Genomic DNA, 65,470 nt, shown 5'->3' with positions numbered 1-65,470 from the left:
CACGAGAAAGCATTTCTTGATGTACAACCAATACGTTTTTGTATCATTTGCATTTGAAACTTTTGGTTACCTTTGAGCCGGGGGTCTCACTGGAAGCAGCCTCTCTATTCCTACGGGGTAGAGGTAAGGCTGTCTACATCTTACCCTCCTCAGACCCTACCTTTGCTTTGCTATTGGTGGGATTTACTGAGTATGATGATGATGATGATGATGATGATGATGATGATGATGATGATGATGATGATGATGATGATGGTGGTGGTGGTGGTTACATTACGCATGAGGTTGTGGAGCTACTTAGTCGAATCCAACGGGTCATGCATAGTAATGTTACGACTGCAAGATCTATAAATGTAGTTTTCTATTTTAATGTCTTAGTTTGCTATTAGGATATTGATATAATGGTTAAAGAAAAAGAATTTCGAATTTTAATTAATGTGTTGGTAACGACTATGTTATGTTCGGTTAAACCTTCAACACAAAAAATGTTGTGTTAGTGATTCTCATGTGATACACATGATATACCTAAATGTTTGGTTTTAGAGATGGTTGTTTATGGAGTTTGGGATGGTAACTTTCTTTTTTTTTTTTTTTATTAGATTTTAATAATCATAAGTTTTATCAGTTGGCCGATAATAATCCCAATTTTAAAAATTCCCTCCAATAATCCCAACTTGTAAAAGTTTGGCCGCCATTGGTCTTTTTCAAACATATAAGAATTTGGTGTCCTCAATAGCTTCAATTTTTAATTGATTTAAGTGCACTTATGTTAGAAAATGATCAATGGCAGCCAAATTTTACAAGTTAGGATTATTGGAGGGAATTTTCAAAGTTGAGATTATTCTCGGCCAACTGGTGAAATTTATGATTATTAAAATTCAATAACCCTTTTTTTTTTCTTTTAGTGACTAACACAAAATTTTCTAAATTATGCTTTTAAAATAATATTTATCTATTGCTCACTTTATGAGATTTGAATCGAACCCTTACCGATCTAATGGGTTTATATACCTGATGACACTAGACCATCAACGTATGTTTGTTATGTAAGCAAGCCTAAAACAAACCACTAATACATTTGGTTTCGAAGTGCTTTCATAGTTTGGGTTTACAAGACACTAGAAACAAGTAACTTATGACATGCGTTGGTTTGACCCGGTAGATACATGTAACATATCATTTGATATATTTTTAGAAGAAGAAAAAAAAAACGTTAAGTAAAGAAAAAAATATTTAACATGAGTAAGGAGAAAACTTTTAGGATTGTGCAACATATGTTGGTTTATTTGCTACTTACGATTAAGCAAATGGTAGTTTGATACCAGTAAGTTTAAAAACCAATTCGCAAACCAAACATTTTAGTCCGGTTTAAAGATAAAACTACAAAGTTTGAAAGTGTAAATAACAACGTGATTACTAAAAATAAACATATATATATATATATATAGAAAGTATAATGTACAAAACGGCTTAACCTACATTAACGTACGCGACAAAAAAGATAACGTGCGTGATTATTTTTTTGATCAACTTAACGTGCGTGATTTTGTATCCCATGCGTGATTATAAAAAAAAAAAAAAAAACTGAATCCATGCGTGATTATATGTTCCTATGCGTGATTATATGTTCCATGCGTGATTATGGTCCTGATCTGATGGTTACGCTTGTCGCGTACGTGAAGTACGATAAGGCTTTTTGTATGTTAACCCCTCTCTCTCTCTCTCTCTCTCTCTCTCTCTCTCTATATATATATATATATATATATATATATATATATATATATATATATATATATATATAACCATAGATGGTAGATCTAATGGCCAACATTCATACATGTTTCACACATGCATACATGTTGGTTTGTTTACTATGGTTAAGTAAATATGTCTTACATGTAAAAATACGCTTTCAATACGTAACCAATTTCAAGTAAAAAATTATAAGCATTATCTCAAACCAAATATTACAGTTTTTTCTATTATCCTGATTTACTTAATTATAAAATAAATATGCAAATGGGCTAGTAACCATAAGTTTGACTATTAACTACAATTTCACCACTTTAGTAACTAAACTAACATCTCTACTGCAAAAACATATGATTTCTGTAACATGATAAAAGTAAACCATAAAGTCGATCACCTAAAAAACATCCATCATTAAAACCACCAGTATAGTACCTTCATTCAACAATTATTATTATTATTTTTAAATAATTCAACAAATAATTTCCTGAATATCATTTTAATGATTGGACAATATCTTTAATCCATTGTAATAACTTGGAAAATATAGTTAGTTTAATACGAAAGACACGTTTAACTAAAAAGTAAAAACCTGCACTTTTAGGTTAAAAAAGTATTGTCATTTGCTTATATTTTTTTCAAAAAAAAAATGCTTATATTTTTTAAATGAATTATATTATGTCTTAGATGTAATTTAACACTTGTCTATGCATCAGTATAAACACTTGAAACTTTTAGAAATTTATATTCTTAAACTTTAATAATACGTTAAGTTTATAAACACAGGTAAAGGATCCCATAAAAAGTGCCCAAAGTGTGAGAAGGGTAAGAAATAATGTGGTGATGACAAGTGTCCTATATCTAAATTAATTCAAAAGGGTGAATTAGTAATTTTTCTATTTTCTTTCAATTAATTGATTTAAAGATAACTGCCCAAAATAACTTCCACCCTTTATTATAGGAATTCGATTTTAGGATTTAATCTACGAATCTATGTAGTGTTATATAATTTTGTAGTGCAACAACCATTCAGAACTGCATAGTGTTATATATTTTTTATATAGTGTTATATAGTGTTACTTGGTGTTATATGGTGTTATAATATGGTTTTTGGTGTTATATAGTTCTGTAGTGTTACATAACTCTGTAGCGCAACCATCAAAAAACACTATATAACACCATCAATTATTAATTCTATAGTGCAACCACCATTTAGAACTGTATAGTGTGATATATTTTTTATATAGTATTATATAGTGTTACATGGTGTTATATAGTGTTATATGATGGATGCATAGTGTTATATAGTGTTATATTTTTCTGGTAGCATGCCTATGATGGATATATAGTGTTATATATTGTTATATAGTGTTATATGATAGATGTATAGTGTTATATGATGGATGTATAGTGTTATACGTTTCTTTGCAGCAGTTACATATTTTTCTATTTTTAGAATTTAGGATCGAGATAATTTAGCAATTAAATTTGAATAGCTAGTTTTTAGGAGATTGATGGCGGTTACCATATTTGAAACATTGGAAAAGACACTATTGCCCTTTAATTTTACATAAGGTCCTTCTAATTAAAACACAATTTACATTTTATACCCTATTGATCTCAACCATTAGATCAAATATCCAATGGTTTAAAACACTTCTTACCCTTCTCACATTTTAGACACTTTTTACCATATCCCTACCCTATAAACACATTCAAAACTTTAAGAAATTTGTATATAAGTTCGTAAATTTTATTAAAAGACTAAACATGACTTATTTTTAAAAGGGAAAATGAAAATAAGAAACAACAAAGGAAACAATAAATTGAAGAAGCTACTATAAACCGATGATATTTGTATGATTTAAATATATAATATGCGGGATAATACAATTTTTAATAAAAAATGTGGCAAAAAAACTATAAAAGTAAAATAACATCTTTGTTTTGTTTTTTCAAATTATACCTGGACTAGTGTGAGCATAATTTATGATTCATGAACGAATTTTAAGGATTTTGGTTACATGTTCGGGCCACACATATGAAGCTGGGCCAGGCCCAGTATTGAGAACATGTTCTCTTTTTAAAAAAGGAAACGAGACAAAAATCTTACAAGCCGAATAGAGATGAATTTTGTATAATTTAATGCATAAGGTGATTTAATAAGTTAATCCACGTTCTAAAAAAATTGTTGATTTGGATAAAAGAAATAGATACTTACTTGTGGTAAAATGAATTTCATTTATAACAAAAGCTACTAGTAGAGTATAAATATAAGGGAGAGACTAAGGACAAATCTTACCTTGATCGGTGGGATAAAGAGCAGTGATGTACCCAAATATGTTTTCATAGGGTCAGAAACATCTAACTCATCTAAGGGTCGGTTGTCTACCGGTTTATTATTAGAAATATAAAGGTATAGTCATATTGGGTCTGGTTTGCTTCATAATAAAGAAAATACAGTTAAATTAAAGTTCAAGTATATAACAAAAACGAGTTTATGCTTATCCGCGCGTTGCGGCGGGATGTTGATTATTAAGTCTTTAGTATCACTACAATAGATGCAAAACTTCTTAAGGTTAATGCAACATATTCTTTCTTTTCGCCTAACCTCCAGCTTACAAAACCACTTGCGCCAAAGAATGTTAACCGTGCATTTTCTCACATTTATCGAGTCAATTTCAATACCCATAAAATTTTAATATGTAAATAGGCTCCTACTATGCATATAAGATTTTCCTTGCATCAACAATACATTTTTACTCATTTAAGCATATTGTTATAGTTTCCCCACATGACCATATGTTAGAAATAAAAAAATAAGTAGAAAATAAACATGGGCAAACAACTAACGATTAAATGGATAAAAGAATTAATTTAACATATAAGGTGCATGAATCAAAATATCATGTTATTTGTTACGTTCATAATAAATATATTATTGATTTATACGAATCAATATAAGATTTTCCTTTTTCAAGTATTACTTTCTGGCTTTGTAATATGAAACACAACTTATAACACATTGATTGGAACATGACCTTGCCAATTACTTTCAGCCCAATTTTTTTAACATCAAAAACAACCTATAACACATGCTTAAACCTGCTTTAACTCTGTCAAAATAATTACTTCCAACCCAATTTATTAAACCTACCTCAACTTTGTCAAATAATTACTTCCAACCCAATTTATTAAACCTCTCTTAACTCTGTCAAATAATTACTTTCAACCCAATTTATAAATACACTACCCCTTTAATCATGTCTTAACCACCCATGTTTTCTAACCCACTACATGCATAAATTTGCATGTCAAGTTTGGACAATTTAAACATACATGGGCTTCGTAAGTTCCTAAAATAACATAAAGAAAATAGCAGATAATCCTAAGTAATTTGATCCTCCGAATCAAAATTGTTAATCTAATTACAATTCGAGAAGGAAAAGAATGACAATTATGGAAAAGGCATGTCAATGAATCAATTGAGCAACGTTTAAACAGAACCATTGATGTTGAACGTGACTGATAAATTGTTGGTTGCTATTAAAGAATGGCGCTTGAAGCGGAAGAATGGGATATGGAGATCTTAATAGGTTTGTCGATAATGAAACTTCTTGGATCTTCTTTCCCAAGAAATCATCAAAGAGTTCATTTTCATCTCTCTTCTTGATCTCTCTCTCTTCTTGATCTCTGAAATCATTTCCAACAACTCAAAGCCGGACGATCTTCAAGAAATTGAAACGAAACTCTAGATCTTAAGTATGAATTGTACCACTCGAATTTGCACAGTGTGGATGTTGATCATGAGAACGACGGTAGCGAAACGGTTCCGCTTGTGAATTTAATAGGGTGTAGTATTTGAATTTGACGTGGTAAATTGGAACGGTTATCGGTGGGAATATAATTTCAAGCGGCACTTTGTAATGGTTCGGTGAGAATATATTATTTGAATCGGCATGCGAACCAACTGGAAAAGGTGTGTCGGTTTGGTTGTGGCTTTTTAAACGTTGTCTTGGTGGTTCAGTTGTAAACTCATGACTTAAGTTTGTTTTTGTATTAGGTTTCATTTTCATCTGCATTTCTGCAATCTCCAACTCCAACTTGTGGACGAATTAGAAAGTCTGAAATAAGAAGATCAATAAGAAAAACTTATTGACGGGTGAAGACCAGAAAAAGCATGTGACGTTCTTACGACAGGAGAACAAAAATGGGGGTGGTGATGGTTAAAGAGAGCAGTGAAATAGTGGAAAACGATGGGGGTGGTGGCCGTTGGAGGAGATGCACTGTTTGAAAAGGTGACAAACGGCGGGATGGTGGGAGGAGACGCCTCTCTTTGGTTCACGGCGGTAGTGGAATGTTTGTGTTGGTTTCATTGGGTGTATCCACAATGATAGAGTTTGAGAGTAAATTTTCTTGTTAGATTGTGAATTTGTGACCCATGGCATTATAGCCTAGTGGTATTTTGGGAGTGGGATAAGGCTTATGACTATTAGGTTATGGGTTCGATTCTCACAAAGGGGGTTTTCCCAGATTTATTGTGTTTCCTCCTGAATTGGTGTATAGGCATTATTGCCTAGTGGAGATGGATATGATCGGGTTGGTGTATAGGCATTATTGCCTAGTGGAGATGGATATGATCGGGTGGTTCTGCTGGTGGCACGATAATACTCCAGTGGTCCGTCAGTGATCCAAATTTGCCGTTCAAAAAAAAAAAAAAAGATTGTGAATTTGTGATGGCAGTTTTCTAGGAGGGAATAAAAGGGTACGTGGTGGGTGTTTACTTCAAAGTTCAAAGGGCAGGAGTGGGTAAAAAAATAACTGCCATTCCTTCGAAACGTCATGTGTTGTTCGAACTTCGAAACGTCATGTGTTGCTTTTTGTATATATAGGTAACTAGGTTATCACTCGTGAATACTCATGGGTTGGATATTTATATTTTATTAAACAATTGTATATATACTTTTAAAAATGAATAATGTGTGAAACTTTCATTTTTTATCACCCGTAGTTGAACAAAAAATATATATATTTTAAACAAACAACACCACATATCATATATTTTATAAAATGTACGATATGTGACGATAAACGTTATCACCCGTGAACTTCCTTTTTCATAGTATACCAATAATTAGAGTAGCGTGTTAGACGTTAGTCAACATTATTTTGAATTAATTTTAAAATCTAAATACTATATTTAATTATTTGTTTATGGATTGATAAGTATTTGAATATGAATTAGAATGTTATGTTTAGGATTCGTTTATAGATTTAAACATATACAGTTAAACAACTACAACAATATTCCAGTCACTAAGCCTACAATAACTAATCAAATTTCAAAATGAATAAACTGAACCGGTTTTATGAAGTAAATAAAATGATCTTATCAAGACAAACAAAACAAACTTGATCTTATTTGTTTATATGATTATTAATATAATTTTAAATTATTAGAACCCTAATTTCTTGCTTAACATGTGATACACGTCATTCTCGAGTACAAACAAATGTTTTATTATTATTTTCTAAATAACATGGGTCTACCGTATAGTTATTGAATTTTGAAAATACAAAAATCAAACTCTTATTTGATCAAAGTTGGAGATGCTTATAATCATTTTAAACTTCTAAATGAAAATCCACCATGTACATTAAAAGTACATATTACATTAAAATATACTAAAATATATGGTCATTTGGTAAGTTTGTTGGAGTTTTGAAAGCCTTATACATATACGCATAGTTTAAACAACGATATCGTATATAGTAAAACGACATGGATGGTGAAGTATAGAGAATATTGAAAAACATTACAGAAATAGACATGTGAAAAAGTAGTTCTTATAAGTAGAGTGATGGAAGTCGAAAGCGGATACAAATACTTCAACCTCAAAGCATATAACTTTAAAATTTAAGATTAGAATTCAATACCACTATTTAACTGAATCGGAAACAAAGGTCGGCCGACATTCCCAAAAGGTGTTTCAGCTCTCAATACTACCCTGGTTTCCTAACATTCCCATTCCACTTTGACCTAACCAACTCCATATATAGTAAAACATCGGTATTAGAGCGAAAGTTAAAACATTATCTTCATTATCACCATTGATATAAATATTATGATTTTATACATGTTAAAACACATAGGAATATATTAGAGTACATAAACTTTGAAATAAAAGAAAGTTCCATTACTTACGTAAATATTAAATTAAAATGAATCGAAAAAAATGAATAAAAAAATCACAAATCGTTAAATACGTAAATAGATGATAAAATATATAAACTGATGATAAGTATGAATTGTCACGCATTTTTTAAATTCTTGGTTAACACATATGTAAAATATCAATTTTACTGTATATGTAATTAGACGGTTCGTTTGAGAATTTACATATATGTAAATAGTGTGTGAGTTGAAAAGTAAAGGATTAGCATGAAATTTATAGACGATTCCTTTGAGAATTTACATATATGTAAATAGTGTGTGAGTTGAAAAGTAAAGGATTAGCATGAAATTTACATACATATATTTCTAATCAACTGGTCTTAGAAATATATAATTCAACCAATACAAATATAGAATTTTCAAGTAATACTTTAAGCATGGCACATGCATATGGATGAGCTCGGTACCAACTGGTACCAAACCTTTACCCATATCGAAAATACAGATATCGAAAATTCTAAAAAATAGATACTGGGACCAAAAATACCCAGTACGATATGGTTCGGTACCTGTACGCATTAGTACTTGAAGGTAAAACCGGTAACATGCCATACATGTACAGAAAACCTCAAATGTCAGTACTAAATCGGTACCGAAAATATTTCGGTTTGGAAAATTCAGCACCGGTTCGAGACCGATACGCAGTACCATTTGCTCATCCCTACATATGAATATAGACATCATGGCATTGCTTTATTGGGCTATTGTTTCTCATTGAAATTTCTAAGACCAGTAGATTAGGAAAGAAATATTGAAACCATGCTAAAAAACGTATGATGTTACTATAACTCATAATAGAATAATGATAATATACAAAGAGTTACATTACTGAATATAAATATAAGTTAATCTTGAGCTACAGGTACGTTTATAACTTATTTATATCAATATATCATCCTAAAATTAAGAATGTTTGTTTTGATTAAAATTATTTTTTAAGATTTTCTTTTGAAAAGCCCAACAAACAAAGAATATTATTAAACAAAAATCAGCAAGCAGCTAGCCAAAGTACACCAATATAAAAAAAAAAAATACCAACAAAGCCCACCCCACCAAAAAAACCAACAGCAGAATTAACGATACACAACTATCAACCCTGAAGCTACTCCACTAATCCCAGGGAACTAAATTAAGTCCAATGTCAAATCCACAAAAAGCTCATGATCTTAAACTCATGCACGATACTCGTGATGCAAATCGACCCTTGGTTAAAGACCTTGTTCCGCATCTTCCACAAAATCCACATGGTAACTAAAAAGATCCCATATAAACTTTATTCTTCTTGGCGGATCCCAGCACATATTTATGAAGGTCAAGTAAATGGGATAGGTCTGCAGTAAAAGAGATATGAAGCTTACCCCACTGGGCAATAACTTGGCAGATCGTTTGTGCAAAGGCGCATGACAGTAAGATGTACTCATTTCATTGAGATCACCATAGAACACACACCATAAAAGGGGGGACATTGATGTTTCGTCACTGCAGCGAAACGAAAGTCGGAAGCTTTTCCATTACTGCCCTCCAAGCCACCAAACCCACCTTCTTAGAGGCCCAACTATTCCACCAAAACTTGCATACTACTGCTAGCCGACGTGCCTCTTTCAAGACATTTTTGAGACTCTTAACCGTAAAGCATCCTGGCCCATCCAGACCCTAAGTCCATCGATCCACCGTTTCGCTTATAACTACAGAATCCAAAACCGCCACCATTTGCTGCAGCTCTGATCTTTTAATGTCCGACGCCGGGGCTCGGCACCATTCAAATTCTTTCAGTGCACATAAAGCTGTGGTTTCTCTATTAAAGGATGAAATAGTATTTCTTATTAGCGTCTGAAGTATGCAACATATGAGAAGAAATTCTAAGTACATGGTATTTAAATACTTGTTAGATCCAGATCCAACATAAATGCTTCCAAAAGTTCGACGACCTATAAGCTTTCCCTTTTTCCATCGGCTTTGTTTTGGTGTCTCCGCCACCACATCGACTTTGTTCTGAAATTGTGATTCTTTATTTTCTGTATTCCTTTAACGGTTTAGGCTACATAAGCTGAAATGTTCATGATAAAGTGCATATATGGGATGAAATGTTAATGAAAATATAAAGATGTTTGTGGGATTACCTCCGGTCAATATAGCAATGTCACCAAAGGCTGGAGCATTAACAACTGCTACCTTCAGTATCCATCTACCAAACCTAGTAAATCATTGGAAAAAATCAATACTAAACCTTATACTACTAAAAAAATACTTTTATTTTCAAATATAGTTTGCTAGAGGTAGATCCAATCTCCAAACCATAACAAAAAATAATGTAATTATCATTTGTTCTATCTGGATGATTATAGCAACATGTGAACCATACTTGCAACTAAATCATATGTGGACAAGCAATTTATCATTTTTTATTCTATTTCTTGAGGGCATAACATAATAATAAGTTGTCAATGTACTAACATGCTAGTTTTCACGTAATGAAGTTAATTCAAGAATTCATTCTTCAATTATATTATAAGTACATATCTTCCCATATTATTTTTATATTTTAGTACACAATTCGTCATTGCAATTGATTGACGTATACCGAATAAACGAAGCTAAAGAGTGGGAACCAAACCTGATATATTTCTGTTTCGTATACACTATGTAGAAAATAGAGAAAATCCCTTGAGCTTCGAAGTAGCCTGATGATCCAATAACTACAGTTTCCCTGCAATTGGTTCAATCATCCTAGCTGGCAACACCGGTCATTCGGGTCCTACATTATCTACAGCGAGTTGGACAGCTTATGCTTCCCCACTGCCTGTCGCAACGACTCCCACATTACTAACAAAACTATCAACTTGGAATATGTCATATAAATTGGGCAAAACGTAAAACATTGTAAAAAAAAGAATTATTTGTTTTTTAAAAAAGAAATCTACAACCATGTCACTTTTTTCTTTTTGTGTTGCTACGTGTGTTTAGATGCATCCACCTTTGCAACTGCATCCACACCTCAGCGTTTTACACATTACATTTCAAGTGCGTAAAAACCACACACAACTCTTATTATTGTGTACCAAACACTACGTACGCTTCAAGTTGTTACCAAGATTTTTTGATTGTGTAGATCTCTTATAAGTGTTCCAAGCACCCTGCAACCTACCTGAGCACAAAACCTATTTTTAGTTCAAAAACACTATGTTTAACCTAAGTGAAATACCTAATATCAATTAACCCTAAATCTTTAACCAATCAGTCGAAACACAAACTTCGCATCAACTCAACAAATCAACTGATTAACAACTTATAATCACAACGTATCAGATCAACAAAAATCGCAAACAAACCAACAACAATAATAATTAAACGGTAAATTAAACTCACGAAAGTCAAAACTGAAACCAGAGAAGCCACAGCCACGCCAGCAGCCATGCCACCATGTCTACGCCACCGCCACTGCCACTGCACCATCTAGGGTCACCAGAATCCCAGCCATCACAGCTGAAACCCTAATTGCCGGAGCACACCTGCGATGATCGTGGTCGGCAACAGCAACACTTAGCCTCTGGGGAGAGGTTTTTCGAGGCAGTGGAACGGTTGTTGGGTGTTCTCTGTGGTTTTGGTGTGAAGAAAGCTACCAGGATGTGACACGTGCTTAATTTGGTCCCAACGACCTCCAATACGTCGTCTCCCTAGCCCTGCCGAACCACCTTCCACCGCCATCCGGTTCTTAACCAAAAATATGAACGTATATGAATGATAAAAAGATCAAAGGCCTTTAGTTTACAACTTTAATGATCAAAATATAAACATACCTGTTGCTTTCTTCCTTCAAATTACGATTAAGGGTTTTTTGAATGTGAAAAGACAAGTGCGTATGCCGTAAAGGTATTATAGATTGGATTAGAGCCGGGAATGAGATAGGTGCTAAAAAATACCCGTTCAAAACTGAAACCGAAAAAAAACATTTTAGAAAATAAAACCAAAACACGACTTCGTGAATATTAACATTATGTTTGTTATCCACATATCCATGTCATTTTTCTAGCAAACGAAGTAATCATATAATCTTTCAAACCTGTAATCATTTTAACATTAACTCCAAGATTCAAAGCCCTTTGAATCATGTTAAACCTATCATGACGTGGAGGAACAAAGTGTGGCATTAGCCCAACGAACTGTCACGGTCCTTCAGGACTCTCTTTAGGCCCCTAGGACTCTCTTTAGGCCCTTGTGGAACTTCCTATCTTCACAAAAAGTTGTAAATAAAAGAAAAATTATCAAATCCTAAAAACAAATAAAAGAAAATTACCAAAGCAATCTTTTGTATATAAAAAAAATCTTACACCAAGTCACCTTTACATCCGGTCTGCAAATTTATCAATGACAGCATGAACTCAACGTTCTATATCTGATTTGTTATGTGCAAGATTCAAAACCACAATCAATATTCACCACAAAAATCTCAAAACAGAAACATAATTTATAGAAAAAGAATAAAAAAGATCATGTAAGAAGTACATAAATCCGTTGATGGCCTGCTAAAGAAGACAAAACATTTTTGACCCTCCTTTCATAGCCATCACAGACAAAGACAAATCATCGAACACCTTGAGTGCAAACATCTATGCCATTCCTGTCAAAACTATATAAAAAAATTCACACACTCTTAACCCACAATCAATCTAGAAGACGTATAAGCATGTCAGATGACAAAATCAAGAAACGAAACATTACCTTAATGGAGGTTGTCCGTTACATGTGAGAGATGAAAAATTACACCTTTCTGTGCCTCACTCATTAGTCCTAAAAAAAAATTCAAATCACAAAAAATCAGCTCATCCTAAATTAACATTTGGCTGATTATGAATAATCAAACATAATCAACTGATCCACATCTGGTAAGAGATGAAAAATTAGACCTTCCTGTGCCTCGCATTGAGCTCCTTGGAGACGTCAGCCTTCTCGTTCATATTTGCCGATATGAAGAATCGACAGTTGTCGGCGTTGAGATCTCGCTGTTTCATCAAAAAATCAAGAAATTAAACATTACCTTGACAGAGGTCATAGGAGGCTCGGAGCAGTTATTCAGATTGGGTAGACGGACGGGAGACAAACTATTTCTCGAAGGGCTGGCAGAAAATCATCTCTACACAATTATACAATATACTAATCAGATTGGTACTTTATAAATTTAACCAAATCAGTTAATAAAATATAATTCTTACCAATAACGATAATCACTTACCTGTTATCCACCACACTCTTGCAGCCTCTCTGTCTGTCCCATTAGAACCAACAAAACCTAACACCACCGCCAAAACCTAACGCCACCACCTGAAGAACATAAAACTAAAAGAAAAGAAAAATAAACAAACATAAAAATCAAATTAAGAGAGAAATCCCATACGTCAAAGACTCGGAATGTGTGTGAAATTAGGCTTTCAAACTATTTTTTATATAGAAATTGAAAACTATGACAAATGCGAGAATCCGACTCAAAGAAATAAAAAGGAAATCAGAAAACGAAAACTGAAACGGTTTGACATGCCTCTATTGCATTGATTGGGTAAGAGATGTATACCAGTAGAGATACTGTGTGTTTTACCTGAACAACGACATCGAATGCAAACGGTATGGCGACTGAAACTGAGAACTCAACCTATGAATTTACACACATATCAATAATTTGTAATTCAACATCGCCAGTTTCCACCAAAGATAACAAATTCATAAACGAACACTAAGACTAAAACAACAAACCTGAACACTGCGACTGAATACCGAGAACACCGGTTTCCGCTGGTAAAGCTAACAATAGTATCGGAGGTGCTATTGTTCCAGAATACTTCTTCAAACTAATTTAGAAAAACAAATAAATCTAATTAAGTAATCCATGTCATGGAGAGCGCTATTAGCTGTATCAGTTGATGTATAACTAATAAAACCAAATCCTCAAGCATACAAACATACGTATTTATTTGCATAAATATAAACATGTGTGTGCATTACACAAAGTCCTAAATATATTATTGGACACTTATTATTATTATTATTATTATTATTATTATTATTATTATTATTTTTTTTGCCAAAAAAGAAACATATAAACAATTAATAATCTATATATGGTGATTAAGGTATACATGTCTTGCATTGCATAATTTCTACGTTGATTAATCTTTTATTTATGATTGAACAACATGTTATAATAATTTTGAACACAGATGATAAGAAATATGAAAAAGGGTCGAATAAAATCAAACTCTCATAAATATAAAACAAATATGTAAAAACTATACACACTATATATCAGTCTGTGCATGTATTACCCTTATAATGTATTTTTTAGATATATTTAGGAACGAATATGTGAAACGAAAATGAAAATGAAGACCTTTCTTGAAGAAACGCGAGTGTAGAGTTAACATCGAGCCCTAATTGATTAAAATAAGCTTGAACATCTTTGACGAAAGATGTCGCTGGTATTCCCCTTCGTTCCGCCACAACAATTACAACAGTAAAATAATCAAAAACCCATAACACCTACAAAAAAAAACCTAAATCTTACATTGAACTAACCGATTTCAACAGTAATACTAAAATAATTGAAGAAAAAACAGATTATGTATGAAGGCGATGGAATAATATTTAGAGATTTGAGAAACTTACCGATGGATCGATGAAACACAATTGGGAATCCAAAGCAGAGATGAAATGGAGGCTATTCATCGAATAACATAGAGCGGCTGGATCAATATAATTAGGGTTTTATGTATACCTGTTGAAATCTACAACAGATGTGATCCCAAAGGCCATGAAAGCTTGCAACATGAAAGCTGAAATAGTAAATGCATAAACTATCTATTCAGTGGCATCCAAACATCAGCAAACATCAGAGATCTAATGGAATTGTGCAGTTATTCTTTTAGGTCTTTTTATTTTTTTAGAATTCTTTTACATTTTTTAGATCTTTAGAATTATAGAGATTAAAGCGAGCATCTAGAAATGATACTGAAAACAAAGTGACCAAACATATTGAAACACAAAGTGACCAAGCCACAGACCAATACCAATTGAAACCAGAGCCGCCATCATTAACTGTCGTCCAGAAACCCTAAAGGATTCGAAGACGAACACGGAACAACAAAATGGTGGCAGCGGCGAATCTGTCCTCCCCATCATCACGAAATACTGAAACAAAGGATTTCCACCATCGCCAACGTCCAACGCCAAAAACCGAGTCAGGGATGATTATTCTGAAACAAACTTAACTAAATTAATAAAAAAAAAACTCAGAACCCTAAAACAATTTAGGGTAAAAATTAAATCGAATTATGTCACTCTTAGATGAATAGATATATGTTAAATCAACGTTAGGGTTTCAAGAATAATCGATTAGAGTTGGTATAAAGATTATAGCAAATCAAAAAAATGATAAACAATCAATAACTTCGATTAAAAAATATAGTACATAAACAACACAAATAAAAAACATGCCTGAAAACTTTTATGATCAGATCTACAAAAAAATAAGAACAATGATGATGTTAATAGCATTCGAATGAATCTTTATAAAATCAACATTCTATGTAATCGAATAACATAAATAAACCAGATGTAGCTTTGATTTCGTAGACTTACCTTTGATCTTGTTTGATTAATTGTTAAAATCAAGCATATGCAGAAGAATTTTGAGAGGGAGAATGAGAAAGAAAAGTGAAGATGTCGGTAGGTGATGATACCAATAATTGAGATGAGAAGGATGAACATTAGAAAGGGGATCTTGTAATCGTGAAGAAGAAGAATGAAGCAGCAGATGAAACCGGCGGTGAAGTTTTCTGTTAGGGTTTACAGGGGAATAGGAGAGAAAGTTGTCTCCGTGGCTTTTATATATATCCGAAAACACGGGTATTGAATGACCCAAACAAAAACGGATCCCGACCTCTTTTTTTTGTTAAAATCGTGAATGATGAAGGCATTTGAGAATTCCCTCCTAAACTCAAAAATATAAGTTGCCACATCAGCAAAAATGTCTCAAATCCAATGCCACCTAGCCCAAATCACATCTCATTTATATATATACTAGGTTAGTTCCCCGTGTGTTACACGGGTTGAACAATTTAAACTATATAGTATAGATATTTCCTGTAAACACAGAGACATTTACATGCAATATTGACATAAATGAGTCAATATAAATGTAACCCATCAACTCGTACATGTTAATTAAAAGTAGAGTTCGATAAGACGGTTCTAATGTCGGTTGAATGAGGTCATTCGGAGTCTATTTGATACCATTTGTACGACTTCTTACTTTTTGAGTATTTGTATTTGATTCTAAATCTATTATTAATATTATTGATAATAATTTTAGTTATATATATCAATAATATATTTAGTCTAACATATTAATATTATTATGAATTTCGAAACTTGTTTAGCTAGGATTTAAGATTATATTGAAGTTTTAGTTTAACAATAAGGTAAATTTAATATTTATCTATATAATACGTCAAAGTTAAAATATGTTTAAGCTAGTTAAAATTGAAAAAGAAAGCTAACCCAAAACATAAATATCGATTTAGTTATGTTTTATGTTTATCCGAACAAAAAGATAATGACATACATATTACAAGTTTATAAAAAAAGCATAAAAAGAAATAATAATAATAATAATAATAATAATAATAATAATCTCTATTTTTTCAAGGAAAATTGGTATTTAATAAACCAACCTTTGCCCAGTTGGTAAATAATAATCCAACCTACAGAATTGGTATATAATAATCCTACTTATCAACATGTTGGTACTCAATGAACTTCTGTTAGTTTTTTTTAACTGAAGTTAGTTTTTAAGTTTATTTATTACACAAACAGTCCCTGTAGTTGTAATTTACTAGTTTTAACTATGAATTAATAGCCAAAATGGTCCCTGAGGTTAATAGCCACAGCACCGCCACCACCGCCACCGCCACCACCACCACCGCCACAGCACCGCCACCACCACGATTAACGCGGTAATTTACGACCCTTAATTTCGTGATTAACAAGCGATTAACGCGACATTAGATTTACAAGATCTCTTGAGAGATCTCAATATCTCTATACATAAATGCCTTTTAGTCTCATTCACAAACAAACACAGAGAAGTAATCTTCTCAACTAGAAAACCCTTAGTTTTCTTTGTCTGCATATTGTACATACACACACAAACTTTATCTTCTTCATCTCACAAACAAAACCCTATCTCCTCTCTTTCTCTCGATTACTTTCACAAGCAACAAAGAACAACCCTCAATCTTCATTCCCTCCTCTCGATCTAGGATCCGGCGAACCAAAGAGGAGCCGGCCAGCCGACACTGCCGGTGGTCCCCTCCGATGAGCGACACCCCCCCCCCCTCCAATTTCCGATTGACAACTGCCACCACCAGATGGTGGCATATGGTGCGGCGGTGCGACACAGAGAAAAACGGGAGAGAAAGAGACTGAGAGGCGAGAGAGAGAGAGGCTGAGAAGAGAGGAGGGCGGCGGCGGCGGAGGTGAGCAGCGGCGGCGGAGGTGAGCAGCGGTGGCCGGCAGTGACAGCTGCGGTGGAGCTTGGCTCCGTCAAAATCTTCCGGTAAACATACCCCCCTTCGGTTCCTTTTATCTTCTAATGATTGAAGATGGTATTGATTTGTTGTGGTTAATATTGTTTAACTCAGATCTGAGTTATGTAGGGAAACGGGTGGTGGTGGTGGCGGTGGTGGCGGTGCGGTGCCGGTGGCGGTGGCGGTGGTGGCGGTGCGGTGGCGGTGGCGGTGGTGGCGGTGCTGTGGCTATTAACCTCAGGGACCATTTTGGCTATTAACTCATAGTTAAAACTAGTAAATTACAACTACAGGGACTGCTTGTGTAATAAATAAAACTTAAAAACTAACTTCAGTTAAAAAAAACTAACAGAAGTTCATTGAGTACCAACATGTTGATAAGTAGGATTATTATATACCAATTCTGTAGGTTGGATTATTATTTACCAACTGGGTAAAGGTTGGTTTATTTGTGACACTTCGGATTTTCCCGGGAAACTTTCTTGATGTAACGTTTCGTGTACGTATTTTATTAAATGAAAACGATGAATTATCTGTTATATCGTGTTATGTGTATGTATGTATATATATATATATATATATGTAGGCGTGTATGTATATAAGTGAGTGGAGCCGGAACCTTGAATACACTCGAGACCCGACTCGAGACCGCTTAGTCTCGAGTGAGCATTATCTGTTGGGCCGGTTGGGCCTTGTGACCGAGAAACCCACACCGCAACCACACCCTAGCCCACTCGAAATCTTATATAAACCAACCCACCCCTCCCTTTAACCATTTTTACAACACTCTCATACTCTCCTCACACTCTCATACTCTCCTCTCATCTCTCTCACTAAAAACCCTAAGAATTCTAGCAACCAAGATCACTTCCTCACCATCTCATCTCTCTCGGGTCAAACCATAGCATCAAGGCTCGCGGATTCAAGCTCAAGATCATCCTTCGGAGCTTAGTTTATCGAATTCTTGGACCACTACTTCTAACCGGTTAGCATGAATATTTCTACAAGTTGTTTTGCTTTGCTTGTTACTAAATGATGCTTGTAGCCTCTTGTTATGTTATCCGATTGATGCATTTAGGATCTAAAGATCATAATCATGTAGGTGTTGTTTGCTATGATTATCCGGTTAGATATTGGAGTTTGATTAAATCGTTGCTAGTTGTAAGGATTTATGCATGATTTAAGGATTGAATGTTTATGAATTGTGTGTTATCCGACTTGTTATATTTCGTTGGTTAAATGGTTTTGTTATTCGGTTGTGATAAGGGTTGGTTAGATTGGTTTTGTGCATGGTTTTAGGTTATAAATGATGAATGTGGTTTGAATATTGTTTGATTATATGATGAACAGTTTGAAGATGGTTTGTATATTCAAAAATATGTGTGTTTGATCCATTTTAGACAAGGGTTAGACAAGAAAACATGTTTTAGTGGCATAGTACAATCTGATTTCATGAAATTGCAATTCTATTGGCCAGTACTGTTTGCAGGTTCTAGAAGGATTTCTGTGCACGTAATCACGGTTGCGAGTCGGAACCTTTGGTTGCGACTCGAGACCACAGCAGGATTTGTCGAGACCTCCCGGTTGCGAGTCGTAATCAACGCCTATCGAATCCGGTTGCGAGTCGTAACCACTGCTGCTGAGTCGGAACTGCTGGTTGCGAGTCGTAACTTCTGGTTGCGACTCGTAATCAAAACGTGACGGACCGAGACCTCGGTTGCGAGTCACTCTTGTCTCGACTGGACTGTTTTAGGGTTATTGGGCTTTTGACTGTTGGGCTTTCTGTTGACTGGACTGCATGTTTGTTACTGCTGATTATATGTTTAGGGCCGACCCAATAACCCAACTGTTTGTGTATTCGCATGTTATACGTGTTTGCTATATGTACTGCCATACGTGTTCGCTATGTGTTTACTTGTACCCGACTTGACCCATACTTGGTAACCATGCTAGGACGTGGTGACCAACATACTTGACCGGGTATTTAATCTACCGAGCAACCCAAGGTGAGTTCACAACTTAAAAGCATGCGTCCCGGTGGTTTGGGACACGAGACTAGAACAACCCTATCCCCTTGTAAAGGGGATACCATTTACATTCCTTCCCTGGTTACTGGGAACAAACTTACTTTACCTTCCCTTGAGTTGGGAAACCTTTTTAGTTAATTACTGTTTATACGGAATGCAACCAATGGCACTAAACGTAACTCTATCACTCAAGTCCCTACTACATAATACCGATTAGTCGCCGGGGCCAGGCGAACGGGTTATTAGTTGATAGCGCTATTTAGGTCTTACCAGCCTCACACCGTGCCATGGTATGGGATCGGTCGTGAACTAATGTACTCAGGCATCCGTCAATGATGATAGAACATTGACATCGGGGCATCCTGCGGAAACGCAAACGGTTACCTAGTGTTCGGTATTGGAAAAACAGTTTAGTCGCTAACTTTTGGGGTAGCTCCCCATGGCATGTATAAACGGATAAATTAACTGGTGAAACAAGTTTTTGGTAATTAAAACTGGACAACTAGTGAACTCACTCAGCATTATTGTTGACCCCCTTACTGCATGCTTTGCAGGTGGCCAGTGACTGGAGCAGCTGCTTGGGATGTGTAGTGGTCGTCTGCCCGTGTGTTGGGCATTTATCATGCTTACCTTATGAACATTGTTTAAAACTGTTTATTTATGCTTCCGCTACTTATTACTGTTTAAAACTTGAAACCTTAAACTCTGAACTTGATATTTGCTAATCTTATGGTTAGTAAGTATTACTTTTTGTTATCAATCTAATTAGTCAGTATAATTGGTGGCTGGATCCTGGTCAGTCACGCCCTCGAAGCGGGTGTTATCCGCAGGTGGATTTTGGGGGTGTGACAGATTTGGTATCAGAGCCATTGGTTATAGAGAACTTGGTTTTAAAAAGGGGAAAAATCTTTTTGAGAAAAACCAGACTATAACCCGTGACTCGTGACGACACTACACTCCAAGCGCAAGGCTCGACTTATCTGACCTCATAGCTCGGACCCATATGTATTTGCTTAATTGTCTTATGCTTTCTGCTTTACTATACGTACTAGTTTGCCTGATTAGATAGATACACCTTCTCTCTTCTATCTCATTCTCGCTATGTTACGACATCACGCTCATACTATGTTTTCTGGTTATGAAGACAATGAGTGGACGCGGACGAGGAAACGTCAACATGACCCAGGCTCAGTTCACTAACCTGCTCAACACAGTGGCTGCAGCTTTCGCAGCTCACCCTATAGGTAAGCTCGTTGTTTTAGGATGTTTAGATCCTACCGCCACATCGTCTTTTCGCCTCTAAACCTATTTCGCTTCACTCCTCACAACAGGTCAGCCTGCGCCTGTGCAACCACGTGTCTGTACCTTCAAGACCTTCATGGATTGCAAGCCTCTTCCATTCAGTGGCACTGAGGGTGCCATAGGTCTTCTACACTGGATCGAGAAGGTCGAAGCTGTCTTCGCTGTCTGCGAGTGTCCCCCTGCTAATTGGGTGAAGTTTGCTACTGGTACTCTTGAGGGAAGCGCACTTTCATGGTGGAAGGCGCAAATTCAAATGCTTGGTTTGGAGACTGCTAACGCTACTGCATGGGAAGATTTTAAGGATATGATCAAGGAAGAGTACTGTCACAGGGATGACATCCACAAACTCGAGGACGAGTACTATGAACTCAAGATGGTTGGGTCAGAGATTGAGACCTACACCAAGCTGTCCAACGACTATGCTGCTCTCTGCCCAAACATGTCCCGACCCATGTATCGAAGGATCGAATTGTACATCAAGGGCTTAGTCCCAGAAATCAGGAGCCATGTGACCTCAGCTAACCTCACTGCCATACAGCCCGTGGTTCATCTTGCCCACAAACTCACCAACCAGGCTGTGGAGGAGGGCAGGTTGCCCAAAAGGATCAGTGCTGCGGAAGGAACTTCTAGTGATGGCAAACGAAAGTGGGATGGAAATCAGGGCAAAGATGCTAATCCTACTCAAGCCCCAGCTCAGCAAAGGAAAACTGACAACAACAAAGGCACTCAGCAACAGGGTGGCTACAGGGGAAGCTACCCTAAGTGCAACAAGTGTAACAGGCACCACAATGGGGCATGTAACAAGGGTCAGTGTCAGCGATGCCACAAGATGGGGCACGACGCCAAGGATTGTAGGAGTCAGTTCCCAGCAAGGCAGAATCAGCAGCAACCTCAACAGCAACAGCAGCAGGGAAACAACCGAGCATGTTTTAAATGTGGGGCAACAGGGCACATGCGAAAGGATTGCCCTGAACTGAATCAGAATCGCAACAACAACCAGGGAGCTGGGAACAATGAGCAAAACAACAATGCTGGGAATGCAAGGGGCAGAGCTTTCGTGATTGGAGCTGGAGAAGCAAGGAACGATCCCAACGTCGTGGCGGGTAAGTTCCTACTTGACGATCGTTATGTTTCTGTGTTATTTGATTCCGGTGCCGATGCCAGTTATGTATCCCTTCGCATTAGTAAGAAACTTAAGCACCTGCCTGCACTACTAAGTACTAAGCACATCGTCGAGATAGCTAATGGTAAGAACATCGAGGCCACGCACATGATCCACGACTGCACACTAGAGTTGTCTGGCCACACGTTTAGTATCGATCTTTTCCCCGTCAAACTTGGAAGCTTCGACGTCGTCATTGGTATGGATTGGTTATCCAAACATCGCGCTGAGATCCTCTGTCAAGAGAAGGCAGTTCGTATACCTCGCAGTTCTGGTCAACCCCTCATCGTCAAAGGCAACAAAGGTGGAGAAGTCACAGGCATTATCTCGCTTTTAAAAGCCCAGAAGTGTTTACAGAAAGGGCACACCGCTATCCTAGCACTTGTCACCAACACCCACAAAAAGGAAAAGAGGATTGAAGATTTTCCTGTAGTACGTGATTATCCCGAGGTATTCCCTGAGGAACTACCTGGACTCCCTCCCCACCGTCAGGTCGAATTTCAAATCGAGCTAGCTCCTGGAGCAGCACCCATAGCTCGTGCACCGTACCGTTTAGCCCCTGCAGAACTGAAAGAACTCTCTACACAACTACAGGAACTTTTGGATAAAGGATTTATCCGTCCTAGTTCATCACCCTGGGGAGCCCCAGTACTCTTTGTTAAGAAGAAAGATGGCACATTCCGAATGTGCATCGACTATCGTGAGTTGAACAAGGTCACTATCAAGAATCGTTACCCTCTCCCGCGTATCGACGACCTATTCGATCAGCTGCAAGGATCGAGCTACTATTCTAAGATCGACCTACGGTCAGGATATCATCAGTTGAGAGTACGTGAAGAAGACATTTCCAAGACTGCGTTTAGGACCCGTTATGGTCACTATGAATTTCTCGTTATGCCTTTTGGAATGACTAACGCACCTGCAGTGTTCATGGATCTTATGAACCGCGTATGTAAGCCTTACCTCGACAAATTCGTGATTGTGTTTATCGACGACATCCTGATTTATTCGAAAAGTCAAGAGGAGCATGAACAACACCTACGCCTTATTCTGGAACTCCTTCGCAACGAGCAGCTGTACGCCAAATTCTCTAAATGTGACTTCTGGCTTCGAGAAGTCCATTTCCTCGGCCATGTGGTTAACAAGAACGGAATTCACGTCGACCCAGCCAAGATCGAATCAATAAAGAACTGGCCTACACCTAAGACTCCCACTGAAGTTCGCCAATTCTTGGGATTGGCAGGCTGCTACCGCAGATTCATTCAGGGATTCTCAAAGATTGCGCAACCCCTCACTATCCTCTCTCAGAAAGGCGTCGCCTACAAGTGGAATGAAGCACAGGAATCTGCTTTTCAGAGGCTTAAGGATAACCTCTGCAGCGCTCCTATTCTCTCGTTACCTGAAGGCACTGACGACTTCGTGGTTTACTGCGATGCGTCTATTCATGGGCTCGGTTGCGTGTTAATGCAACGCGAGAAAGTTATTGCCTACGCCTCACGACAACTCAAGACGCATGAAAGGAACTACACAACGCATGACTTGGAACTGGGAGCAGTGGTTTTTGCTCTTAAGATATGGAGACATTACCTGTACGGTACCAAGTGCACTATTTACACCGATCACAGGAGTCTCGAGCATATCTTTAGGCAAAAGGAATTGAACATGAGACAACGTCGATGGGTCGAACTCTTGAATGACTACGAATGCGCCATCAAATACCATCCGGGCAAGGCCAATGTCGTGGCAGACGCCCTCAGCCGAAAGGACACCGTACCAAAGCGCGTGCGAGCATTGCAACTTACCATCCAGTCTAACCTCCCTACCCAGATCCGAAATGCTCAAGTCGAAGCATTGAAGCCGGAAAACATCAGGGCTGAGTCCCTGCGAGGATCGAGACAGCAACTAGAACAGAAAGAAGATGGTGCTTACTATGTGACAGGGCGCATTTGGGTTCCGCTCTTTGGAGGTTTACGTGAACTCGTGATGGACGAAGCCCACAAGTCCCGCTACTCAGTACATCCTGGTTCGGACAAGATGTACCACGACTTGAAGACTACATATTGGTGGCCTGGTATGAAGGCCCACATAGCAACATACGTCAGCAAATGTTTGACTTGTGCAAGAGTCAAGACAGAATACCAGAAGCCAGCAGGTCTACTCCAACAACCAGAAATCCCTAAATGGAAATGGGAGCAGATTTCCATGGATTTTGTTACAGGGCTACCTAGGTCTCAACGCGGAAATGATACTATCTGGGTAATAGTAGATCGATTGACCAAGTCCGCGCACTTTCTGGCTATTAAGGAAACGGACAAGTTTTCTACCTTGGCGGAGATTTACTTAAAGGAAGTAGTTTCGAGGCACGGAGTGCCAACCTCAATTATTTCCGACCGAGACGCTCGCTTTACTTCGGAATTGTGGCAAACTATGCACAAATCCTTTGGCTCACGTCTGGACATGAGCACCGCATATCACCCGCAAACGGATGGACAGTCCGAACGCACCATTCAAACCCTAGAAGACATGCTTAGAGCGTGTGTGATCGATTTTGGCAAGAATTGGGAGAAGCATCTACCGCTAGTAGAGTTCTCTTACAACAACAGCTACCACACCAGTATTCAGGCAGCACCTTTTGAGGCATTGTACGGTCGTAAATGCCGGTCACCTCTCTGCTGGGCGGAAATCGGTGATAGTCAAATCACGGGCCCAGAGATGGTGGTAGATACAACGGAGAAGATTGCCCAGGTCAGACAGCGCATGGCGGCAGCTCGTGACCGTCAGAAGAGCTACGCTGATAAGCGTAGGAAACCATTGGAATTCCAGGTCGGTGACCGGGTCCTACTTAAAGTCTCACCCTGGAAGGGTGTGGTTCGCTTTGGTAAACGGGGCAAGCTTAATCCGCGATATATCGGACCATTTGAAATTACCGAGAAAATCGGTAAGGTTGCCTATAGATTGAACCTACCTGAAGAACTGAGTGCGGTACACAATGTTTTTCACGTATCTAATCTGAAGAAGTGTCTATCAGATGAAACGCTCGTAATTCCTTTCAAGGAACTGACTATTGATGAACAGCTACACTTTACTGAGGAACCGATTGAGATCACTGATCGAGAGATCAAAATCCTCAAACGTAGCCAGATACCTCTTGTACGAGTCCGTTGGAACTCGCGACGTGGCCCAGAGTATACCTGGGAGCGGGAAGACCAGATGAAGCACAAGTATCCCCAGTTGTTCCCAAACGAAAACCCCAGCACTGAAGCTACAGCCGAATTTCGGGACGAAATTCCAAACTAACGGGGGGATGATGTGACACCCCGTTGAAACGCTTTCACTCACACTAGCTTGACAGTGGCTGCCTTAACTTTCGAGACGAAAGTTCCTAAAACTTGGGGATAATGTGACACTTCGGATTTTCCCGGGAAACTTTCTTGATGTAACGTTTCGTGTACGTATTTTATTAAATGAAAACGATGAATTATCTGTTATATCGTGTTATGTGTATGTATGTATATATATATATATATATATATGTAGGCGTGTATGTATATAAGTGAGTGGAGCCGGAACCTTGAATACACTCGAGACCCGACTCGAGACCGCTTAGTCTCGAGTGAGCATTATCTGTTGGGCCGGTTGAGCCTTGTGACCGAGAAACCCACACCGCAACCACACCCTAGCCCACTCGAAATCTTATATAAACCAACCCACCCCTCCCTTTAACCATTTTTACAACACTCTCATACTCTCCTCATACTCTCATACTCTCCTCTCATCTCTCTCACTAAAAACCCTAAGAATTCTAGCAACCAAGATCACTTCCTCACCATCTCATCTCTCTCGGGTCAAACCATAGCATCAAGGCTCGCGGATTCAAGCTCAAGATCATCCTTCGGAGCTTAGTTTATCGAATTCTTGGACCACTACTTCTAACCGGTTAGCATGAATATTTCTACAAGTTGTTTTGCTTTGCTTGTTACTAAATGATGCTTGTAGCCTCTTGTTATGTTATCCGATTGATGCATTTAGGATCTAAAGATCATAATCATGTAGGTGTTGTTTGCTATGATTATCCGGTTAGATATTGGAGTTTGATTAAATCGTTGCTAGTTGTAAGGATTTATGCATGATTTAAGGATTGAATGTTTATGAATTGTGTGTTATCCGGCTTGTTATATTTCGTTGGTTAAATGGTTTTGTTATTCGGTTGTGATAAGGGTTGGTTAGATTGGTTTTGTGCATGGTTTTAGGTTATAAATGATGAATGTGGTTTGAATATTGTTTGATTATATGATGAACAGTTTGAAGATGGTTTGTATATTCAAAAATATGTGTGTTTGATCCATTTTAGACAAGGGTTAGACAAGAAAACATGTTTTAGTGGCATAGTACAATCTGATTTCATGAAATTGCAATTCTATTGGCCAGTACTGTTTGCAGGTTCTAGAAGGATTTCTGTGCACGTAATCACGGTTGCGAGTCGGAACCTTTGGTTGCGACTCGAGACCACAACAGGATTTGTCGAGACCTCCCGGTTGCGAGTCGTAATCAACGCCTATCGAATCCGGTTGCGAGTCGTAACCACTGCTGCTGAGTCGGAACTGCTGGTTGCGAGTCGTAACTTCTGGTTGCGACTCGTAATCAAAACGTGACGGACCGAGACCTCGGTTGCGAGTCACTCTTGTCTCGACTGGACTGTTTTAGGGTTATTGGGCTTTTGACTGTTGGGCTTTCTGTTGACTGGACTGCATGTTTGTTACTGCTGATTATATGTTTAGGGCCGACCCAATAACCCAACTGTTTGTGTATTCGCATGTTATACGTGTTTGCTATATGTACTGCCATACGTGTTCGCTATGTGTTTACTTGTACCCGACTTGACCCATACTTGGTAACCATGCTAGGACGTGGTGACCAACATACTTGACCGGGTATTTAATCTACCGAGCAACCCAAGGTGAGTTCACAACTTAAAAGCATGCGTCCCGGTGGTTTGGGATACGAGACTAGAACAACCCTATCCCCTTGTAAAGGGGATACCATTTACATTCCTTCCCTGGTTACTGGGAACAAACTTACTTTACCTTCCCTTGAGTTGGGAAACCTTTTTAGTTAATTACTGTTTATACGGAATGCAACCAATGGCACTAAACGTAACTCTATCACTCAAGTCCCTACTACATAATACCGATTAGTCGCCGGGGCCAGGCGAACGGGTTATTAGTTGATAGCGCTATTTAGGTCTTACCAGCCTCACACCGTGCCATGGTATGGGATCGGTCGTGAACTAATGTACTCAGGCATCCGTCAATGATGATAGAACATTGACATCGGGGCATCCTGCGGAAACGCAAACGGTTACCTAGTGTTCGGTATTGGAAAAACAGTTTAGTCGCTAACTTTTGGGGTAGCTCCCCATGGCATGTATAAACGGATAAATTAACTGGTGAAACAAGTTTTTGGTAATTAAAACTGGACAACTAGTGAACTCACTCAGCATTATTGTTGACCCCCTTACTGCATGCTTTGCAGGTGGCCAGTGACTGGAGCAGCTGCTTGGGATGTGTAGTGGTCGTCTGCCCGTGTGTTGGGCATTTATCATGCTTACCTTATAAACATTGTTTAAAACTGTTTATTTATGCTTCCGCTACTTATTACTGTTTAAAACTTGAAACCTTAAACTCTGAACTTGATATTTGCTAATCTTATGGTTAGTAAGTATTACTTTTTGTTATCAATCTAATTAGTCAGTATAATTGGTGGCTGGATTCTGGTCAGTCACGCCCTCGAAGCGGGTGTTATCCGCAGGTGGATTTTGGGGGTGTGACATTATTAAATACCAATTTTCCTTTTTTCAAAACTATTCTAACGACTTAAAAAATAATACATTTTATTAACTTAAAAGTGAAAATAAGAGATAATTAGATAGGAGAGAGAGGCGGGAAAACAAAAAATAAACAGCTTCAGTGAATGACACGTGTCCCCCATAGGTTTACTTTATTATATGTATAGAATAGATATATAGACAAGTCAACCGTCATTAGATTAGAATTGCTAATAAAAATAAAATATATCTACAGTTGCGAAACTAAAAAATTATAACCGAAGGCTAGTGACATAAATTATTTTACATTCCCTAGTATCAATCTAACAAACAAACATTGATTTGAGTTTTTATTATATCAAGCATCATATCAAAAAGACACGTTTACATTATTTGAAACATCGTTTTTTTTTTTTTTTCAGGATTGAGGTCGTCACGGCTGACTTGGGTTGGTAAATCATAGCTTATCGGGTTTAACAAGTCTCTGACGACACGAATAATACAAGTATTGAACATGAATACAACTAATTTAACTATTTTATATCTCATTCTATAAAACAGTTGTATGTTTTATGTACCAAGAAGAAGAAATGATGGATTGATAGATAATATATTTATGTTATCTTTTGTATGTAATTTGTCTATATCCTTAGGGTGCTTAGTGTAACTTCAGTGTCTATATATTGTATTAACCATTGAGACATAACTTAAGTTGCTAATTGTATTAATTGTATAAGAGTATAATATTATTATTAATATTACTAATATTGTTAATTATATAATTATTATTGTTATTAATATTACCACTTCTATTATTACTATTATTATTATTGTTGTTATTTATATTTATATTATTTTTATTAATATTGTCATTAATCTATACTATATAATAAAAGAAACCACTTTGGGGACACATGTCGTTTTATGAGGTGGTCTCAGTTAAAATTTGTAAAAGAGATTTGATGATAAAGATAAGTGATAACCATATATTAATTATTAAAATTAAAAGATTTTGATGATAAGAATAAAGATAACTGATAACCATATATTAATTAATAAAATTAAAAACTATATATTAACGTTTTTATAAAAGTTTATAATCTTTATCTTTATTTACTATGTAATAACCGACGGGTAATGAAAATTAAAAAAAAAAATAACATTTTTTTTCTTTTACTTTTTCCGTTTATTAATACTATTTAATTTAAAATTTCATCGATTTAACTACGTGTAAAACTTAAGTTTCTAACCTATTAATAAATAATAAATAAACAAAAAATAAAGTAAAATGTTAATTTGTGTAATAAACAAGTTTCTAACATAATAATAAATAAATAAAAAACAAAGTAAAACGTTATAATACATCAAAGTTCATTTTTTTTCAAAAACATATCTTGACGACCATATATGTAACCGATTATATTATATTTAATCAACACGTGTAATACACGTGCTTTTTCAACCCATGCAATACACGTTTTTAAAGATGTAACTTTTTTATTATCTATAATAGGGAAAATGTCACGGAATAATAACCAAGTTTTAAAAGTGTTATAATTAGATCATTCGTATCGTTTTTGTCCCAGTTAAGTAACTTAACATTCAAATCAAGCTAGGTCCTTTTTTTCATGTGTCAAAAAAAAATGAAGCATAAGATGTTGGACTCGAATTATTTTGATATATGAAATTATATTTATTAAAAATAAAAACATTTTAATTACATGGAAAATTAAAAAAACAAGTTACAATCCACGTCACTCGAGTTAGCATCAAATAAAAGGAAAAAAAAAGAAATAAAAACCCACATCACCAGGGTTACCTATGAAATGGATAAAAATACTCTTAATTTTAATGAAAAAATGAATGTTGAGTAACCTAACTGAAACACTTTTAAAATTTGGTTACTATTCTACAAAGTTACCCCTCTATAATATATAAAGTTATATTTATTCAACCCGTGTAATATACGAGTTATAACCTAGTATTATTAAAAAGAATGATCGGTGGCATTTTTATTTGTATTTACACCTATGGCAGAAGTTCGAATCCTTCTAGACCCTGATGGTTTTCCTTTTTCACCAACTTCCTTTCTTTTTGGGCCAGGCCCAATTTCTTACTTACATTTGTTTATTTTTTGTTCTTTCTTTTTGGGCCAGGCCCAATGTAAAGTATGCCACAGATATTTAAAACGAAAGCATGAAAACAAACATATATTGAGAAAAATATATTAAGAAAAATGATGCATCGTGTTTCAAGTTAACATTACAGTTGAAGAAGAACAAATTCAATATATAATTTAGACGCACATATTTTACTATACATAAAGTTTAATTTCAATACTATAAATTCAGTTTTAAATAAGTTCGATATCTTTAATATTTCAATTCAGTTTTAAATAAGTTCGATATCTTTAATAGGATCACATTTATGAACGTAGACTGTCGCTTCAAAAATGATGACAACTATTTATTTGATTATTCGATTCATTAACAAATAAGATTATGATTTATAACATGTAGTTTGGATGATACGTTGTTCAAAAAGCTAGTATTGCAATAACTTTTTTTCACCGCCTCAAAAATATAGACATATAGATATTTTTTTTTGTTATGTTATGACTTTACTTACTTGCCTAACCACGTTAATGATTAAATTACTTTTACGACTTTACATCATTGTTTAAATTACTTTTACGATTTTACATCATTGTCTAAATTACTTTTACGACTTTACATCTCAACGACCGAGACGTACTCGTTTATTAATATGTCTAATGACGTTAATGTCATGAACGTAATGTGTTTAACAAAGTAAAAAACGCGTAATGTCATGCGAGCACCACATGTTAATGTGTTCAATGATCATCATACGCTATAACCGCAACGCTTATATAAGTTACACTAAGGTTGACTTTGTTATGTAGTGAGGTTTCCAATCGATTTAATCATTTATCAACTAACTGATTGATACTTTGTTCCTCTTCGAAGTGAAAACTTGACAAGTGGAAACTCTTAGAGAAGGTTTAAAGGAAAGAGTGTATATTGAAAATCTTATTAAACGAATGAGTGTATAATGAAAATCTTACGGAATATAAAGTGGAAACTGTAAAAAAAGTCATCAACCTTTTGTTGCAGGTATAATTGTTAATTGTGAATAACGACAAATAGCGATAAGCAGTGGCGGACTCAAGAATTTTTTCATGGGGGTGCGAAAAATTTTTAAAAATTTTAGGCGTCTAGATATATATATATATAAAAAATCAGTTCAGGTCGGGTCGGGTCATGTAAAAAAAGAATATCAAATTAAAATTTATATAATCATCAAAAACACGTTAAACATTGTTACAAACATATTTAAAATGTCGCCCTACGGATTTTCATTTTTTGAAATCTATCTAAAACATCATCTAGAGGTACTTTCTTAAGCAATCCTTTCTTAAACGTTGTTACAGCAGAGAGGGGAGGGCGGGGGGGGGGGGGGAGATGAATGATTGATTGGTTATTTGGGTTATGTTTTGTTTAATTGATTTAGTTATTTAGGTTGGGCTTTAACATAAACTTATATAATTGGGCTTGATATTAGGTTATAGGAATACAAGATTTATTTAAAGAGATTAGTGGGCTAATTTTTAATTGGGTCGTGTTTAAATTCGTGTTCACAAATGTTTTTTATATAAATTTCTAAATTTTTTTTTCTACGGGGTGCGGTCAGAATTTTCCAAGGGGTGCGGTCGAAATTTTCCAAGAGGTGCGGTCGGTATTTTTCGGGAAAAATAACCCTAATTTTTTTTTCAAGGGGTGCGGTCGCCACCCACGGGCTAACTTGGGTCTGCCCCTGGCAATAAGCTACCTATATGTTACATAGCGGATAACGATAAATAAGTGAGTTCAATCTTTGAGTCAAAAAGTCAAGCTTTTTAGACCCTTTGATATTTGTTAAGCAAAAAGATTTAGAGGAATTATATTGTGGTTCGTTGACGTTAAATGAATATTGGTAATGTTACCAAAGTTGTTTGGCGAACATATGTTCTGTTTGTCACATTAAAGAACAAAAAAAAATAAAAATAAATTATATTTGAGCCATTTCATTTTGAATGAAACGTATGTTAAAAGTAAGCACGTGTCAACGGTATATTCTGATTTTTTTTTAAATTTTAATAATAACAAAAAAGTGTAAGGTAGTTTCATAACATATGCATATGTGCTTCGAGTACTTATACCTTACAAGTCACAACACGATTACGATAAAAGATTATATTCATACGCAAATAAAAATAGCCACGTCTCAACTTCATAATCGGACTTTTATAAGACATCATTTCTTAAAGTGATAAAAGCAAACAAAATTTATTCAAAATTAATTGTAACTAGTTAGAGCACCACATGTTAGGATGAAAAAACAAATGACAATTAGCAAAAGGACAATAGCAGAATTGTCCCTGTCTATAGTGATCATTATAAACTCAACGACATGCCATAATCCATTACCTTAGACGGTATAAATTTCGTCCTGATTCCCATTATTTTATTATAACAAATCATTTTTGAACATATTTTGTTTTTCGTTCTAGTGTAAACTTCGTTTCGATTCCAGATCAACAAGGTTGAACTTTGAAATGTATTCAAAATAAAGTTTTTTTTATCGTACGCTATAACAAGTGTCACTAACATGCTGTTGCTGTGACGAACGAACTAATTCCAACCAAGCAACATCATTATCAATACTATCACACCACTTACCGGACAATATTCGTTTATACACCTTTCAAATAAATATAAAACACATGTCCATATCCTTTCGAATATATAACAACTTTATTTTTTTAAACCTCATCTTTCGTCTGTTGTAACAAGTATCAATATGACACCAATACCGTAATAAATCAAATTCATAGCATCCAAACTCACTAGCTATATTAACATATATTATAAAGGATCATGCTAATTACACACGGCCAAAATAATTTTCACACCCCTAAGCGCCGCGCTATGGCCAAAGCGGGGCGCTTAGGGCGACAAAAGTTGATACGAGGTTTCGAATGACTGACTGACTGACAGACATAAAGGTGATACGAGGTTTCAGTCGCCCCGTGAACCCTAAGCGCCGCGCTTTGGCCATAGCGCGGCGCTTTGACCCCAAATGCTGCCTTTAAATCCCTGGCCAGACTCGACATTCATAATTCGGATTGTTTTTTGTCGATCTTCTTTGCTCTATTAGTTACATTTTTTGAAAAAACGATGTCGTGGTTCAGTAACTATCTTTTTGACGAGTCAGTTGTTCCTGGTTCTTACGAGGGGACCGCTATTTCTGACTCGTTTGAGAAACCGGTGTCGTCCAACTTGAGGGAGACAGAGGTTGTATCTGGCATTTGTTATCGTGATAACACGGTGCAGCTGGATTTGAATACCCCTGTGGAGGACCCTTACGCACAACAAGGTTATTCGAATTTCGGTTACGGTGGCGACTATAGCTTTGTACAGCAGGAGTGTTATCTAAACGACAGTTACGGTTGTCAACAAGGTTATTCGAATTTCGGTTACGGTGGCGAGCAAAGCTTTGTACAGCAGGAGTGTTATCCAAACCAGAGTTACGGTTGTGAACAGAGCTTTGAACATCAAGTCTATTCGAACCTCGGTGACGATGGTGAGCCGGAGGATGTGTCTGTTGACGAGGAAGGTTGTTACCCGGTTACATTTTCGTTTGATACAACGCAGACCTTTTCGTCACGTAAAGAGTTGGTGCGTTGGGTACAAGACACGGCAAAAGACAATGGTTACCTCATTGTGACTAAGAGGTCGAATAAAAGAGGAGAGAATTACAAGATTTGGTTTCAATGTACTTTTGGTGGGGAGCATAAGAGTGTAGCTACACAGAGGAAAACGGGTAGCAAGAAAATAGGTTGCCCGTTCGAGATGATCGGGTTTTCGGAATCATCCGGAAGTGTTTGGAGGATCGAGGTGACGAAGGCGAAGCATAACCACACTCCTATTGAAAACTTCGAGGGTCACGCGTATGCGAGAAGGCTTTCTTCGGAGGACAAAAAACTGGTTAAGGAGTTGGCAGAGCAAGATATTCCCAACCAAAGTATCTGGCGAACGCTGACAAAAAACAATCCGGCTAGAAAGCTTATTCCGAAAGATATACACAACGCTGTTCAGAAGATCAACGCCGAAAAAAATGTCGGTAAGTCTCCGATGCAAAAACTTGAAAACATTCTTATCGAAAAAAATTACACTTATTACATGCGCACGAATGAGATATCGAACGAAGTTGAAGACGTCTTCTTTGTTCACGAAAAATCATTCACTATGTGGTGTGCCTTCCCGCATGTGCTAATGATTGACGCCACATACAAAACGAACATGTACAACCTGCCATTTGTTCAGGTCGTAGGCATGACGTCGACAAACAAATCGTTTACGGCTGCTTGTGCGGTAATTTCCGCTGAGAAGTCAGAGAACTACCTATGGGTGTTGCAGAGGATCAAGTCTATGCTGGCAGGATGTATGGAACCGCGCGTGATTTTAACAGACAGGGATTTTGCGCTAATGAACGCGTGTGAACAAGTTTTTCCAAAAGCGTATAAGTATCTTTGTCGGATCCATATTCAACAAAATATTAATAAGAACAGCAAGAAGAAATTCTCTGACAAGGAGTGGAAAGAATTCGTACGTACATTTTGGACATTGTGCGAGTCTACGACCGAGGAAATATACAGGTATAACTTGGAAAACCTTGAAGCACAGCTGAAAGAAGCTGACCGTGAACGTGAGTATTTCTTACATAATTATGTTCAAATTTTATATAATAACAAAAACTGACTATTTACGTTTTTTTAATTTTAGAGGTTTTTGATTATTTCAAGAAATCCTGGTTGGATCCGTACCGTGAAAAGTTTGTATCTTGCTGGATTAACCAAACTATCAACTTTCACTAGACTACGACCAACAGGGTTGAGAGCATGCATGCAACATTAAAAAGTCACTTTCCAAGTCATCGCAACACACTGGATAAACTTGTACTGTATGTTGATCATGTTGTTGATAAACAATACGCCGAGATTAGAAGTAGCTTTGAAACAAGCCTCCGAAAAGTGATGACGCACCACAAGAATCAGCCCATGCTTGCATATATTCTCAGAAAGGTTTCAATATATGCGATTGAGCTTTTGAGTATGGAACTAAAACGTAAGAAAGACGGGTTGAGAGCCTACGGTGCAAGTTGTGGTTGCCAACTTTTTACCAGCTGTGGTTTGCCATGTGCCTGTCGTTTGGAAAAGTTGGAAAATAAAGGTAATTAATATTTTTGACCTTTCTCGTTATGATTTTGCCACCTAATTTGTTTTCATCCACAGGTCAGCAAATCCGGATAACACACATAGACGTGTTTTGGAAGAAGCTTGACTTCAAGCCTGCAAGGAATAACATAGAGGATATCGATGTAGACGCGAAATTTGAAAAATTGAAAAAACAGATCGATCCAACACCCCGTCAAGTGAAAAGGAGCTTCTTTGAAAAGTTTCAGCAAATCCTCAATCCAGGGAACAATAACAAAAAACCTCCTGCTGTTCTGAAGAAAACTCGTGGTCGCCCAACATTGAAAACGCAGGAAGAAAGAAAGGTTGAAACCGCTAGACAAAGCTCTTGTCACACCCCGAAATATCAGAGCTGGCGTGACTGGACCGGTATCTTCATTGCACAGCGGAAGCAAATAAGCTAAGACTTCTAGAAAAAGAACGCTGCTAAGTACTCGAATTCCCATGGGTTCTCCTATTCCAACCGTTCCATAGTTTTGAAAATGCAACCTGAGAAAGAACATGCGAAAAAGTCAACAAAAAGTTGAGCGAGTTCATAGTTTGTTTTGAAAAGATTTAAAATAAATCTTTTTGATAACCGGTTTAAAAGTTGTTGAGAAAGCATAGTAAAATCATTTTCTCGGCATGATATATGAAAGTTGTGAGTCTAGCCCACGAGAGTCTTTGTAAGCAGGACCAACTCGTCCTCTTACTTGTACATAAGTTGAAAACATTATCAAGGTTTGTAAATACACGTATTATGAGTTTGCGTCAAATGTATATTAAAAACATTTGAAAGTTTTAGTATTGTAAGTTGGTATGAAAAGCGTCTATGAACATGTTGATCATTAATGTTTCGCGAGGACATTAATATATGCGATGACATAGGAGGTACTCAACCCGCGTAGGCAATTTTTAGTGTCGAATAACCTCGACTGGGACACAACAGCACTCTAAGTGGTCACCCATGGACCGTGAGTGGGGCTCGCCCGTACCCATTAGATCTAACCTTTGTTCCTTGGTCCTCAAAAGGATTAATGGCACCTCAGTTACAGCCTATGCTCACATGATCTAAGAGTTCATTCCATGACTTAATCATACCTAAGTTTGACATGTATTTCCCCCTAAAGTTGTAAAGCGAAACGTTGAAAGAAAAGGGGGACATGATCTCACTGAGTTGTCTCGTTTTTCGTACGCAGGCCAACCCAGTTCTGTTGTAGTAACTAGGACATTCTCGTCACTAGTCATGAAAATCATGCACGTTTTGTAAAACCGGTATGTTCAGTATAAACCTTTCGAGTTCGTTGAAATTCATTTGCAACATGGTTTATAAATATGTGTTTTCGTTCATCAAAATATTGTTTGCTTTTGCAAAAACTTGCATGTCTTTCCACCCCCGAAAACATTTATAAAAAAATGTAAAACAGTAAAAAGTGGGGGTTATGAACTCACCTGGATATTCCTGTGCAAAGCTAGCTTAGTGTGATTCCGTAGTGTCGTTCCAAGAATGTGAATTAGCTAGCGTGCGTCTATAGTATTCCTAACAGGGAATAACGTATCAGTTTCTAATTTAAACGTAGCTAAACTACGTGTCCGAGCTCTACCGAGTCGTTAACAAAACGACTCTACGAAGGAAGGTGTTAATACTTTGGTTTGAAATAACCAAACTATTGTTAGTTGATCTTGTTTATGACCGGGATAAAACTAAGTCTCAAAAACGACTTAGCTTTCGAATGGTTTAAGATATATATATTTATATATTTAAATATAAATATAAATATACTTACGGCATCGTGTTGGTTGTTGTGAATTAGAAAGCGTAGGTGAATAGTAGGACGACTCTTTCGAAATGCCGTATATGACACTGTAGTATACCGTTGTAGTTTCCGTAGAATGTAAAGAAATAAATATATATACATATACATATACATATATTTGATATCTTGGATATTTGAAACGAATGTAAAAAAATTATACTCATTTTATAAGAATATATTCGGGTTCTAAACGATCGAAAATAAATATAAATAGTTATATTCATTTTATATGATTCTTCAAATCCTAAACGTTTGAAATATATGTAACAATTTCGTTTACATTGTAGATGTATACGAACTAACGACACTTGAAATAGATATAAACAATTATATGTATCTTATAGAAATATTCCCGAGTTTTGGGCGTTTGAAATAAATATAAATAGTTATATCGATTTCATAAAAGTTTTCGAGTTTCGTGGACTTATAAACCATATTTGTCGAAACGTTTAAAGTTTCCGTTGTGTTTCGTAAAACGTCGCCAAAATAAAGATATCTTTATATTTAGTTTATAACAAAATATTCAAAATCCGATAAGTGTCATTTTTGGATCATAAATACGTGTCGTGTATCGGGGTTTTTAACGGAAATCGGGCAAGGTTTCCCCTGTTTTTAGGATGCCCCGACAATCGAAGTTGTCGTTATTTGTCAAAAAATTCAACAATGATTCAACCAAAATAATCAACTTAATATAGTTTTCATCAAATGTATCAAGAACGTAACCAATATCTAGTCGAAACGGGTCGAGCTCGGTCGCGTATAACTATAATAAAATCTAAGACTCTATATCAAAATAACTAGATTTTTGCGTCGCTAAACTTTACCGGGTCACGCGTTGACCTGAGAACCTGCTGTTGACCCGAGTGTTAATCATTGACTGGCTTTGACTAGTTGACTGACCTTGACCGTGTCCCAAAACCGAGCCAAAACTGTTGAATCGAGAAGCTCAAACCATAACTAACCCGAGATATCGAGACCTGAACTACACTGAGCTGACCCGAACTATACTTGAACCAGCACTTGAAATATGATGTATGTGATCATCTTTATCATTCTTCAGCAAGAAACACAAAAGATAATAAACTGGAGAGGGGTTTTTATAAGTGACCGTCGAAATCCACCATCATCGTCGCTGCCTTGAACCCATCACCAACCACCAACTCGTTACTACCCGAACCAAACTCAAAACAAACCCAACCTGATCCTTAATCGGTCGTGACCTGCCGCACCACCACCGTCACCGGTAAAAATAAAAATAAAAAAAAGAAACGTGAGGACATGTTTACTGATCAGAAGAAAGATTCAATATCCTTACCGAAGAAAATCACATCTTCAGCAACATCATCGTCATCAACATCACTGACTTCAACAGCAGATCATCATCAATCACCGCATCGTCTCATCATCATCGATTGGCCATCATCTTCTTCATCAAACAAATGGCTGGAGAACGAACAGAAATCACCGCCGCCATCCGCCGTTTGTGTCGTCGCCGGAATTCCACCGGTGACGCCGCCTCTCTCTCATTTCAGTGATATGTGTGGTGTGTGGGGGATACCTTATCGGAAAAATCGCTGGACTCCACCTCTCTCTTTCTCCGTTTATCGTCGCACCACCACCAGACGGTGATGGTGGTGGTGGGCGGCCGTGTCACTGATCGAAGGTAGCCGGTGTGCGGGTGGGTTGGGTTTTGACAAGTGAAGAGATGGGGCTTCTAAACCTATGTTTATGTGTGTGTGAGTGTTTAATTCTTGAGTTGCAGACAAGGATGATGTGAGGAACAGATGTAGCGGCTGGCATAAAATGAGAATTAGGGTTGCATTGCATTTAAATACTAGGGTTTGTTTCAAATGGGCTTGGGCTTGGGCTCAAGGCCCACAAGCCCAATATCGTGTTTCAAGTGGCCCGCCAGTTCCTACAAACCTGTTTCCGAAATCGTTTTTCTAAAAATTGTCGGAAATTATTGTTTTTAAGTCAAAAGATGTATAATAGTGTTGGTAGTCGCGTTTGATCGGTGGTTGCGTAAAAATCATGTAATTTGCGTCGTTGGCCGTTCTGAACCGTTTTTTTATTCGGTTTCGACTACGGATGTAAAAATTTAGTTATGAATCTAAAATATATTGCAAGAATTTAATATTAGTCAGCGTTGTCAGTATTTCATACGGTTTCGATTCGGTATCGTTTTATATCCAACGATTTATCCGCAGATCGTCACACATGCGCTGTAAAGTCGATTAACCGTTCCTAGACACTCCAAAGGCCTAATTAATTTAATTTGCGTCTTAAACGCTATTTATTATCATTTTAAACATCTGTTATTAGCGTAATTAAAGGCGTAAATCACCGTTTGTCACATTCTCCCCCTGTTGCAGAAATTTCGTCCTCGAAATTTAGACTACGTTATCTCCTCGGAGTTGTGTCGTTCCTAGGTAAGTCCGAATAATATCAAAGTGAATGACCTCGTAATCGAATCAAGACTTATTCGGATTACGTGAGTGTAAAGACTTTTTGTAGTAATAAGAACCCAACGATTCAAATGTGTTTGTTCCAGAAATCCATGTCAAGTGAACGAAGCGTAGTGATACTATCACCAATGCGATCAAGTTTACGGGGTTAACAAAAGAGGAATTTCGACCAATAGAATTCCAAATGAATGTTCACAATATCCAATCAATTCTTGAAACAACAGAATTTACTACTAACGGAAACTTGCGTTGGTTGTTGTATGATTAAAACTCCAATTCAACAAGTTCGAATAATCAGAATCATAAAAAAAATGATTTTTCAATAGTCAACCCGTCCAATAAATAAAATCAACGTGTTGACATTATTGAGTTGCAGGGATACACCGAAATGAAATACAACCGAACCTGGTGTATCATCGTCTTAATACACAGTTACATTAAGACTATTTAAACGATGATTCAAACGAAGAGTATACATAGTTTCGCATGAAACGATTAATCATGATTAGCACAAGCTACAAGTTTATACCAACGCCACAAGGTGTCGTAATGAGTGAAACAATTCAATAATAGCGGTGATCGAACAAGTATCACCTGTATTTTGAAATCAAGTGAGAGATTCAACGAAGTAAACCTGAATATCTGTTTCAAACAATTCTCGTAGGATTTTCAATTGAAAACGAAACAAATAAACAATGTTTTCGAGCGAAGATGGAAAGCAATAAATATCACAAAATGTTCGCTCGATGGTGAAAGAACCATTAAGAGGTACACCGGAATATTTAACACGAACTTGGGTACCATTATCTTAACACACAATTGCATTAAGACTGATTTAATACAATAAATCGAACAAGCGGATTTAATATCAGTAAACAAATAAATAATTAAATCTATGCATGATGTGAGGAACGAGATTAGCGCAAGCTTCAAACTTGTGAAATACGCCACCACAAGGTGATCGTGATCAAAGAAACGATTCAATGAAGTCGGATACCAAACAAGCATGTTATGGTTCAACGCAAATGAAGTGCTCGTTTGGATTATTTTGAATATGATGGCCTCAATCCATCATATGGAATCTTGAATCGAATATATATTACGAGCAAGTTCAATCAATTGAACTTGGTTGAAACATAATGCAACAATGAATACATGTATCAATAAGAAAGTTTCGACATGGCCACAACAAAAAACCATGTATACCACTCAAAAGAAAATGAGTTTTCCAAGAAATTTGTCGACTCGAAATCAAAGAGTCAACGCTTTGCAATAATGCGGGTCATTTAGATCACAATGCAAAGATCAAGTGTAGCGAAACGATATTTAGGCTTTGATAAAACAATGATTTCGAGTGAAGCCACATGCGTAACAAACAAAGCATGTGTAACATATGAATTTGTCAAGAATGAAGCAAATGAGTATTCACTATTATGAAAGAAAATCTCTGTGATGCAATGACCATCAGGGGGAGTAGAAGTGGAAAACATCTACTCACTATATGCAAAAAGTCGAAATTTCAACAAAAAAAAGTTTAAGGACTTTACCTGGAATTTCGTGCGATGACCGGTTGTTAAGCGACATTACCACGAAATGTCAATCTTGGCGCAATCACCATTTAGGGAGTGGGGAGATGTGAAGACTTGTAGTTTCTATTGCAATGCCCATAATCGTGATTTCCATTAGTTTGCGAAGCCCTCGCTTGAACGTACCTTGGCATGATTTGTGTCGCTCGCAGGATCACGTGGCAATTTACCGCATTTCGACCCATAATTCTCCCGCTGACGGAATTAGTATCGTTGGTGTCGTGTCCAATCATGTTTCCTAAGGCCTTGCCTCGAAAATTGTGTGTGATGTACTTCGACGCCTGCTAGCGGATAGTTTAAGTTTCACGTGTATTCACTCACTAACGTTTCGTTCCACGTAGATTACCTGCTTGGGTAATTAAAATTGCACAGACGACGTAATATACTGGCATGTGCTCGAGTTAATAATCGCGATTCCTATGTGAGGACCTTTAATGAGTTTCAACATAAGTTTTACGAAGGTCCTAAATGCATGTTATCAAAACACTCAAGGTTTTTGTTTAATGTATGAATCTGTTTCGTGAACCGTGTATCAACACAACACTTGTGTATGTTTAAGACCAAAATTGTTAACTCATTGCTTTGGAAATGGTTGGAACCCATATTCGAATACTAGGCGTTCTGTATGTGTTCAAGTCGTAAAAATCTAAGTCCCCAGGGGAAAGTGAGGTTAGAGCCTAGGTATCTCTATAGAAACCTAATTCGCTGTAACCTATAGCTCTGATACCAATCTGTCACACCCCGAAATATCAGAGCTGGCGTGACTGGACCGGTATCTTCATTGCACAGCGGAAGCAAATAAGCTAAGACTTCTAGAAAAAGAACGCTGCTAAGTACTCGAATTCCCATGGGTTCTCCTATTCCAACCGTTCCATAGTTTTGAAAATGCAACCTGAGAAAGAACATGCGAAAAAGTCAACAAAAAGTTGAGCGAGTTCATAGTTTGTTTTGAAAAGATTTAAAATAAATCTTTTTGATAACCGGTTTAAAAGTTGTTGAGAAAGCATAGTAAAATCATTTTCTCGGCATGATATATGAAAGTTGTGAGTCTAGCCCACGAGAGTCTTTGTAAGCAGGACCAACTCGTCCTCTTACTTGTACATAAGTTGAAAACATTATCAAGGTTTGTAAATACACGTATTATGAGTTTGCGTCAAATGTATATTAAAAACATTTGAAAGTTTTAGTATTGTAAGTTGGTATGAAAAGCGTCTATGAACATGTTGATCATTAATGTTTCGCGAGGACATTAATATATGCGATGACATAGGAGGTACTCAACCCGCGTAGGCAATTTTTAGTGTCGAATAACCTCGACTGGGACACAACAGCACTCTAAGTGGTCACCCATGGACCGTGAGTGGGGCTCGCCCGTACCCATTAGATCTAACCTTTGTTCCTTGGTCCTCAAAAGGATTAATGGCACCTCAGTTACAGCCTATGCTCACATGATCTAAGAGTTCATTCCATGACTTAATCATACCTAAGTTTGACATGTATTTCCCCCTAAAGTTGTAAAGCGAAACGTTGAAAGAAAAGGGGGACATGATCTCACTGAGTTGTCTCGTTTTTCGTACGCAGGCCAACCCAGTTCTGTTGTAGTAACTAGGACATTCTCGTCACTAGTCATGAAAATCATGCACGTTTTGTAAAACCGGTATGTTCAGTATAAACCTTTCGAGTTCGTTGAAATTCATTTGCAACATGGTTTATAAATATGTGTTTTCGTTCATCAAAATATTGTTTGCTTTTGCAAAAACTTGCATGTCTTTCCACCCCCGAAAACATTTATAAAAAAATGTAAAACAGTAAAAAGTGGGGGTTATGAACTCACCTGGATATTCCTGTGCAAAGCTAGCTTAGTGTGATTCCGTAGTGTCGTTCCAAGAATGTGAATTAGCTAGCGTGCGTCTATAGTATTCCTAACAGGGAATAACGTATCAGTTTCTAATTTAAACGTAGCTAAACTACGTGTCCGAGCTCTACCGAGTCGTTAACAAAACGACTCTACGAAGGAAGGTGTTAATACTTTGGTTTGAAATAACCAAACTATTGTTAGTTGATCTTGTTTATGACCGGGATAAAACTAAGTCTCAAAAACGACTTAGCTTTCGAATGGTTTAAGATATATATATTTATATATTTAAATATAAATATAAATATACTTACGGCATCGTGTTGGTTGTTGTGAATTAGAAAGCGTAGGTGAATAGTAGGACGACTCTTTCGAAATGCCGTATATGACACTGTAGTATACCGTTGTAGTTTCCGTAGAATGTAAAGAAATAAATATATATACATATACATATACATATATTTGATATCTTGGATATTTGAAACGAATGTAAAAAAATTATACTCATTTTATAAGAATATATTCGGGTTCTAAACGATCGAAAATAAATATAAATAGTTATATTCATTTTATATGATTCTTCAAATCCTAAACGTTTGAAATATATGTAACAATTTCGTTTACATTGTAGATGTATACGAACTAACGACACTTGAAATAGATATAAACAATTATATGTATCTTATAGAAATATTCCCGAGTTTTGGGCGTTTGAAATAAATATAAATAGTTATATCGATTTCATAAAAGTTTTCGAGTTTCGTGGACTTATAAACCATATTTGTCGAAACGTTTAAAGTTTCCGTTGTGTTTCGTAAAACGTCGCCAAAATAAAGATATCTTTATATTTAGTTTATAACGAAATATTCAAAATCCGATAAGTGTCATTTTTGGATCATAAATACGTGTCGTGTATCGGGGTTTTTAACGGAAATCGGGCAAGGTTTCCCCTGTTTTTAGGATGCCCCGACAATCGAAGTTGTCGTTATTTGTCAAAAAATTCAACAATGATTCAACCAAAATAATCAACTTAATATAGTTTTCATCAAATGTATCAAGAACGTAACCAATATCTAGTCGAAACGGGTCGAGCTCGGTCGCGTATAACTATAATAAAATCTAAGACTCTATATCAAAATAACTAGATTTTTGCGTCGCTAAACTTTACCGGGTCACGCGTTGACCTGAGAACCTGCTGTTGACCCGAGTGTTAATCATTGACTGGCTTTGACTAGTTGACTGACCTTGACCGTGTCCCAAAACCGAGCCAAAACTGTTGAATCGAGAAGCTCAAACCATAACTAACCCGAGATATCGAGACCTGAACTACACTGAGCTGACCCGAACTATACTTGAACCAGCACTTGAAATATGATGTATGTGATCATCTTTATCATTCTTCAGCAAGAAACACAAAAGATAATAAACTGGAGAGGGGTTTTTATAAGTGACCGTCGAAATCCACCATCATCGTCGCTGCCTTGAACCCATCACCAACCACCAACTCGTTACTACCCGAACCAAACTCAAAACAAACCCAACCTGATCCTTAATCGGTCGTGACCTGCCGCACCACCACCGTCACCGGTAAAAATAAAAATAAAAAAAAGAAACGTGAGGACATGTTTACTAATCAGAAGAAAGATTCAATATCCTTACCGAAGAAAATCACATCTTCAGCAACATCATCGTCATCAACATCACTGACTTCAACAGCAGATCATCATCAATCACCGCATCGTCTCATCATCATCGATTGGCCATCATCTTCTTCATCAAACAAATGGCTGGAGAACGAACAGAAATCACCGCCGCCATCCGCCGTTTGTGTCGTCGCCGGAATTCCACCGGTGACGCCGCCTCTCTCTCATTTCAGTGATATGTGAGGTGTGTGGGGGATACCTTATCGGAAAAATCGCTGGACTCCACCTCTCTCTTTCTCCGTTTATCGTCGCACCACCACCAGACGGTGATGGTGGTGGTGGGCGGCCGTGTCACTGATCGAAGGTAGCCGGTGTGCGGGTGGGTTGGGTTTTGACAAGTGAAGAGATGGGGCTTCTAAACCTATGTTTATGTGTGTGTGAGTGTTTAATTCTTGAGTTGCAGACAAGGATGATGTGAGGAACAGATGTAGCGGCTGGCATAAAATGAGAATTAGGGTTGCATTGCATTTAAATACTAGGGTTTGTTTCAAATGGGCTTGGGCTTGGGCTCAAGGCCCACAAGCCCAATATCGTGTTTCAAGTGGCCCGCCAGTTCCTACAAACCTGTTTCCGAAATCGTTTTTCTAAAAATTGTCGGAAATTATTGTTTTTAAGTCAAAAGATGTATAATAGTGTTGGTAGTCGCGTTTGATCGGTGGTTGCGTAAAAATCATGTAATTTGCGTCGTTGGCCGTTCTGAACCGTTTTTTTATTCGGTTTCGACTACGGATGTAAAAATTTAGTTATGAATCTAAAATATATTGCAAGAATTTAATATTAGTCAGCGTTGTCAGTATTTCATACGGTTTCGATTCGGTATCGTTTTATATCCAACGATTTATCCGCAGATCGTCACACATGCGCTGTAAAGTCGATTAACCGTTCCTAGACACTCCAAAGGCCTAATTAATTTAATTTGCGTCTTAAACGCTATTTATTATCATTTTAAACATCTGTTATTAGCGTAATTAAAGGCGTAAATCACCGTTTGTCACAGCTCTTACATTCCGTCAGAAGAAACTTGGGTCGATGCCTCAGACGATCTTCCCCGTCACAGCTCGTACATATCAGCCGAAGATTCTAGAAGGGAAAAGAATACCAAACCGCTCAACCTACACCCTGATTTCCCGAATATCAAGCTCTGTCCTAAGACGGATATAGCGATCCGCAACTACGCATCTCAGATTCCTAAAGTGATCCATCCATACATCGTTAGAATAAAGGACGTGAAACCAGATGGTCATTGTGGATTTCGATCGGTGGCTGTTGGGTTAGGAGTGAAACAAAATTCATATTTGAAGATCCGGGAACAACTTCTAAAGGAGTTACGTATGAACGAATCGCTTTGGAGGCAGGTTTTCGATCCGGAAAACATAGGACATTATGATGCGCTGGTTAAACGGATCGATTTCAAGGGGGTGGGACGAGCAGGTATCGAAAATTACATGTCGATGCCTGAGACGGGGTTTCTTATTGCCCAACGATACGGTGTGATTGTTCACACCTTCGACATTCGTGGGAGCGATACAATTTTCCCTCTGCTGGGCGGCCCAAACGAAGCTGAGGAACCTCACCTGGTAGTTGCGGTTGTGTTCGTCGACAATGGGCATTTCATACATGTAGAGCTTGGAGGTTGTTATCCAATGCCTCCCCCAAACCTACTCTGGACAGCTAACAGAACAGAGCGCGCAGCAGCCTGGCATACATTTTACAGGGATCAGATCAACACGTACGAAATGCTTACGTATCGTGCCCCTGACCTTAATGCAACCCCATATGTTCACGATGTATCTTAAATGTGTTTAATAATAATGAACGTTTGTGTTTGTTCAATATACGCGTTACATCACGTTAAAAACCGAATGTCACCGACACGACCCAATCAGATTCAATACGCACTTGTACGACCCGAAATGACAATATACATCATAATACTGCAATTAATGAAAAAATACGTCATGTTCATGTACGGTAGGCGGCTGATACACATAACACTTCTCACAGGAGTACTTGTGATTTCAAACCTAAATGATACGAGATAACGGAATAAGACATCACACGTAACCGATTTGATCCGGAACTTGCCGTATAGTCCATATATATTAAAAAATGATGTATAATGGAAAAAACGGAAATTTTAGACTATTTATCGACGCGTTTGTGAATTAAAAACAATTTTAAAAAATTTAAAAAATGCCCAAAACGCCCCGCTATGGTCATAACGCGGCGTTTTGGACCCAAAGCGCCGCGCTATGGCCATAGCGGGGCGCTTTGGTCCCTCGTTATACACTGAAGCGGGGCATCATCCCCCCCACTTCACCCAAACACCAAAAACACACACAAAGGTGCGATCCTCACACACTCGAGTCGGATTCGAAGATATTTCGAGCTTTCAACCGCTAACAGGTGCGTTCTAAACCCCTTAATCGTTTCCTGGTTCGTTACATGTCGATTGTGATTTGTTGATTCGTTACATGTGATCAGATCCTGGATCTGTTCTTCAGATTGAAGAACCAAAGCGCCGCGCCGAGGCCAAAGCGGGGCGCTTTGGTTCATGTTTATTATATTTTTAATTATTATTTGTTTAATTATTGTTTGTTTATTAATATTTGTTTAATTATTATTTGTTTATTAATATTTGTTTAATAATATTTGTTTAATTATTATTTGTTTAATATTATTTGTTTAATTATTATTTGTTTATTAATATTTGTTTAATTATTATTTGTTTATTAATATTTGTTTAATAATATTTGTTTAATTATTATTTGTTTAATATTATTTGTTTAATTATTATTTGTTTATTAATATTTGTTTAATTATTATTTGTTTATTAGTATTTGTTTAATAATATTTGTTTAATTATTATTTGTTTAATATTATTTGTTTAATTATTATTTGTTTAATTATTATTTGTTTAATATTTTTTGTTTAATTATTATTTGTTTATTAATATTTGTTTAATTATTATTCGTTTAATATTATTTGTTTATTAATATTTGTTTAATTATTATTTGTTTAATTATTTATTTAATTATTATTTATTTAATATTATTTGTTTAATTAATATTATTATTTGATCAACGTGCAGGGATGGATTTATCCGACGAGGAGATTGAGCATATGGAGGCTGAGGGAATGGTGGGGGACGAGGAGGAGCTGACATGTCCGTATCTTCAGTTTCCGATGGGGTCACGGGCGAGGGGGAGATGCGCTAGGTTGCGCACCATAGAGATTGGGGAGCACGTAGGCATAGACTGGGAGCTGCTATCTACCCTGGGAGAGGTCGAGCGGGCGCGTCAGATAGTTGGGCTAGATACTCCTTGGTCGCGCCTATTTGAGTTAGCGATGGAGGACTCGTACCCTGAGCTTACGGTCGAGTTTTGCTCTACGTTTACATACGCGCCGCATCCGGCGGATTACGTGGAGGACCCTGATTTTCCAGTCCACGAGGTTACATTCCGTCTCGCCGGTCAGTAGTTTGAGATGAGTGTGCGGGAGTTTGCTGTCCACACAGGTTTGTACACTGAGCCTGAGCTTGATACTGATTTATATACGCAGGCTGTTACGATGATGGACAGGCAGACGCTTATCAGTTTCTGGAGGGTCATTTCCAGGGCTCCCTTTGGGAAATCCTGGCAAAAGGCCACCACCATTAGAGATCCCTTGTACCGATACCTCCACCATGTGATCGCGTCGACTATCGTGCCGCGGGGTTCCAGCAAGGAGAAGGTCAAACTCAGTGACCTTTTCTTTCTATACTGCCTACTACGCCGCCAGCCCTGCGATCTAGCAGCCAGCCTGGCAGAGTACTTTTCTACTGCATACCACCGGCAGCTCCGCAGATTTTTTCACACTGGCTCATTTATCACTGCCATTGCACGATCGCTAGGGATCGTGCCCGAGCATGATCCGCTGCTGTCCGATCCGGTCCCGTCATCCAGGTTGGGCCGCGCGTCAGTAGCCGCTATGCAGATCACCCGTACCTTTGATGTCGGTCTGAGGTTCAGGGGTGCTGACGGGCTGATTTGGCAGCCAGAGGTGTTGCCGGATGTCATCCCGGTTGTTATTGAGGTGAGGCCTGGGGTGTTAGCCCCTCCTGATGTTCAGCGGGCCGCTCGGCGGGCTCAGCTACAGGCTCTGGGCATCAATGAGCCTGAGGCTCAGCCTGAGGCTCAGGCTCAGGCTCAGGATGATCCGGCACAGGAGGAGCGGGTCGAGGAGGTCCCGGTACCACTGGTTCAGCCAGCTCCTGAGCCGCCGGCCACAATACCCGCAGCACGTTTACGCTGACCTGCCTCCGGCAGCGCGTGAGGTGGCTCGGGACTTCGACCGGCGCCTCAGACGTCAGGGCGCACGCATTGACTGGATCGTCCAGACGCTCGTTAATTTACGAGAGCTCGCTGCGTTGCCTCCACTTCCCCTCCCACCGTCCCCACCGCACGAGGATTAGTACATTACTTTGTTTGTTTAGTGTTTTGTTATGTATTATGTACTTAGTTGTACCTTTTTGTTGTGTATTGTATGTACAAACTGATATATATATATATATATATATATATATATATATATATATATATATTTCAGTTAATCTTCTATTTACATCACGTTGGTTCTGGATTGTTTACGTTTAATTCTTATGGCTTTCTGTACATTTTATTTAACGTGTTCGTTTTAATTTAACAAAATAAACAACGTTAAGAACTTATATTATACACCTTCTATAAAAATAATGACGTAATTATAAAACAACGTTAATTTAACAAAATAAACAACGTTTTAATTCAAAAAGGCAACATTCAATCATTCAAAAACAAATTCCCATTCACAACGGCAACTCTCACATAAAAATAAACAACGTTAATTTAACAAAATAAACAACGTTTTAATTCAAAAAGGCAACACTCAATCATTCAAAAACAAATTCCCATTCACAACGGCAACTCTCACATAAAAAAATTTTCCTCCAAAAATCCCTACCAAACTAATTCAACCAAAAATCCATACCAAACTAACCTACATGAACCCAAATCAACCCCAACCAAGGCTGTTGTCTTTTTGCACATCCAAAGCGCCTCGCTATGGCCAAAGCGGGACGCTTTGGCTTGGTCAACAGACAAGGACTTACAGAAGTCCTTGTCTGTTGACCAAGCCAAAGCGTCCCGCTTTGGCCATAGCGAGGCGCTTTGGATGTGCAAAAAGACAACAGCCGTATGCTAATAGACCTAGCCATTATAAATTAGTAACATATTAATGCATAGAGGTGGTATACCCCATGTTTTGGGGGATTTTCAAAAAAAAAAAAAAGATATTACACTTTTAACCCAAAACACCTAGATTTTTTTTACTATCAACCCAAAAGTTTTCCTCTTTTTCATTTTAACCTCACAATTTTTTTACTTTCAACTTTGGTTCCCTATACTTTATATACTTCTCAAAATTTTCATTTTACGTTTCATTCTAAATTTTACAAGTTAACACGGCGCAACGTACGTGTATGGTTTTACGTTTTTACGTTTTATTTTAGGGAAAATTTCACAGAATAGTAACCAAGTTTTAAAAGTGTTCTAATTAGGTTACTGGTGTCGTTTTTGTCACAATTAGATAACTTAATATTCAAATCGAGCCATGTCTTTTTTTTTCTACGTGTCATGAAAAAAATGGAGAATAAGATGCTGAGGTCGAATTATTTTAATATATGAAGTTATATTTATTAAAAATAAAAACAATTTAATTACATTAAAAATTAAAAAAACAAGTTACAATCCACGTCATCACTTGACGTTAGCATCAAATAAAAGAGAAAAAAGAAAGAAAAATCCATATCACCACGGTTACCTATGAAATAGATGAAAAAACCCTTAATTTTAATGAAAAATGAATGTTGAGTGACCTGATTGGAACACTTTTGAAACTTGAGTGACCTAATTGGAACACTTTTGAAACTTGGTTACTATTCTACAAAGTTATCCATTTATTTTACGGCACACTCTAAATTGTGCAAGTTAACATGGCGCAGCGGTGCATGTGTGGTTCAACGTTTTTCCATTGTCTATATTTTCTCGTGTCGCAACGTGCGAGTCCTAAATCGACTTAATTATCGTTTTCTATGTTTTACGTTTCGGTCTAATTCTCTGCATTAACACGCCACAACTTCAGTATTAGTAGTCGCTAGCGGTGGTGTGACATTAATCCTATTTGTCACGGTTTTATACCTCCGCCGCAACGCAATGTCTTAGTTATAAAAAAAAATCGATCATCTTATGTGGCAAACATATCGCATATCCTAATCCTGTCACTTGTCAAAATTGGCATGAAATGATAATATCAACACGTGAGCATGATGGGCTCTTATAATCAATAAACCTCCCACACCACCACTCCACACACCACCAAACCACCACTAACCGCCACCATGTCAATAACAACAATGATTCACCGGAAACTTAACCGAAAACTTCACCGGAACTTCAACAAACAATTCATTTACACGCCATTCAGACTATCATCTTCATCAACGAACCTAACCAACACTGAGAACAGTAATCGGAAGATCGAGAAGCTTCTAATAGCGAACAGAGGAGAAATCGCGTGTAGGATTATGAGAACAGCGAAGAGGTTAGGTATACAGACGGTTGCGGTTTATAGTGATGCTGATAGGCATAGTTTGCATGTGAAATCCGCTGATGAGGCGGTTAGGATCGGTCCGCCACCGGCTCGATCGAGTTATCTTAATAGCTCTTCGATTATTGAAGCTGCTGTTCGTACTGGTGCTCAGGTATGGTTGATTTAGGGCTTTGTTAACTTGTGGTTTTGTTATTATCGTTTGAGACACTGAAATTGGAGTATTAGAGTGTTAGATTGTGTTGATTTGAGGAATATTAGTGTGATTTGTTGTTAATTGTTGATGAGAAATGATAATTTGTTTGCTGCAGTAGTATTTGACTAGTAATGGTTTTATTATGACTGTAGTGTGCATGATTTGTTTATATACTGGTGTATTTGTTTATGTAGGTTTAGTTTTCTTATAGTGATTGTACTGGTGCTCAGGTAAGATTGATTTAGGGCTTCGTTTGAGTTGTGGTTTTGTGATTGTTATGTGAGAGAGTAGGTTTGGCCCGTTTGGGGATTTTGATTGAAATTAGAATATTAGAGAGTTAGATGCTGATAATTTGAGGAATATTAGTATGATTGATTGTTAATTGTTGATGACAAATGATTAATTTGTTGCATTAGTATTTGACTACTAATGGTTCTATTTTGACTGTAGCGTGCATGATTTGTTTAAATATTGTTATATATGTTTCTGTAGGTTTAGTTGTGTTGTAGTGATCGTTCTGCTATTTGAACACTTGGAATGTAGATTGAATAACAGAGGCTGATTTTCAATTCAATTTGTGTGTTTGGACTTTTACAGTCACTATTTTTCTTGTCGTTGTGTGCAAATTATGTAATTCCTGAATAGCATAGCGGGTTTGTGATCTGTTTGATCTAGTTCAGCCAGTTGGGCTAGAAGATTGGGTAGGTGGGTTTAAAACTTTTGTTTTGTCGGTATTATGCAATTTTCCACGAATAAGGTATGGGATGGCTTCTTTTGGGTTATCCAGATAATGAAGTGGGATGTAAGTATAATCCTTGGTATCTGTAGAAAACCATAAATAATTAATTCCCTATGATGACTAGCCCTTGAAAATAAAAAGAAAATTAAGACCATTGTCCATTGGGTATGGGGAGGATAGTCTCCAAAGGGACTATCCTCCACATAAGCGCCACGTAAGCATAGGAGGAGGACCATCCCCTTGGAGACTATCCAAGGGTGTGGTGGATGCTCCTCCCCAATTTTTTTATTTATTATTTTTTTCCATATTAATTAAAACAAAGTAAATAAAAATAAAAAAGTTACATTTAAATAAAAACTTAAAGTCACATTTAAATAAAAATCCTAAAGCTATATTAAAAAAAAACCTAAAGTAACATTAAAAAAAAACCTAAAATTACATTAAAAAAAACCTAAACTTAAATTAAAAAAAAACCTAAAGTTACAAATAAATAAAAAAACTACGCGTTGTTTTCTCCGAGACTCCAAATGTGATCGATCAAGTCCGATTGAAGATTGGCATGTGTGAAATCGTTATGTAACGAGAACCTGTTCAAATCTTGTTGTTCTCCGCTAACCGGAACATTATTCTCCTCCACCGCGTTCTCGTCATACTCACAAATTGCATGTCCTTCGTCTTCAAGGATCATGTTATGCAGCAGAATACAAGCATACATACAGTATCGCAACGTTTTGGGTGTAAAAGCGCGTGCTGGGTTTTCAATAATATGCCATCTTTGTTGGAGAACCCCAAAACACCGTTCAATATCTTTTCTAGCCGCTTCTTGAAACTTGGCAAATTTCTTTCTTTTTTCATCTGCAGGATGCCTAACCGTTTTAACGATTGTAGAGTATTGTGGGTATATTCCATCGGCAAGATAATACCCGCGTCTGTACTCCACTCCCGAAACTGTAAACCTCGTATCAGGACCGATCCCTTTTATAACATCGTCAAAAACCTCAGAATTTTGTAGAACGTTGATGTCGTTATTCGAACCAGGAATCCCAAAGAAAGCATGCCAAATCCATAGGTCTTGAGACGCAACAGCTTCTAGAATTATTGTTGGATGTCCCTGATCGCCTCGCGTATACATTCCTCGCCAAGCGATAGGACAATTCCGCCATGCCCAATGCATGCAATCAATGCTCCCGAGCATGCCTGGAAAACCGTGCCTTGCTTGGTGGTGTTGATACAAATTTTGGACGTCATTGTAATTCGGTTTTCGCAAATATTTTTGGCTGTAGAGCTTCACCACAAATTTGCAAAACTTGTATAAACATTCTCTAGCAGTTACATCTTTAAGTATTCGTCCCAAGAATCGGCTGTCGTCCCATAAGCAAGTTGACGAATCGCCGCAGTACATTTCTGTAAGGTGGTGAAGCCCATTTTGCCTCTAGCATCGGGTCGCATGGTAAAAAACGGGTGATAAGCGGCTAAATCGTCGGCAATACGTAAGAAAAGTCGACGACTCATTCTGAAACGACGTCTAAAAATAGCCTCCGAGTACAGCGGCTCGTCGGCAAAGTAATCAACGAATAATCTTTGGTTAGCACCTACAAGATAACAAAATATATATACAACTTATAATTAAAAAAATAAGACTAAAAACATAAACTTAAAAAATTAAGAATAAATATATAAGAATAAAAATATCACTAACTTTCTCGGTCTCGCTCGATGTGTGGGTTCCTGTTTCGTGGTTGTGACGAAACCTCCTCCTCCTCTTCTTCTTCCAAAATTACTTGTGTCGCCTCTTCCACCTTGTTTATAAAATATTTTACGGCTTCCATGGTGTCTGTCGAACCCGATGAAGAAGAAGATGACATGGTGTATTTTTTAGAGAAGATTATGTGGGTATTTTGTATAAAAATGTGGGAGTTGTTTGGAGAAAGTGGGTGAATTTTGGTATAAAAGTGGATAAATATGTGGGTATTTATAAATGTTTTAAATTAAATTGATTTTTTTTTAAAAAAAACTAGCCGTTATGTCAACGGCCATATTCAATGGACCCCACAAAAAGCAGCCCCGTCTCCAACGTCACAAATCCGACGAAACTGCCGAGCCGGGCCCCAAGGGGGCGGTGTGCGACGGGCCTAAAAGGGGGGGACGGCTCGGTGCCGAGCCCCATACCCTTTGGTCTAAGTGAAACTCCTCATGACTCATGTAGAATAGTGTGCTTTATATCAGGGTGGCCAGAACAAAAGAAAAAGGGAAAAAAATTCTATTGATATGTCCGATTCCCTATTGACTATGTTTTCAAGGTATCTGATGGTTTTTATGATTTGGTTACTATGATCAGTTAGCGATGAGTTTCCAAGTGTGCTGAGTAAGTGAGTATCGAGTCAATTTATTGACCATTTTGTTTCCATATGTATTCTGAATATTAAGCATTCACAGAACAAAAAGTTATGTAATAATATTTGACATGCATGATAGTACTGTTACCAACTGTGATTTCGATATACTGTTAATCCTTATTAAGCTATATCTGAACTGTTTTTAAATTTTAAGTGTCCATGTCACAGACAACGAAAAACTTAACTTTAAAACAAGGAGACTTGTAAATATACTTTATGTGTAGCACTTTTAGGTTCATGTTTTTCTATCGGTAAATTGCAGTTCAATTTCAACATACATCAATCTCAAGTGTGTTAGCTTGTTGATTCTTTTGGTTTTTACACATTCAAGGACATAGTTCATGAGCAGATATTATCTTTTGATAATAGGCTATACATCCGGGCTATGGTTTCTTATCAGAAAATGCGGACTTTGCTCAACTTTGTGAAAAGGAGGGATTCACTTTTGTTGGACCCCCTGCATCCGCAATACGTGAAATGGGTGATAAAAGGTGCATATATATGTAAATTCTTTTCATGTGATTCAACCAGGACCAATTAAGTCATCTCTACTTCTGCATTCATGTGTTTGATTACTTCATTTATTTAACAATATAATTTCTTTGAATTATTCTTTTTTATCCAGCTCTTCTCATTTGATGCTATTATGTTACCATCAGTGCATCAAAAAGAATAATGGGTGCAGCAGGCGTGCCGCTTGTGCCTGGGTATCATGGTCATGAACAAGATATTAATATCATGAAATCCGAAGCAGATAAGATCGGATACCCTATTCTAATCAAGCCCACACATGGAGGTGGAGGAAAGGTACCTTTTAACATAAAATAACTGTTAGATCATGTTTCGCATATTTACGTCGTATTTTTGTAATGGTTCGGTGAGTTTCAGGGTATGAGGATTGTGGAAAGTCCAAAAGAATTTGTTGACTCGTTCTTAGGAGCCCAACGGGAGGCTGCTGCTTCTTTTGGCGTAAACACAATCTTGCTGGAGAAATATATAACCAGACCAAGGCATATAGAAGTCCAAGTAATCTTCTGGTTACAATACTTTCAACATTATTAAATCTTTAGTTACAACTTTTTAACTTATCGAGTAAAATGCCAATTTCGTCCCTGAGGTTTGGCCAGTTTTGTGACTTTCGTCCAAAGGTTTGTTTTTTCGCACCTGGATCCAAAATGTTTGAAATCTTGCCATTTTCATCCGGCTCGTTAACTCCATCCATTTTTCTCCCTTTAAGTCAGGGGTATTTTTTTCTTTTTTGTTAACTTAAAGGGCAATTCGGTCATTTGAATACTTGTACATTATGCTAAATGCTTGTACATAAAATAGGTATTCGGGGACAAGCAGGGAAACGTTGTATACTTGTACGAGAGAGATTGCAGTGTGCAGAGAAGACACCAGAAGATAATTGAAGAAGCTCCAGCTGTAATTCATACACATTTAACTCTTTTTTTTTTGCATTTCTTATAGAATTGTGACAAACCTCTGTTTTGCAGCCAGATATCCTTAGCGACTTCAGAACACGGTTGGGTCAAGCTGCTGTATCTGCTGCAAAGGTAAGGAGCCTTGCAGAGCTTTAATATTCGTAGCTATTCCCAGTATCTAAGAAGTCAGTTTAATAACTGATTTGGCGGTTTGTGTCTGATTATTATAGGCGGTTGGTTATCACAATGCTGGTACGGTTGAGTTCATCGTTGATACTCTATCTGGGGAATTTTATTTTATGGAGATGAACACACGTCTTCAGGTACTTTCTTGTGTCATCAATTAGTGATTAGTGAAGTGTAGGGTATTTGTGTTGCATTTAAATCTGATTTTTTTATATTCTTTTTATCAGGTTGAACATCCTGTGACCGAGATGATTGTTGGCCAAGATCTTGTAGAGTGGCAAATTCGTGTTGCTAATGGAGAATCACTTCCCCTTGATCAAGCACAGATTCCTTTATCTGGTGAAATTGTTGCTTCAAATATATTTTTGTTCTTATATTGTGTTTCAAGTCAATGCTAGAACTTGCTTCAAGTCTAGGTCATCTTAGATAATACGCGCATGTGCATATCAGGACTGGGTGGGTAACGGGTCCAAGTCGGGAAACACTTCTATATATTTTACTTCTCAAGTCCTATTATAACTAGAGTTGAAAATAAGCCCGCGCTTCGCTGTGGGCAGCAACTTTCCACGCAATGTGGCGGTTTCTCACGGTTCCGTTACTACACAAGGTACCCAAAATTACTCTATTGCGAATACAACTCCATTTTCAATGAACATTTTGCCTCCATGTTAAGAAAACATAAAAACGCATACGGTACCACTACCGATGTTCAAATGGTATCAGTTTCGTTTCTCACGGTAAAGAAAAACATTCAAGTATATTTGACATGTTCGAATACAGTTATAAGTGAAAACAAAAGATTATCAAAACGATTATAGCAATAAAACATCATATTAACAAAATAACAAATACAATTATTTATAATAATTATATAATAAAGAAAAATCGAAAGTAAAAAAGAAAATAAAAATAAGATATTCGTAAAATTAGAAGTAAAAAGAAAAGGCAATAAAATATTTTGCAGCCAAACTTGTTTGATACTTTGATTTAATATGTACTAAAAGTAAAAAAAGCAAATAATAATAAAATATAAAATTGTAAAAAGTTAGCAATTTTTAGGAAGGGTTAAAGAGGAAAAATAGGTAGGCGGCTCATGATAGCAAAGTGGCTTGTGTAAGTTAGCAGGTAGGCACTGTTAAAGTTCTTTTCTTTTATATATAGGTAATTAGTATGTTAACTATGCGTAGACTACTATGTTATTACGCTATATACCTTTTCTATAAAGCAATTCAGAAGGTTTTATGCAGTTGTATACATTTTGGATGACTTTCACCTCGTTTTTTTTTCCGGTAGTTGGCTTAACCCATTTAATCTGGCAGATTTAAAACATAATCCAAATCAACCCATTACCACCTATGCTCACAATGCATGAAAATAATTAAAAAGGCTTTTTAATTTTCAATCTTTGCTTTGCCATATATTTTTTGTTTGATTGTAGTCTTGTACTTGGGGTTTCAATATACGTAGATTCTTAGTTTGATTGCAATTTGCAGGTCATGCTTTTGAAGCCCGTATATACGCTGAAAATGTGTCGAGAGGATTTCTGCCAGCCACTGGAGTTCTTCAATATTACCATCCTCTTCCAGTCTCGCCAACTGGTGTGTTTCTGCAATATCTGTCTGCTTCATTAAACATGCAGTAAATTGCTATTTTCATCAGGAAGTATCACCCTTTTGATACACCTAATTAATGCATGTCAGTTCGAGTTGAGACCGGAGTTGAAGAAGGAGACACCGTAAGCATGCATTATGACCCTATGATTGCTAAGCTTGTGGTTTGGGGAGAAAACCGCGCTGCAGCATTAGTTAAACTGAAGGATTCCTTATCCAAGTTTCAGGTATACCATATTTATTAGGCCTGTAAATGAACCGAACGAACACGAACAGAGGCGTGTTCGTGTTTGTTCATTTAACTTTAACCGAACACGAACATGAACATATAATCGAACACATTTTTGTTCATGTTCGTTTATTAAGAAAATGGGCATGTTCGTGTTCGTTTATGTTCGTTCACTTAAAACCTGTACGAACATAAACAGACATAACTTAACAAACAATAAACAACACAAATGAACATAATTGAACAAACATAAATGAACATAATTGACAAAACATAAACGGACATAAAGTAATTTTTAATTTAAATTAGCGATTAATTACGATAAATTTAATTGGAAACCCCATTTTTATTACTAGAAAGTTCCTTTTAGGTTTAATATTTATATAAATATAACTACATATAACAAACAAACATAAACAAACGAATAGAAACAAATGTAAATAAGTTAATAAACAAACATAAATGGATGTTCACGAACATAAATGAACGAACAAAACTTGTGTCCATGTTCGTTCGTTTAATTAAATGAACAAAAAATCGTGTTCATGTTCGTTTGGTTATGAAATAAACGAACAAGTTCATGAATGTTCAGTTCGTTTACAGGCCTAATATTTATTACTGATATCTTACCATGGTTTATTTAAACAAGTTTTCATGTTACTGTTTCTCTTTGAAAAAAACTCGTCTACTTCGGTGGCGGGTGAATCTGCATTTTAGCAAAGCTGTTTGTAATCTGTAGACGTTTTAAGAAGGATATATTAGTATAGTAGATTTTTGATCTTCTTCTAATTATGCTGTTAGTAGAGGTGCCAATTTCAACCCATTTTCTTGTGAATGGGTCTATCTGTGCTATTTTTTCAATCTCTTAACGGGTCAAACGAGCAGAAAAAATTAGCTAAAAAGAAAACGGATCGAACGTTAACGGTATTTACTGTATTACTTGAATCTTGCATAACGTGTAAAAATAACCAAGCTACTGATTTGATATGATAGCATTATCTGATTTTTGATAATATTGTAATTACTTACATACATGCGTACTTTTTTCAGGTTGCAGGCTTGCCCACAAATATCGGGTTTCTCTACAAACTTGCCAATCACAGAGCATTTGCAAATAGTGAACTTGAAACCCATTTCATAGATCAATACAAAGACGATTTACTGGCGACACCAAAAGATTCAGCATCAGCAGAGGCAGCATACGATGCTGCTAAACACAGTGCAGCCTTATTAGCTGCATGTATATGTGAAAAGGAGCGTACACTGTTAAAGAAAAGCCCTCCTGGTAAACAGTAAACCCGGAAACTTTTTCTTTAAAAAATGCACATTATTCGAAGAATACTAATAATCATTAATTAATGTACTTTAGGTGGGTTGCCTGTGTGGTATACACATCCTCCATTTAGACTCAATCATCATGCTACACGTACAATAGAGCTAGAGTGGGAGAATGAATACCATGATAACACCTCAGAGCACCTCACTCTTTCCATCGATTATATGCCAAACGGGAATTACCTCATCAAGGTAAACAGTCTTATAATGCTGATAAGTTGAATTAACATAATATCCTATTTTCATCTACATTAGAGGTGGCAAAACAGGGGGTCACTTGGGTTGGGTACAGGTCACAACGATTTCGGGTCAAAACGTGTTGGGTTGACCATTGACCTGAAACACAGTTTGTCCAGTATTTTTAATTTTCTTTTGAACAAAGTAGTTGGTGTGTCATCATTGTCATATATGATTTTACAAAAGTTATATTCTCTTGGCATTGATGTTACTTTTTGAACAACGTGATGTAGGAGATTTTAGGCATATTGAAAAAGAAAAAGCTCTTTGGGTTATGTTTGACTCGTTCAACTGAGTTGACCCATTTCCTTTTCAGCTTATTCTCTTCATTTAAACTGTTTGACCAATTTGATTAAAGCATAACCTGAAGCGCTAACATAAGTAAACAAGCAGGAATTTCTGCCACCGATCTTGTTGGTGGTAAATGGTCGGATCAAATACAAGAATGCGATGTAGTTCAAAAGAACACAAGTGTTGTGAATGAATAAATGTAATCAGAAAGTATTCGACGGTTAGGAAATATTATAATTTCTTGGTGATTATCAAAGTGATGATCATCTAGATTATATACAGTGCAGACAACGGTATTGGCGCCAATCAAACCGACACAACCGTATTTGTTGTCGATTCAATTTTAACTACCTTATAACAGTCATAGCTTGACCTACCAAATAATAAATATAAGTATTATGTTACATAAGAATAATAATATACGATAATTCGAGTTTACAAGTCTTTAACAATACTTGCTTGGTACCTTTTCAAAACATTCAACTTCAAGACATGTAACCAGGTCTGCCTTATACGTATTTACAGATGGGGGAAAACAGCTTTAATCATCTGGAAGCCACAGTAACACACCTTGGAGACCATGATTTCAGAGTAGAGGCTGATGGTATAAGCAAGAATGTGAATCTGGCCAGTTATGTAATGGTGTGTCATCTCTTTTTGTATTCTTTCTGTAGGTGGGTCACAACGGGTTGGGTTGGGCTGGCCCGGAACACATTTTGTCCAAAGATTTTGAATCTATTTATAAATAAGTAGTGTGTCAAAGATGATTGATTCTAAAAGCTATATCATCTCAGTAATACTCTAATTTTTTCAATAACATGATTTTTGAGGGTTTTCAGCACTAAAGTCTAAAACTACAGCCTGGGCGACCTTCGAAGCATTTGGCCTGTTTGTCCCGTTACTTCTTTAGCTAACCTTTATTTCTTCTTAGAGTAAGATGTCATTTTCGTCCCTTTAGTTTGGCCAGTTTTGCGACTTTTGTCCAAAGATTTGTTTTTTTCGCATGTGGATCCAAAAGGTTTGAAATCTTGCCATTTTCATCCGGCTCGTTAACTCCATCTATTTTTCCCCGTTAAGTCAAGGGTATTTCCGTCTTTTTTGTTAATTTAAAGGGCAGTTCAATCCTTTTCACTTTATGTAAAAAGACCGAATACCCCTAAAAAAGACTGAATTGCCCTTTAAGTTAACAAAAGGACGGAAATATCCCTGACTTAACGGAGAAAAATGGATGGAGTTAACGAGCCGGATGAAAATGACAAGATTTTAAACCTTTTGGATCCAGATGCGGGAAAACAAATCTTTGGACGAAAGTCGCAAAACTGGCCAAACCTCAGGGACGAAAATGACATTTTACTCTTAGTTCTTATTTTAACTGTTTTACCCATTGGAGATATGTTAAGTATTAGCAAGTATTATTGGGTCTACATTTCCACCTATAATTCTTCCTATAAGTTATGTATATAACGTTTCAATTTGCTGCATTCCGTTCTTATTTTTCACTTTAGCCTGTACAAACATGTATATGAGCCGCAAGATGACTATGACACTATGTAATATTGTATTAATAGAAAGATGGTAAAAAATGAAGATATGTGTGTTAAAAGGGGAAGCCCTGTAAAACCAAGTAATGGACATACTTTTCTTGTCACGACTTGCAGGATCAGACTGAGCACTTTCACATATGGCATGGTTCAGACCATCATCATCACTTTAAGCAAAAACTAGGACTTGATTTGTTGGATAACCTTGAAACGCATGATCACCGACACCGTGAATCCGCATCTCATCCTCCAGGGACAGTTGCCGCCCCCATGTCTGGTCTGGTGGTTAAGATTCTGGTCAAAGATGGAATGAAAGTTGAAGAAGGTCAACCTATGTTGGTTATGGAAGCCATGAAAATGGAGGTTTGAAATTATACACATACAAGTCGTTAATAATTCATTTTGAATTCGTTACTAATATTTCCCAAATTTTATTTAATGATTAAATAGCATGTGATCAAGGCACCATCCTCTGGCATCGTTAGCGGGCTTCAAGTCACTCTTGGCCAACAGGTTTCTGACAACAGCGTTCTCTTCAATGTCAAGGTTAGGCAGTTCAAAATTTATTATGTTCAGAATATCCAATTCATTGACGTAGTGGCCAGACTAGGTTATAAAAGTCACAAAATGGATGTGGTGGTAATGGGTCAAAGCAAGTTCGGGTTGGAAAAAGATTATTTTTAGTATGGGCTGGCCCATTTGACCTATGGGTATCAATATTTGCACGGCATGAACCTAACACGAAGTTCACGGGTTTGGATTTATGCTAAATGAGTTGGGGTCAGTTTTGGGTCAAACCTGCGAGTTTATTTAGTTAAACGGGGTCGTGTTCGTGTCAACCTTGTGGGTTAGCTGGTTGACTCATAAAACCTGTTTAGTTTTATACGTATCTTTTTTTTTTTTAAAGTGTCATAGGTTAAGCCGTCGAGTATTTTCTGATAAATTTAAAATATTAAAGGAGAAATGATTAAATGAACAATAAGTTTTGTAGTTTAAATGTAATTATTTTGTATATGTGTGTGTTTTTATTTTAAATGTGTAATTTTAGAGTAGTGAAATGCGAGTAAAATAAAATAAAATAAAATTTCAGATTAAACGGGTTGTGCTCATGTCAACATGTGAAAACTCATGTCGTGCTGAGGTTCATGTGTCTATGAGACTATGACAATTTTCACGCTCGTGTTGGGCTCGAGTCTCGACCTAGTGAACACCTCATTTAACACCTCTGTTTTGACCGTTTGTGTTTTATCTATTTGTTTACCGAGATAAAAGAAAACTCGTATCGGTTTTTGCAAAGACAAGCTTATTGTTGGTTTTAACTAATGAAACAAACCAATATGTTTGGACAGGCTGCATAACGTTGGGGGTGCAAATATCGCCCAAGTAACCATAACATATTGTTGCCAGGCGGGAGTTGATACCAGATGCGTGTTTATAACCGGATGTCAAAATTCGTGTGGCTATGTATATTGTATAATCATAACGAATTTCTCATAACAAATGCATCCTTTATCTTTACTGCTCATGTGTAGAGGTGAGAATATCGGTGGGGTATAACGGGTTAAAACAGGTGGTTTTCAACGCGGGTCAAAAGGAGAGTGGTTTGACCTGGATAGAACGACTTAAAGACTAAAGAGGTCGAAAATGTTTAAGTATCTCTTTGAGCGACTTTCACCCCATTTGATACGTTTGACCCGTTTTAGCTCTTACGAAGATATAAATATGACCCGTTTGACTCGTTATTGATAAAACTTATGACCCGTTTGACTCGTTATTGATAAAACTTGGCCCAAATCAAAGCGTAAATGGGCTGTAACTGTCAACCACTGTTCAGGTGTGTTTGTTATTGCTTTGTGGGTTGGTAGAATGGTGGTTGAATTTTAAACGCAAAGAGTTCCTTATCCAACCACCCCACCCCACCCCACTCACTATTTATGTCATGATGCATGTTTCATTTTTTTAAGTCAACGTTGTTTTACAAACGCTATAATCGATTATAATAACTAAATAAGGCATAATGCACATAGCACATTCAATAGTTAATTACCCATTTGATGACATCAACCTAGTCAAAACTCAAAAGTCCTAATCAATGATTTTAGTTTATTATTGTCATCAGAAGATATGCTTTCGTTTATTATTTATCAAGTATACTATTTTAATGTTTTTATTATGATTTGCTATACAATAGCATTTATCATGTAATTATATGATTACATAGGAAAAAATTGTTAATATTTATAAATGACAGATATGTTTAAGCTCCTGAGCTTAGTCATGCCTCGGTCATATGTGAAGCATGAAGCATGGGCTCAAACTTGAGCTTGTTTAAGCTCGACTCGTTTCTTTTAGATCTGTGTCTGATCCATAGAAATGATAGCAATTTAATCTCATTCAGAAGGTCTTGAACTGAAAACGCATAAATAGGATGGATTTTGCACCACCTAGATATGTCGACCCACACTAGAGAAGCCACGTAACAAGCACAGAACAAGTGATCTGAAGACTCCAAAGTAGCGTTTCATAGGTAGCAAACATTCGGACCAGTCAACAAACTCCTCTTAATAAGATTGTCGATAGTTGGTAGATGAGACTGAATAGCCCTCCACCCAACTCATCTTTTTCTTACCTTCGTTTATACAAGGAGAAGTAGTAACTAGGAAGGCTTTCAAGAACCGATTTGATCAGAGTAAGGCAGCTAGCCTATTATCGAAACTATCCAACACAACTTGCCAATTATTAATATGATTCATATTGGCACCCACCTATAAACCAAGATACACAAAAGGAATCGAGCCCGGTTTGCAATGCATGATACCCGCAATTCTCATAACCTCAACTTCATCCACCCTTATACGAATCACATTGGATTTATGCATATTTATTTTAAGACTGGAAAGCAGGTTGAAACACCTAAGAAACCAGACAATACTCTCCAACAATGAGGGCATCATCGGCGTAAGGAGGTGAGAGATGGAAAGCCTACATTCGGAGACAAAAAAGCATGGAAGTCCCCGATGTCACACACCTTCCTCGTCATAATCATAATCGAAAAGGCCTCCATAGCCAAAATAAAGAGGAAAGGAGAAATAGAGTCGTCTTGACGAATACCCCTAAAACATTTAAATTCAAAAGTAGTGGCTCCATTAACGAGCACGGAGGACACCAAACCCACTACCCAATGTCGCCATTTATCCAGGAAATTCATAGTTGCCATCACCGAATCAAGGAAGTTCTGGTTAATGTGATCATATGCTTTCTTAAAATCAATTTTGAAAAGCATACTCCGTTCTTTTATCTTTCTCAACCAGGTAATAATCTCGTTAATAACCAATAGACCATCTAGAATAGATCTCCCGCTTAGAAATGTGGATTGAGTCTCCGAAACAATAGAGTCAATAAACCATTTGAGCATATTTGATCATAAAGTTCAAATATTGCTAACAAAACCTTTAAAGTGAAGATAACCATGATATGATACAACCCTCAACAAATATATTGACTTGCTGGATTTCGTTTGGTTTATTTTTATTTTTATTTTTTTTTGTAACGGCCAACAAAAAAAAAAACCTTATTAATTAGCGGCTACAGCAAATATACAAAAAATCGCCACCTATGGCACACCAAAAACTAAAAAACAACCCAGCAAACCGTAGTTACATTAGACAAAAACATCGAAACTCCTCCATTTCTCCAGAGTTATTATTGAGGGTATCTAATTGTAACTAGTATCTTTATATATAGGGCTTTGTAATCGCAATTCTAATTCAATTTTCAATGAAGCGTTTCTGATTCCAATTCTATTCGCTGATTTGGTATCAGAGCCTTTTCCCTTCCAAAAAAAAAAAAAAAAACCCACGGCTCCTAACCCTGATACAGCCGCCAGCAGCAAAAATCCTGCAATTCATTGATAAACAGCAGCAAAAATCCAGAAACAAACTCTCAATTCCTGCAATTTCGACCTGCAACTACATCATGGCTGCTATCACAATTTTTACCAATCAAGAGAAAACAACTCATAATTCGCACAAGTTTGCCTTTACCCTAAAACCGACTAACTATGGATAT

At 37.0% G+C, this 65,470-nt stretch overlaps 1 protein-coding gene and 3 long non-coding RNA genes across 32 annotated transcripts; 1 reads left to right on the top strand and 3 right to left on the bottom strand.

Moving 5' to 3' along the window:
• Nucleotides 1-8,930: 8,930 nt before the first annotated feature.
• LOC110864862 lies at nt 8,931-15,837 on the bottom strand. Of its 29 annotated transcripts, none has more exons than XR_002550136.2 (20): nt 15,611-15,837; nt 15,040-15,225; nt 14,639-14,805; nt 14,364-14,512; nt 13,730-13,824; nt 13,575-13,628; nt 13,215-13,318; nt 12,889-13,115; nt 12,704-12,772; nt 12,488-12,611; nt 12,313-12,377; nt 12,045-12,213; nt 11,782-11,914; nt 11,351-11,695; nt 11,058-11,129; nt 10,909-10,966; nt 10,599-10,784; nt 10,105-10,178; nt 9,867-10,031; nt 8,931-9,779 (listed from the first exon to the last, which is right to left on the bottom strand). It is a non-coding gene; the product is annotated as an uncharacterized LOC110864862 (long non-coding RNA). The 29 variants fall into 29 exon arrangements; XR_002550144.2 differs by having other exon boundaries at nt 11,073-11,129; XR_002550172.2 differs by lacking the exon at nt 10,909-10,966 and having other exon boundaries at nt 8,931-9,235; nt 9,343-9,779; nt 11,073-11,129.
• A 21,815-nt stretch (nt 15,838-37,652) lies between these two features.
• LOC110935900 lies at nt 37,653-38,882 on the bottom strand. Its single transcript, XR_002589540.2, has 2 exons — nt 38,301-38,882; nt 37,653-38,205 (listed from the first exon to the last, which is right to left on the bottom strand). It is a non-coding gene; the product is annotated as an uncharacterized LOC110935900 (long non-coding RNA).
• A 5,020-nt stretch (nt 38,883-43,902) lies between these two features.
• Nucleotides 43,903-45,129, bottom strand: LOC110935907. The gene is made up of 2 exons (XR_002589542.2): nt 44,551-45,129; nt 43,903-44,455 (listed from the first exon to the last, which is right to left on the bottom strand). It is a non-coding gene; the product is annotated as an uncharacterized LOC110935907 (long non-coding RNA).
• A 5,761-nt stretch (nt 45,130-50,890) lies between these two features.
• On the top strand, nt 50,891-62,927 carry LOC110864945 (methylcrotonoyl-CoA carboxylase subunit alpha, mitochondrial). The gene is made up of 16 exons (XM_022114118.2): nt 50,891-51,372; nt 54,919-55,040; nt 55,209-55,356; nt 55,438-55,575; nt 55,879-55,974; nt 56,046-56,105; nt 56,204-56,296; nt 56,387-56,498; nt 57,653-57,757; nt 57,860-57,996; nt 59,049-59,283; nt 59,368-59,525; nt 60,387-60,503; nt 61,520-61,765; nt 61,853-61,948; nt 62,752-62,927. Exons 1-16 carry the CDS (start codon nt 51,010-51,012, stop codon nt 62,758-62,760), a joined length of 2,235 nt encoding a protein of 744 aa, XP_021969810.1. The 5' UTR covers nt 50,891-51,009; the 3' UTR covers nt 62,761-62,927.
• The last annotated feature ends 2,543 nt before the right edge of the window (nt 62,928-65,470 follow it).

This window comes from Helianthus annuus, chromosome 1 (assembly GCF_002127325.2).
Source record: "Helianthus annuus cultivar XRQ/B chromosome 1, HanXRQr2.0-SUNRISE, whole genome shotgun sequence".
Lineage (NCBI taxonomy): Eukaryota > Viridiplantae > Streptophyta > Magnoliopsida > Asterales > Asteraceae > Helianthus > Helianthus annuus.
The sequence above is the reverse complement of the archived record's forward strand: the minus strand, read 5'-3'. Positions and strand labels throughout refer to the sequence as shown.

Excerpts from the sequence above, each read along its gene's own strand:
- LOC110864945 (XM_022114118.2), top strand. The coding sequence starts at position 51,010 with ATGTCAATAACAACAATGATTCACCGGAAACTTAACCGAAAACTTCAC. Across the intron at positions 59,526-60,386 it reads ACGGGAATTACCTCATCAAG|ATGGGGGAAAACAGCTTTAA; the intron begins GTAAACAGTCTT and ends ACGTATTTACAG. Across the intron at positions 60,504-61,519 it reads ATCTGGCCAGTTATGTAATG|GATCAGACTGAGCACTTTCA; the intron begins GTGTGTCATCTC and ends CACGACTTGCAG.